The sequence below is a fragment of the Lygodium microphyllum genome, chromosome 12 (assembly GCF_053477565.2).
Source record: "Lygodium microphyllum isolate KBCC chromosome 12, Lygodium_microphyllum_v1.1.10, whole genome shotgun sequence".
NCBI lineage: Eukaryota > Viridiplantae > Streptophyta > Polypodiopsida > Schizaeales > Lygodiaceae > Lygodium > Lygodium microphyllum.
Window position 1 is genome coordinate 32,742,279 of NC_141146.1, and position 72,089 is coordinate 32,814,367.

Consider the following 72,089-nt stretch of genomic DNA (forward strand, 5'->3'; position numbering starts at 1 on the left):
CAAAATTAATACCAACAGCAAGCAAATCTTCTGCAACCCTCGACCTGTAGTGCACAACAATACACCAGACAACCTTTTTCACTGTCTGCTCAACAATACATGCAATCTGCAACCAGTTTGTAAATAAACCTTGTGTTTACTCGTTGGTAAACACCTTTGAACTTATAGATCTGAGATCTATAACTTGTGCACCCGCTTTCGGTCAATACAGTCGAAGTCACAGTGTACCCTGAAACTACTGCCCGCAACCTTGCAGCTCTAAAACGGGGCCTGAAACGGCCTCAAATGCCCAAAATAACTGCGGAAAATCCCTAAAGGGCCTATCTACAGAATAGACAGTGCTCTTCGCGCACACCAAATCTCACTGCAATCTGAGATTTTTTCTCGACCCTGCTTCCGGTGCCTCCACAGGCACTATCCAAGAGAGAGAGTGGAAGAATGGGAGAGCTTCTTACCCGTGGCTTGCTTGCTCAAACCTTGCTTCTTATCCTTCACTTCAGCCTTCGAAATCAACCTCTCAGTGGCGCGACTCTGATACCATGTCACGAATCGCGTGGTGGAGGGACTTGCTCAAGATGCTGCGCCGAACACACACAGAATGCACAAGGAGAAGCTCACTCAAGAGACAAGAAGAGAGATGGAGGCCAAAACGTTTTCTTGCTGGTTTCTTCTTCTTCTTCCACACACTTTTCAATGTACACAAAGTATAGATAAGATACAACATAAAGGAAAGTGGCCTACTAAGTCAAACAATGCATAACCGACTAGACTAGTCGACTGGCACTATAACTATGCCAGTTGTAAATAGGTGTAACAACCTGAATATAATAGGTAATGAGTCAATGGCCATGTGAGAGTCATAATGACCACCGACATACTAAGAGTAGACGTGTGGACCCATCTAACCAAGCGGTTCATCATCAATGTCCGCATGTGTTGAGCTTTTCATCTCAACATCCTCAAACTCAAACTTGCTAGTTCAAGAATGGAGAAATCTCTAACTTGAGTGGACAAGGCAAATGTCATGTAAAAGACCTAGCAATCATCTCTATATCCTCATTCTCTTCATAAATTACCATCCTTTGATGAAGATGATAAAGAAGGATAAGGTCAGTGTTCACGTGGACAAGGAACGAAGGCAAGATGCAAAAAAAATGGTAACCTGAACTATTGGAAGTTCTAGGAATAGCTTGAATTGCAGGAATTTCAAGCACAGTTACATGAACTGTAGGAATTTCAGGTTGTTACTTGAATTGCAGGATGGAAATGACATGCATGAACCTGAATTGCAGGAAAGATGGGAGGAAGCTTAATAAAACTAAGAGGTATAGTCAACAAAGGAGTTTTAAGGCATTTTTTAGGAATAAATTGAATATCATAGACTGAAGATCTACTACTCCATCATTGTAGAAGTTAGAAGGTTGGCTCAAAGAAAAGCAGGTTCTTTTCAAACTTTAGATATGCTTCATTATGGGTAAATCCAAGAAGAAGGAAAAGAGATGCAAAGTATGTGTAACGTGTCCGCTTGTCCACTTGCGGGACACGTCTTAGCAACCCATCGGGAAGAGAGTCTAGAAAGCGCCACCTGGCACTCGCAAGGAATGTCACAGGGTTCGCGATCTAGGTCTTCCCGAGTCTTCCCTGAAGCAGAAGTAGCCGGCAGTTCCCACTTAGGAACAACCTGAAGTCAGGGCTTTCTTTATTCTCTATTAGCCAAGTCTCTAGGAAGTAGCTAGCGTCGAGCTCCAGATGAACCACTTTGCGTAGGAACAACAGGGTTGAAGCGGATTTATGTTGCACTTGTTTCATGGAGAATGGGAAACGAGAGGGATGGGAAGCTCAACCTTTCTGCCCATAAGGCATAGTCCCATTCCGCTCCCCTAAAAGAGCATAAATCGGGATTCTAACTCTACTGACTCTAGGTCTTCACAGTTTTGTTATCACGTCTTTTGAGAAAAGTTCCTAGCTAACCGAGACCACCCTTTCGCAGGACGGACCCAAGTCACATCCACCGCACTTTCCTCGGGTTGCTTAGTTATCTAATTACCTACCACATTATGTTTGACATGCAAAAGCAGCTTCCTTAATTAACGAATTTAAACATAGGTTCCTTCACGTAACTTAGGCAGCACTGACATTAAAAAAACAATGTCAAGCAAGTTCCTTTTCCAAATATTTGATCTTTATTTATCATAGTCTTGGAATACATCAAGTATCTTGCCCGAATGCTATCCCAGCAATCATCAGGATTGCTGCTCCAAGTTTTGCTTGTAGATTAGTATACGGGCCTTGAGATCCCATCTCGAGTCATGTCGACCTCTTGTGCGGGATCCGGAGGCAAGGAGTTTACAGCCAGAGCCTCCCCTGGCACCCAAACGTCCTCTCGCTCCAAGGAGCACCCACGGAGAGACCTCTCGCGGCTGGTTCGGTCCATGTACCCAGCACGGCTAACAACCCCCTTGGATAGGGCCAGGCACGCAGTTGGAGGTAATTGAACCTGCCTCTCCCTCCAAGCTATTAACCTAAAGCATTAAGTGTTTGACCTTGAATTAGTTCCTTGAGCAAAGAAGTTCAAAAAATGTACCTAAGTGTACAATCACGATCATTTCTGTGGTCATTCATACGACCAACTACTAAGGTGTGATTTCTTCTTCTTGAATACTCCCAGCATTTGATCCTGGATCGTTCATGATTGGCGAGATTCCAAGGGCTTGGCAAGCCAGGTTGCTTGTTCACCCTTTTTCTTTGGGTTAGGGTTTATACCACACCGACCCCAATTATCATTACCTTAGGTCTCCTTGTACTATAGTCAAATAGATCTTGGACAATCCCATCATCCTTGGTTGGTCAATTTGTTTCTTGGCAATTCACAATTGCCCTAAGTTTGACAAATCAGTCCCCAAGAGAGAGAGTTGTAGTAAGGCGACTGCTCGAATCTAACTTGTAATTAGATCTCACCTTCCTTGGCCTAAGATGTAGTAGTAGCATCTTATGATTTAGTTGCAATAGCATATGACCTTGCAGATTTGTTGCACGAGATAGGTAGCAGTACCTATCTTGAGGAATTACATCTCCTGTCATATGGCATTATTTAACTAAGAATACCTTTGATCAAGGTATAGGATTTTGGAGTTCCATTGACCCCAATCCAAAACCCTAGTCCCGCTAGGCTGAAGATTGATTTGGCTCTAGGATTTCTTGTGAAATCTTAACGTTGGTCCTTCGATCTTTAAGATGAGAACTCTAAGATCACATTGTTTTCCCTTATGGACCACTTGTCCCTAGTAAGATTGCCTAATCAAACAATTCGATGATTGTCTGGAATTATCCTCTCCAAATATCCAAGGCGTAGGCCTTGATCGATAATCCAACCTAGAGTTTAACCTATATGCAAGATGCGACTAGAACATTATTGCATAAGTTCATCTTTTAATACATGAACCATATATTCAAAGTGCAACAACCTTTCATCATGATGGTGCGAGAAATACAAGTACCTTGACATGCAATTTAAAACTTTTTCGAACATTTCTATGATCTTTTTAAAACAGAGGGCTCTAATGTAGTAAATTCCCAATGCAATTAAGTTTTCCCTATTTGAATGTATACTTAATGCACCCATATCATGCGAAAATGAAAAAGGTGAATTTGATGGAGCGTGAACATCCAAAGGAGGGATACTATTGATTCTTGCGCTTCGGGTGGGGAGTCCTACACGTGCTCCTCTTACTCTCACACGTGCTCCTCTTGTATGGCGCTTTGGGGCCATCGCAATTGGGGTTTGGGTAGGTGGAGGGTGTCCTGAAATTTTTCGCAAGTTGGCAGTCCTTCCTTCCCGCAAGGGAACTCCCTTCACAAACGAATTCTGTCCTTCACACGATCTGTGGGTGAAGCACCCCTAAGAAGCTTTTAGTGGAAGCTTCTAGGAAGCTTCTAAAGAAGCTTCTTTAGTTTCTTCCTTTCTGTTAGTCGGGCCTGATAGCATCTCCTCCTCCTTAATTTTGCTACGGATGGTGATGATGACAAAAATGATGGTGATGAAGGTATGTGGCGGTGTCCGGCAGCTTGGCGGCGTGTCAGGCAGAGCAAGGGGGTGCGTGGCGTGTCATGCGGAGTAGAGGGGCGGCACTAAAGATGACCCTCCTCAAGGGGGAGGGTGGCTCCCCTTATATAGTGGGGAGGGGGTGGTTCATGGGTGGGGGAGACGCTGGTGGGCCGCCACCCCACACCTGGGGGGGTGCATGCCCCCTCTCCCACTCTTACTCCCTCTCTCTCTCTCTCCCCGACATGCTATCGGTAGGGGGAGAGAGAGAGGTAAAAAAATTTGAACTAATTTTTAAAATTTTGAAAAGGGGGGGGGGAGGTTCTTATGGGAGAGGCACGCGAAATGTTACATCCTCTCCCCCTTAGAGGAATCGAGATGTTCTCATCTCGAGAAGATCTGGGGGTATTATTGGTTGAGAGTATTTTCATCCATCCACGTGGCATCCTCTTCGGGATAATCTTTCCACTGGATGAGGTATTCTCTCAAGGTCCTTGATCTCAAATGCCTCTCCCTAACATCTAGGATTCTATCAGGCCATAGCTCAAGGATTCCTTGGCTAGGCATTACAATTTGATGATCATCAAGTACATGATTCAAATTAGGTAGATACTTTTTCAATAGGCTAACATGGAATACATTATGAATCTTTAGAGTTGCGGGCAGTTGTAGTCTGTAAGCATTAGGCCCTAGGCACTTGATGATCTTATAAGGTTCAAAATACCTCGGACTTAGCTTCTTGTACTCTCCCAAGGACAATGAACTCTTTTTAGGGCATACGCGGATGAAGACCATATCACCTTTGATGAAGGATCTGTCTTGCCATTTCAAGTCAGCGTAGGCCTTCTGTATATCCTTGACAGCTTGAATGTCTTGTCTTATTGATTTGATTTGATCATCCATGTCTTCCAACATCTGTCTTGAAGCTTCTACCCTCAAATTTGGATCCGAGAAGTTCAACAGGGTACGACAATCATGCCCATACAATGCTTGGAAATGGGCCATCTGAATACTCTATTGGTAAGAAGCATTGTAAGCAAACTCAACCAGCGGTAAGTATCGAATCCACTTTTTGGGTTCGCGACAACAGTATGCCCTAAGCATATCTTCAATGACTTGATTGACTCGTTCTGTTTGACCATCAGTTTGGGGATAGTAAGCTGTGTTGAAACAAAGTTGAGTTCCAATAGCCTCAAAGATAGCCCTCCAGAAGTGTGATGTGAAAAGAGAGTCACGATCACTAATGATTCTTCTAGGTAACCCATGAAGTTTAAATATTTCCTTGATGAATAATCTTGCGATGTTTGAAGCTTTATAGTTCGTCTTCAATAGGGATGAGATGTGCAACCTTGATGAGCATATCTACTACAACCAAAATAGAGTTATATCCTCCCTGAACTTGGGGTAAGCCAACAATAAAGTCCATACTAGTGAACTCCCATTTCATTTGTGGAATGTCAAGTGGTTGCAATTTCCCAGGCATTTTAACATGTTCTGCCTTAATCTGTTGACAAGACAAACATTCTGTGACATATTTGAGTACGTCTCCCTTGAGCCTTTCCCAATAATAGCTCTTTCTGACCATATTAAGGGTCTTGGTATAACCAGGATGACCTGAGAAAGGGGAGTCATGGGCTTCCCAAAGTATCTTATGCTTGAGAGTTTGGCTTGCAGGGATACATAATCTTGTCCTAAAGTAGACAAGTCCATTACTGATGGAGAATTCTTGATACTTCATCTTTAGCTTCAGGTCTTAATCCTTGATGGGGATCTCCCTTAGCATTTTCTGATAGACTGGGTCATGATATGCCCCTTCTTTTGCTAGCTCAAGAATCAGGTTGTTTGGCATTGATACCTTTGTGGATAGAGACCTTGCTGTTGATGGATCTTGCAAAATGAGAGAATTTAGAAATGCCTTGCGATTGAGTGCATCGGCAACTACATTCTCTTTTCCAGGCCTATATTTGATTTCAAAATCATATTCTTCCAGCACTTCGATCCATCGACGTTGCCTCATATTGAGCTCATTCTGGGTGAAAATCCATTTAAGACTCTTGTGGTCCGTTACTAAGGAAAATTTGTTACCTAGCAAGTAATGTCTCCAAAGTTTGAGAGCATGGATGATAGCCAACAGCTCCAAGTCATGGGTAGCATAATTCCTTTCATGGCTCTTTAAATTTCTTGAGGAATATGCTACGGGATGACCTTCTTGCATAAGTACACATCCTAAAGCAAGTGCGTTAGCATCAGTTACCACTTCAAACTCCTTACTAAGATCAGGAAGTTTTAGGATGGGTGCTGATACCAAGCTTTGCTTTAGTTTGTCAAAGTTGGTTTGTTCAGCAGGTGACCATACAATTGGTACTTGCTTCTTTAGTAGATCAGTCATCAGAGTGCTGCAATCAAAGCATAATCTTTGATGAAAATTCTGTACCACCTGTCAACCCAAGAAAACTATGTATTTCTTTGACAGAAGTTGGTGTCGGCCATTCCAGAACGTCTTTGGATCTACTAAAATTTATTCTATTGATACAATGAATCCCAGATATTCAATCTGTCACTTGAAAAATGCGCACTTCTTCTTCTTGGCATAAAGCTTGTGTGCTCTCATTGTTTCAAGAACAATGCAAAGCTGGGGTTCATGATCCTTTCCCTGTTTTGAGTAGACCAGGGTATCGTCAAAAAAGATGAGTATGAAGTCATCAAGATAGGGCCTAAAGATATCTTGCATTAACGTGTTGAAGGTAGCAGGAGCATTCGTCAGCCCGAATGACATCACTAGGAATTCAAAGTGTCCATACCTTGTACTGAATGCAGTCTTCGGGATATCTTCTTCTTTGATCCTTATCTGATAATATCTAGATCTGAGATCTATCTTTGAGAAGATCTTCACCCCTTGAAGACGATCAAGTAATTCATCTATTCTTGGAATGGGGTATTTATTTTTTATGGTTGCTTGATTCAACCCTCTATAGTCAATGCATAGGCGAAGCGTTCCATCTTTCTTCTTTTGGAACAACACTAGAGCTCTCCATGGTGAATTGCTAGGATGGATGTAGCCTTGATCTAACAGCTGCTTAAATTTCTCTTTCAGTTCGATAACTTTCGGGATGGACATCTTATACGGCCTCTTTGCGACCGATGTATCTCCTGGCACAAGTTTGATTTCGTGGTCGACTTCCCTTTGGGGAGGAAGTTCCGTCAGATCTTCAGGGAATACGTCTGCGTATTCCTTTAACCATGAAGGTTCTTCTCTGGATTCTTGATTCTGATCTAGCTTATTCAATTTAATCAGATAGACAGGAAGACCCTTTTGAACACCTTTTATTATTCGAGTTGCTTTTGCCAACTGTATTTTTGGCTTACCAGCCTCACCTTGAGTCGTGACTAGTTCCCCTTCAGAATTGCGGAAGGAGACTTAGCCCTTCCCACAGTGGATATGGGCATCATTGGGTATTAGTCAATCCATTCTGAGTAAACATTCGTGGACATCTAGGTTCATTACCTTGAATCTCACAGAAGTTGGCTTCCCACCCAATAGGAATTTCACCTTAGCAGTTTGCCCAATACAAGTGATCTCAAGACCATTTGCTAATTCCACAAGTAAGGTAGGTGAATCTATTGTGGATATCCCTAATCTTTTTGCACAGATTGGTGAAATGAAGGAATGTGTACTGCCACAGTCAATCAAGGTTTTGAAGCTTTTACCTTGATATTATGATGGAGTTTGAATCACCGAGAATTGGCGATTCGGACCCTTCTTGTGAAGAGTGGCGTGAACCGTTTCCCTCTCAATGTCAGGATCCATGGATGGATCTTCTTCATTGTCCAGCTCCTTGATGGAAACATTGGAGGTTCTCCCTCTGGCCATAATGGTGGTTCCTTGGCCATGAGCGGCTCTATTTTGACCTTGGAATTGCCCCTAGCGATGCCCTCTGCCAAGCTTAGGACACCCTCTTGAAGTGTCTAGGCTCATTGCAATGGAAGCAATGTGGGTTGTGATAATTGCTTTGTGTTGGAACAAAGTTGTTAATAGAATTGACTCTAGATTTCTTTCTTTGGCCCTGATTCTGACCATGTGCTCTCTTAGTCTGAGCCTTAGACATGCCCTTATTTTGATCCTTGTAAGGCCAAATCTTGTTGTTCCTTGGTTTGGTCTGCACCTCCTGTATTATTGGAGTAGCTCGAATGAGTGCATCTTGTAGGTCCGTTGGCCGCATTGATTCCAATTGAGTGTTTATGGGTGGATTCAATCCAATATAGAATTTTGACACCTACTGTGTCATATACATTGGAGGTGCATACTTTAGGAGTGAGACGAACTTTGAATAATATGCTTCAAGGGATAATCCTAGCTGCTTCAAGCCATAGAATTCATTCATCTTTTGTGTGCAGTAGGCAGGTGGTAGATACCTCCCTCACATAGCTTCCTTAAGCTTATCCCAAGTGACTGTCCCCTCCGAGATCGCTTGGTCTCTGCACCACTGTTTCCACCAAAGTCTTGCTTCGCCTGTTAGCTTAAGTTTGGCGAGCATGGCTTGGTTAGCAAGTGCAATTCCTGCTACCTCAAAATAGTCCTCCATGGACTCAATCCAGATCTCGACGTTGGCTTAAACAGTCATTCCCTTGCCATCAAACTCGGGTGTCTTAATTTGTTTGAGAAGGAATTTCTTCTCTTGAGCCGCAGCTGGACTTAGTGTAGGAGTTGGATTTGGAACCTACGCTTGGGGTTGCGTCGTCTGAACATAAGATTCTTTACATTAACATCTTATCATATGTTCTCATATTACGTTAATATGACTAGCTCAACTTTTTAGCTAAGTGATTTAATCGCTTAACACCCTAGTTAATATTTATGATCAAGATAGGAAATTATAAAAAGTCTTATTTATTCATGAAGGCATAACCCTTTGAGTACATTTATTTTGGATAAGTAGGACAAGTTGATTAATACATCAATTTGGGAAAAATAGGATTGTGTTACAATCGGCTACGTGGACAGAATAATAATATGGAGTGGGGTCATGGATTTTCAGGAAACGGCAAGTCATAGGAAGCTTGGCGTATCCCTTCCTTTGATGCCCGTTCTTCTCATAGCACCCTAACACTTTGATTCTATCATCAGCAAAGATCACCTGGGTCACTTCTTCATAGACATACTTGTTCTTCTTGACTTGCCGACCGCTAACATGCAAAGTTGTGTTTACGCAAGCTTTGACAAAGATGAATAGCTTCACGATCTTTAAATCCTCCATCCACTTGATTCTCTTCAAGTTGGTCTGAAGGTACATGAGTCGGTGGGCTGCTATGTAGTATATTCCTGAGTCTCCCATCCATCTTTGCTCCTCATACAGGGGCGAAGGATTATGGATGCGGTCCAGAATATTCATCATGCCAAGCCTCTGACGATAATTCGAAGCATGCATTGTAGTCATGAACATGACCTGGAACACCAAACTATAACGTGTTCGCTTGTCCACTTGTGGGACACGTCTTAGCAGCCCATCGGGAAGAGTCTAGAAAGTGCCACCTGGCACTCGCAAGAAATGTCACAGGGTTTGCAATCTAAGTCTTCCCAAGTCTGCCCCGAAGCGGAAGTATCCGGCCGTTCCCACTTAGGACACCTGAAGTCAAGGTTTTTTTAATTCTCTATCAGCCAAGTCTCTAGGAAGTAGCTAGCGTCAAGCTCCAGATGATCCACTTTGCGTAGGAACAACACGGTCGAAGCGGATTTATGTTGCACTTGGTTCATGGAGAATGGTAAATGAGAGGGATGTGAAGCTCAACCTTTCTGCCCATAAGGCATAGTCCCATTTCGCTCCCCTAAAACTTCATAATTGGGATTCTAACTCTACTGACTCTAGGTCTTCACAGTTTCGTTATCACGTCTTTTGAGAAAAGTTCCCAACTAACTGGGACCACCCTTCTGTAAGACGGACCCAAGTCACGTCCACCACACTTTCCTTGGGTTACTTAGTTATCTAATTACCTACCACATTATGTTTGACATGCAAAAGCAGCTTCCTTAATTAACCAATTTAAACACAAGTTCCTTCACGTAACTTAGGCACTGACATAATAAAACAATGTCAAGCAAGTTCCTTTTCCAAATATTTGATCTTTATTTATCATACTCTTGGAATACATCGAGGATCTTGCCCGAAGGCTATCCTAGCAATCATTAGGGTTGCTGCTCCAAGTTTCGCCCGTAGACTAGTACAAGGGCCTTGAGATCCCATCTCGAGTCACGTCGACCTCTTGTGCAGGATTCAGAGGTAAGGAATTTACAGCCAGAGCCTCCCATGGCACCCAAGCGTCCTCCCCCTCCAAGCAGCACCCACGGAGAGACCTCTCACGGCGGGTTCGGTCCATGTACCCAGCGCGGCTAACAAACCCCTTGGATAGGGCCAAGCACGCAGTCGGAGGTAACTGAACCTGCCTCTCCCTCCATGCTATTAACCTGAAGCATTAAGTGTTTGACCTTGAATTAGTTCCTTGAGCAAAGAAGTTCAAACAATGTACCTAAGTATTTCTATGGTCATTTGTACGACCAACTGCTAAGGTGTGATTCCTTCTTCCTGAATAATCTCAGCATTCGATCCTGGATCGTTCATGACTTGGCAATATTCCAAGGGCTTGGCAAGCTAGGTTGCTTGTTTACCCTTTTTCTTTGGATTAGGGCTTATACCACACCGACCCCAATTATCATTACCTTAGGTCTCCTTGTACTATAGTCAAATAGATCTTGGACAATCCCGTCGTCCTTGGTTGGTCAATTTTCTTCTTGGCAATTCACAAGTGCCCTAAGTTTGACAAATCAGTCCCCAAGAGAGAGAGTTGTAGTAGGGCGACTGCTCAACTCTTAACAAATCTAACTTGTAATTAGATCTCACCTTCCTTGGCCTAAGATGTAGTAGTAGCATCTTATGATTTAGTTGCAATAGCATATGACCTTGCAGATTTGTTGCATGAGATAGGTAGCAATACCTATCTTGAGGAATTACATCTCTTGTGTCATATGGCATTCTTTGACTAAGAACACCTTTGATCAAGGTATAGGATTTTGGAGTTCCATTGACCCCTATCCAAAACCCTAGTCCCGCTAGGCTGAAGATTGATTTGGCTCTAGGATTTCTTGTGAGATCTTAACGTTTGGTCCTTCGATCTTTAAGATGAGAACTCTAAGATCACATTGTTTTCCCTTATGGACCACTTGTCCCTAGTAAGATTGCCTAATCAAACAATTCGATGATTGTCTGGAATTATCCTCTCCAAATATCCAAGGCGTAGGCCTTGATCGATAATCCAACCTAGAGTTTAACCTATATGTGAGATGCGACTAGAACATTATTGCATAAGTGCATCTTTTAACACATGAACCATATATTCAAAGTGCAACAACCTTTCATCATGATGGTGCGAGAAATACAAGTACCTTGACATGCAATTTAAATTTTTTTCGAACATTTCTATGATCTTTTTAAAACAGAGGGCTCTAATGTAGTAAATTCCCAATGCAATTAAGTTTTCCCTATGCGAATGTATACTTAATGCACCCATATCATGCGGAAATGAAAAATGTGAATTTGATGGAACCTAAACATGCGCAGGAGGGGTATTATCGATTCTTGCACTTTGGGTCAAGACTCCTACACGTGCTCCTCTTACTCCTGCGGGTGCTCCTCTTGTGTGGCGGTTTGGGGCCATCACAATTGGGATTTGGGAATAAGTCGGGCAGGTGGAGGGTGTGCTGAAATTTTCTGCATGTTGGCAGTCCTTCCTTCCCGCAAGGGAACTCCCTTCACAAACGAATTGTGTCCTTCACACGATCTGCCAGGTGAAGCACCCCTAAGAAGCTTTTAGTGGAAGCTTCTTAAGAAGCTTCTTTAGTTTCTTCCTTTCTGTCAGTCGGGTTTGACAGCATCTCCTTCTCCTTAATCGCGCTGCGGATGGTGATGATGGTGAAAATGATGGTGATGAAGGTATGTGGCAGCGTTCGGGCAGCCTGGTGGCGTGCCAGGCGTAGCAGGGGGAAGCGCTGAAGACGACCCTCCTCTAGGGGGAGGGTGGCTCCCCTTATATAGTGGGGAGGGGGTGGTTCATGGGTGGGGGAGACGGCCATTTGGCGGGCCGCCACCCCACACCTGGGGGGTGCATGCCCCCTCTCCCACTCTTACTCCCTCTCTCTCTCTCTCTCTCTCCCCGACATGTTGTTGGCAGGGGGAGAGAGAGAGAGGTTAACAAATTTGAACTAATTTTTAAAATTGTGAAAAGGGGGGGCGTTCTTATGGGAGAGGCATGAGAAATGTTATAGTATGCTTTGAGCATGGACATACTTCAAAGCTATGTCCATATGTTCATGAGTCCTGTGAAATAGGGAAGTCATGTAAGTATTTATGCATAGTTGATCTGTGTAAGCAGTTTAATGATATCCGCAAGGAGTTCTCTTCAGCAATAAAGAAAGGTTTAGGTTCAAGACTGGATAGAGCATGGAAAAAGGTGACTTATTTTGAGACTATACTTGATGATACTTATGAATGGCATTATGATCATAAGGGCTAGAAGGTTAAATCTTGCTCAAGTTTGAAGCACGTTGAGAGATTGCTTAGAGCAGTTGAGAAGCTCAAGGAGAAGTATTACGATGTTTTGGATTTGGATCAAGATTCAAGTTCAAGTGATGATGATGATTGCTGCCCTTTACCTATGGATTTGCCAAAGATTGAGGCTAAGGGAGTGAGAGAGTACAAGAGCAAAAGCAGCCAAGAACCCTCAAGTACCCCAAACCTAACACAGGAGCTTACCAATGGGAGAGTGCAGCATCACACACTTGTTGAGAATCTGCCAATCACACCCTATGTATGCCCCTTTGTATGGAACAACTAGGCTAGGAAGATGCAGTTCATTCTAGGAAGAGAGACAGATCCCATAGGCACAGTGATGTAGTGTGCTACCAAGAAATCCTATATAATGATGTACTTGACTATCACTTTTATATATGATGATAATGCAATAGTACTTGTCTCTTTCTGTCAAGTCCCTGTGTCATTGTCAGTCCTACACAAGATTGTGTTTATGAGTTCAAGTCTCAATCTTGAAACCTAATTCACTTGTGTAACAATTGTCTTCTTTGTCAATGTCAACATGAGTAGTATCTTCATCTTCCATCCTCCATAGCTTCCGCCTATGCCATGCTCTAGATCCCGCATCTTTAACATGGTATCAGAGCTCAGCTAAGCATGGCTTAGATCTTTTCTGCTCTCTCTCAGTTCCTCTTCAACTCTGGTCACCACAGTTCCAGCCCATGACTTCATCTCTCAACTCTACCTTCACTTGAGCTTCCATGGCAGCCATAGCCAGCATCACCCTGTCAGCTTGAAGCTCTTGGATCTCTCTCCACAAGTCATATCTCACTACAATTCCTTTTGGGAAAATGTTCCTCTACTTCCAGAGCTCCTCCCTGGCACCTCACACCTAAGCATTGCACACCTTGGAGCTCAGCATTGACAATTTTCTCAATCTCTGCCCTGTGTCTGCCATAGCCAAACCGGACCTCAGTACTTGGAGCCTCCATATCTTCCTCTACAGTCCTTATCTCCTCACGCTTTCTTCTGCGAATATCCTCTACATTTCTAGGCGCAACTTCCCAGCATGAAAAACGTCAACATTGTGTGCCGTACGGCTTGCCATCACTGATCTCCCCAAACTGGCACAGTTTTTCGCAGCTGCCTAAACTACCTGTTGTAGCTCAGCATAGGGGTAGCCATTGAAGGGGCTTTTATGGGGCTTTAGTGGGCCATATAGTGGGCCAACTCCAGCTAAGAGGGCTCTTAAAAATTTTACTCCTACGTGTAGCTACAGTGAAAAGAACAGTCGGATCTAGGAACCCTAAACTCAGGCAGCCATAGCTTTGAGCTTCAAGCTCAAAAATTCATCAATTTCTCTCTCCTCAAGACTCAAACAAAGCTCTTGCCACTCAGATCTGACTAAGAACCAACGATTCTAACAAGGATTACTCATCAAATCACATCAAGGAGGGGAGATTTGTGCTTGGAATATTTGAAAGAGTTGAAGAAATCAAGTAGCTCAAGCAACAACCACATCAAGCTCCTCTTCCAACTCATACTTCTCACTCTTCTCACTCAACTGAAGGTTTTGCTACTCTGATCTACTCCAAAACTCAGTCTTCAGCAAGAAATCAAAACATCAAAATCAACAAGAAGAAGGTTCAAAAAGATCCAGCATCAACATCAGGCTCATCAAGAACAGTATCTATTGATACTTATCAAGTGTTATTTGACACTATTCTTCTTGTATCCTTTGATACACTTAAGTACAGCACTCTTACTGATTTATCTCATATTTGAAGCTGATTCCATCATGGAAATGCCAAGCATGAAGTCTCTTGGGTGGTTACCTGTCATAAAGAGTAACATTACTCTTGTTGCCCATTTACATTGCATGCAAGACTTGGCTATCTTACTTGCAAAAAGACATGGAGCTGTCTACATCAAAGTTCAATCAATGAATCCATCAGAAGATTTTGAAGACATTTCCACTACCTCAAAGATGATACCTTTGCTTGAGGGGGACATGGACATGAAGACTAAAGCTGCAAGCAAAGTCAAAGAAGAAGTAGACCAAACAGACAATGAAGAAGAGAAGAAGGACAAGAATAAGATCTGCCATGAAGACCAAATGATCACATCATTCAAAGCTGAAGAACCAAAGATGAAAGACAAGAAGATTTTCCTTGCTGACAAAGAGAAAGCATATGCTGAAAAAGACCACAAGGGCCTATCGGTCCTTGTCTCTCATTTTCAGTTTTAAAAGCATTGTGCCTGTCTTAATGTTCCTTTCATAAGCTTGTAAAAACTCCTCATGTAGCCTTGTACTACAGCCTCTGTACACTTTGTGAGGCCCCTATTACAGCCTCTGGATGTCCACCATATTTATGATACCCACACTTAGCCTTTTCTGCGACAGCCTTTGGTGTTTTGCCATGTTTGTGGTATGCCCACACTTTGCAGGTGCTGCTCTCACTAAAGCCTCTATACACTTTGTACTTTCAGGTTGTGATTGAGGAGGGGTGTTGAGAATCTACCAATCACACCCTATGTATGCCCCTTTGTATGGAACAACTAGGCTAGGAAGATGCAGTTCATTCTAGGAAGAGAGACAGATCCCATAGGCACAGTGATGTAGTGTGCTACCAAGAAATCCTATATAATGATGTACTTGACTATCACTTTTATATATGATGATAATGCAATAGTACTTGTCTCTTTCTGTCAAGTCCCTGTGTCATTGTCAGTCCTACATAAGATTGTGTTTATGAGTTCAAGTCTTAATCTTGAAACCTAATTCACTTGTGTAACAGTTGTCTTCTTTGTCAATGTCAACATGAGTAGTATCTTCATCTTCCATCCTCCATAGCTTCCGCCTATGCCATGCTCTAGATCCCGCATCTTTAACAACACTTTACATCGACAATTTGAAAGTATTTTCCATACTTTGGAGCCTTGCCAACTGTTATAATAAATCTCAAATTGGTTTTATTGAAGAAGAAAGAAGTGATGAAGTTATCATCAAGGAAGAAGATTAGTTGCATATTCAAGAAGATGATTTTGTCATGGATGACAAGCATGAGGATTGTGATTTTCTTAATGAATATGCTATAATGGATGATTTTCTTGGTTCTCTTACTATTTTTGAGGAAGATTATGCAGCAAGGGAGTTAGATTTCACATAAGAGCCTTTATAAGCACTTGAAATGCCACTACCTGTGGTGCAAAATCCATCATTTTCGAATGTATTTTTTCAGCATACCTATATTTTCAGCATGTTGAATACTATTCTAGGTCATTTTGTTGTTCAACCTGAAGAAATTTAGCCAGTTATGTCCTATGACTCAATCTTCAACTGAGATGATTCAATGTATTTCTTCTGAGTTGGAAAAGGAGATGAATGCAGCTAAAATTGCAGCAATTGATCTGTCATTAATTGACTTCAAGAAGAGAAAGCATGGCTTCAACAAAGAGGTTTTTCATGTCAGGACTACAATGGATTTAAAATTTTCTTATTATTCTGAGGTCATTAATGCTCTTGAGGAAGTTGTTTTTCAAAAGGATAATGTAATTGCTAATTTGCATACTCAATTGGCTTGTTCTCATATTCCAAATCAAGATATTATTCTTGAGGATCTATATGCACAAATAATTGATATGGTAGATGAAGTAGACGGTGATGTGGAAGAATTATTTCTTCAAGAAAATGCTTCAATGGTACCTGTGTTCGAAATAAATGTGGAGAGCATCATTCAAGGGTATCATGAGCAGCCTATCAGTGCTAGAAATGCAGTTTTGGAATAGCAAATTGTTCAATCTGTAGGCCAAAATCTGTCAAGACAGCATTTAGGCAGTTTTCTTGAAGATCAGGAGTAGCTTGAATTTCAGGAGAGGTTAAGGAATGAGGAGAATAAATTAAATCAGGACTCAAGAACATGTTATCTTAAAAATAAACTCAAAGGGATACCCAAAAATGAGCAAATTGGTCATATTGCAGTTTATGACTATTCAGGATAGCATCCTGAAGACTTTTTGGCAAGGAAGGAGCAGATTAAACTTCAAGAAAGTGCAAGGATTGAATTGAATAAACTATTTTAGAATTTTAGAGCTGTGTATCCTAATCCTAAGCATCAAGAAAAATCCCAAAATCAGGATATTGAAGAATTTGAGCGTGTAGTGGACAATGAAGATGTGGATGATCAAGATATTAATGTTTTATTTTAGCCTGATATTTTTGAAGTTTTTACGTATTCTAATAAATTTGGAAATGAAGTTGAAGCTAATAGAATTATGCAAGTACCTACAATAGTGGATATCTATGCAATTTATGTTTTGGTAGGAATGGTTGATATTGTTCAGGATAAGCAGTTTTTGAGCATAACAGTGATGATTCTTGATGAGTTGGATGACATTTCTAGAGTTACATTGTAGTTTTCTCTATCAAGAAGTGTTCAAGCTCTTTACCTGCAAGATGATTTTTCAGGTTTGCTGGAATTTTCAAGTTTTCAGTAGATTTAACCATCTTAGGAGTCTTTAGGTTTGCTAGTAATGTCAGAATTACAGTATAGATTGCAGCAGCTTGAATCCTTGCAAACTGAATTCTCGCAATTTGAATTCTTACAACAGCAACCTAATTTCCTATAGCAAGAAATGGTATGGCAGTAGCCTAAAAAGTAGGAAATGCATCAAGAAGTATTGCAGCAAGCTGAAAAACAGCAAGTACATCAGCAACTTGAAGATCAGGTTGAAACTTGAAAATAGACTGGAAAGCCAGCAGATATAGGTTTTATCAGTTTGGTTTGATGTAAAGCAATATTTTTCAGGTGATATAGTATAGATTGAAGCTATGGATGAGTATGATGTAGATGCAAATGTAGTTTTTTATTGTTTTCTTTTATAGGTTTTCTTGGATTATCTTGCAAATTTCTTTGGAGATGCAGTTTCATGTTTGAGATTTAAGTGGTGTGATATATTTCCATATATTTCTTATGATGCAGATGCTAGAGCATCATTGACATATTTCCTTATCAAAGTTTCTACTCTTTGCCATTGGACTAGTGATTTATTGATTCAGTCATGGTTTTGTATCTTTGTTCTCTATGATATAGTATGGATGTCATTGTACTTGATCCAGTTTCCAATATTGGCACATTGCCTTGAAATGGTCGTAGTGTATTTCACTTTGCATTAAGGAATTAGTTACTATTTTCACTTTACTGACACTTAGGGCTAGTTATGCAACTACACCAAAGAGCTTTGAGTATCCTAGAGGGTCTGTATTGTAAAAGAGTGGGGATAGACGGGTAGGACACGGATTAGCATGGGAATACCCAATTATACTGACGGGGTATATAAGGTATTGAGAGATTCAATTAGGGCATCATTTTATCAATAATCAAGTCTCTTTTACTCTTCCTTCTAGTTTTCATGGCTTCCCTTCTCTTTCTCTCTCTTTTCCTATTTTTCTCTCTTCTGCTAGTCTTTCTCTCTCTTCTTCTCTCATCTTCTTCCCCTTTCTCTCTCCTCTTTGCAGTCTCTTCCTTCTCTCCTTCTCTCTCCTAGGTCTCCTTCGTTTAAGTTGGTATTAGAGCTTAGGTATTTGGTCCCTTCTTCTTTCTCTTTTCTCACATCCAGTTCTACTTTTCAAAAAAAAAAAGAGTCAGACAGGCACAACATGGATAGCAGGAGCTGTAAGGAGCACTGATGGAGTACCACAAGGGGATCTTGAAGACCACACAAGCTATGGCATGAGGCTTGGACAAATTGGAGGTCAATTCATTTTCAATCCCTAATCAAAATTAAGAGGTAAACCTGTCAAGAAAGGACTCACAGGAGTTAGTAAGAGATCCAGTCACAGTTACTTTTGAAATGAGGCCTTCTCTTTCTTCCCTGTGAGCTTCCATGGAGTACGAAGCCAAGATCATTTCATATCTCTCAGACCTTGCTCCTCCCTTGCAAATGGGTGTTTGTCATGGCTTCCTCCACTTCATCTTGAGTGTTGGGAGTACATTGTGCCTTCGTTGATTGCTACTGTCTCCCATCACTAACAATAGCATGATCACTACAACAGACTACTGTGGACCTTGCACAGGCACTCCATCAGCGCGGCCACCATCACCAGTGCCCTATAGCCATAGCTGCCCCAACTGTGGCCACATTGCGGAAGGCGAGTGTGTAGGAGGAGACCATGGGGCCTGGTCAGGTCAGACAAGAGACTAATCTGCTGCACTTCTACCCCCCAGCTGTTCTTTGTCTCACAAGCAGGCCGCTTCAAAAGCTTGCAAAAGAATCTTACATCCCTGCTTTGAACACCCGTTTTTCTTTCTTTGCTGCTAAGAAGGAACTCAAAGAGGAGCACAGTCGAGCCTATGGGAGAAAAGCCAGAGAAGAGGATGAGCCTTCGATGCTCGAGCAGCACTCTGACATCATCTGTCAGCAAGCATTGGTGACCTGTGATTTCTTGACACCAAGCTGACTGCATCTGCCATTATTTCCCTGGCCCAATGGCATCGCTTGTGCCCATGACCAGTTGGGAAAATGCATTTGTAGATTATGCATCCATGTCCCTTAGACTTCTTTTGAGTAATGACATTTTCTGATCTGCAAGGCACAGTGCTGGAAGTAGCTCTATTTTCTTGTTGTCCACAATATCCTGTAGCAAGTGGTAGTGATGAAGGTTGCTAACTCTGAAACTGAACCTGCGTTGAGACTTGCTGGAAGGCTTCCCTCCTAAATTTTCCATCAAAGAAACATCTTGATGTTGTGAAGGCATGGCAGGTACACTACTTGTGAGCATCAAAGATGAAGGACTTATGTTAAGATTTGGAAGATTAGAAAGGCCTTGGCCACACATACTTCTTTGCATGTGGCAAACAACCTGCTGTCTATTGTTGAGTGATTCTCACCACTATCTTTCTCCGATTGCCCTCCAAAATTTTGAGCTGAAGATCCTATATGGCTATGATGATGTTGCTGCTGAGAGCTAGATGGTGATCGTGGTGGAACCCTTTGCATAGGCCTCTTTCTTGGCCAAGGCTGAGATCCCCATCAGCACCATCATCTCGACAAGGAGATCCATGCCAAGGTTGTCTTCAGTGCCAACATTTTCAAGGAGGGCATCAACCTGCCATAAGCCCAACTCTGAGTACCCACCTTGGCTCTTCCATTTATCCTGGTCACTGCGTTCCAGAGCTCAGCCCCAACCTATTCTTCATCATACTCATCGTCAACATCAATAGCATAATCTAGTTGCTCCATTATCACATCATCAGAGATGGAATATGTAGAATGATTGCCATATTGCATACCTAACGTCTTGGTTTGATATTGGGATTCCCTACCACTATTAATGCATGTGCAATTTATGGCAATTTGCAAGTTGAATTTTTTAGATTTTGATTTCATTAAAGGAAGGGATGATGTGCTTTGGCCTTCCAAAAGTAACAGTTCATTGTCTTTGCAATCTTCCAAATAGTTGCCTCGAATGATGTTAGACTCCACTGCCTCGAGTTTCTTGGCAGTCCAGCTGCTGCAGCCTCCCATGGATCTTCTTGTGATTTATCATGCAAGGAAAATATATATCTCTGAGACGGAAAGCTGCATTGTCATCAAAATTCAGCTTTGCATCAGCAACTACCATCCTCTTATCTGAAGTGTCAGCAAGAGGATTGATTTCCACAAGCGTGCAATCCTTCTCGACAAATAATTTGTTCAGGAACCTTTATCATCATGTCAGGATATTTCTCTGCAAGATCCTCAATGTTGGTCCCACCTTTACTACAAGCAACAATAACAGGTCCAGCACTCGCATGATCAAGAGCAATGGAAAAATACATCTCGTTGACAAGGGAAAGCCTTTCACATAAATAGACCTGATTGGCAGGCTGCCTTCTAGTCAAGTCTGCTTTGTTACAAGAATTCATCCAAGCATCTTGTTTGCAACTGCAAAGACAAATTTTCTATGTATATTTCTACTCTCTTGAAATGTGGTCTTCCCAAGGAGGCAAAATGCATGGGGTCACCAGGTGGAAGTTTTTTATGTGATCTCTCCTAGTGTGCTACATCTTGCTCCATGGCAATTGCATAGTTGGGGACTCAAAAAAAAAGAATTGGATCAATTTTGATATGGGGATATGGATGCTTGACTTCCATCAAAAGATCATGTATTTGGGCAAGATTGAACTTCACATTAGATGTCATACCAATGTGATGAACAAGGCATGATCTATTTGGATCAGAGTATACACCAGACAACATATGATGGCATGCAATTGTGCAAGCTTGGAATCCCAGTGTGCTATCTTGCATGTATCACAACAAGCATCCCTATAGCCAGCCTCAAACTAGCTCATTTGGCATGTTGACAATGATAGTGTTAGACATGGGAGTGCATGATATGTGTTTTTATGCTAATTGATATATGGATGTGGTATGCTTATGCCTCAGAGATTATATCATAATTGCAAAGGATATGGACACATTGACTTTTTTGGCAGTGACACTTATGGTGGCACTCATATGCTCATGTTGACATTGAGATGTCTATGAACTTGTCTATGTTGGCAATTATGTACCCCTATTTTGCAATGATGCTTATGTGGTCATGAGACAATCATGTTTGACAAGGTTATGCTCTTATTGGCAATGCATTTGGCCATGGTGGCAATGGTTTGGATCATATTAGCAGTGACTTTCAACCTACAATGATTTACAGGACAACTTCCAACTCATAAAGGGCTTATACATGATGTTGTAGACTTCCACAGGTGTTTACAAAGGTACTTGTGGGTTGAAGAAGTATTTACATGTCCCCCAGGGTGCTCATAGGTCTCCCAAAGGTCCTCATTTGGTTTGATAAGTTGGTTAGACCCTATAGAGTATCGGCTATTCAAAATAGGCCTCTCAAAACAGGGTGCTAGACAATGCCAAACAACCCAATACTTGAGCTAGCAGTGTGCAGTGGTCCTGCGGGATAGGCTGTAGTCCCATTCAGTACAGCCATAGAAAGTTGTTCACAGTCAATCTTGAATATTCTGTCATAAATTTTTTGCATAGGCTTGTAGAGGGCACTATCCCCTCTTTTTTGAACCAAAAAGTTCCCGGATCAGAGCTCCCTAGCAAAGGTTATCTCAAATTTTGTGACTAGGGATTTGTGTGGAGTGCACCTTCAATGGTAGGGGTCAAGGATAGGCTTGATGCAAGGGATGTAGAAAGGCATAAGGACTTGATGCATAAAATGCACCAACAAAGACAATAGTAATTGCAAAAAAAAATCAGTCATGGCTCCTAGTTCCAATTCCTTTTCTCACTCTTGGCATCCCCAAATGAATGCATTGAATGCTACTCTACAGCAATAAGAAGCTCTCCAAGCTGCGAGACACAACTAACTAATTGAGCAACACAGTCAGCTCATATCTAAGTTGGACCAAGTGATCTCAACCATCTCGGTCACCAACATGCAAACTATTGCAATCAATGACAAACTTGCAGCCCTTGCGACTCAAGTTGCTCAAATGGCTACAATTTAAAAGGACGGATCATCATGATTTTTGAGCAGTAGCATGGGCATTCTCATGGACATTATGGGTGCCATAACCACTGGCATGATTTGGATGTGCAAAGGCAGCATCATGTGGCTACTTATGGTCAGCATGTATATGATGATTGTGCATATTTTGAACAGCAGCATGCATCTGATGACTATGTATATTCTTATGAGCTACATTCTAGTCACATACATGGACAACCATCTAGACAGCCTTATGTATATGGGCAACATCATGAAAATGTATATGAGCATGTACATGGGGAGCAACAACATTATCAACAATGGAGTGATCGATATCATTAGCCACTTAATCACTACTATGAGCAGCATGTCCATCCTTGTGAACAACATGATGCTTCTCACGAACAAGGCCATGATGAGAGCATCTCATTGCAGCTTCATGAGTAGGTGCCCCATCAGCCCAAGGCCCTTAAATTTGAATGCTCAGTAGTAGCCACGCATGTGGGACTCATGGACCTGAAATGCCTAAGGGTTGATGCAGTGAATGCTGTAGTGATTGCAACCTCATTTGCTCCAGTTCTACCTGGCATAGTGGTTCCCAATGAGTTTATGGACAAGTCAATGCATGCTACTGTATGGATCAGTGAGGATCTTGTGCCACCATCAATGCTTGAAGATGACACCATGAATTACCTCTATGATATAGCGGATGCATTGGATCACAATTATCCTTTTAACCTCGGTGGTAGTACGGTGACCCACGCTTGTATGGATGACCCTTGTGCTCTTGATGCTTATTATGTAGGTTATCCATTTGATCTTGGGGAATGGAATGGTCTTGGAAAAGCCCTACCCCAATTAGCATTTCACCAGTGCAGTTCTTCCCCTACTTCAAGGGTGTAATTTTGACTAAGGAGTAGCAAAAATTTCCCTGGTTTGCACTGTAGACAACTTGTAGAAAACACACTATTTTAGAACATGTCTAGTTTTTACCCACAGAAAACACACTATTGTAGACAAGCCCATAGGAAGTTATGTTTAGTTTTCTCCAGCAGGCTTGTTCTAGATAGGATGTTGTCCACTGTTTGTCAGCCCCTAATTGTCAAGAATTGGTGGCCCAACTCATATGCTATAAACTTGCACATGTCGCATATATCATATACACATTTGTGTGCCCCAATTCCACATGAGATTTTACTTCCCCATACCTATATTCTCCTTTGTAATGCTAAACAGAGTAGTACTCTGCAACCCTTTCATTCTTGTGAGCTATTTCAATAAGTCCTCTTTTTTGTTTTTGAGGGCAAAAACCTTCGAGGTCGGGATGGAATGTAAAAGAGTGGGGATAGACAAGTAGGACATGGATTAGCATGGAAATACCCAGTTATACTGACGGGGTATATAAGGTGTTGAGAGTCTCAATTAGGGCATCAATTTATCAATAATCAAGTCTCTTTTACCCTTCCTTCTAGCTTTCATGGCTTCCCTTCTCTTTCTCTCTCTTTTCCTGTCATTCTCTCTCTTTTGCTAGTCTTTCTCTCTCTTCTTCTCTCATCGTCTTCACCTTTCTCTCTCCTCTCTACAGTCTCTTCCTTCTCTCCTTCTCTCTCCTAGGTCTCCTTCATTACATCTACTCATTGTTGCTCAGTGTGGCTTGTCAAGGGGTGCAAGGCCTCTAGCAAGGTATAACTATGTTCTTTGGATTAGTTTACATATCATTTAGTTACATGCTTGTGGGTGATTGTCCCAGTCATCCACTAGGCTATGCTAGGTGTTAGGGCTTGGATTTTGTCATCTATTTAGTACTATTTCATACCTTAGTACTTGTATGCATTTAGGTTTATGGGATTAACATGTGTAAAGTGACTTTAGCTTTCATATGATGCTTCACCTGAAAGGCAGGTGTAGGTCAAGAACGTGAGGACGTTGTATTGATTGAGATCTTGTATATCAAGAATGAGAGATTCTTCAAGTAGAGTCTATAGATGATTGTTGATTCTATCTATCTATGTATGTAGCCTGAATATTAATGTTGTCTACTTCAAGTTATTTCATCAAGAATGGTCATGATGACAGTAAATTGTGTGATATCTTTCCGGACAACACTTTTGCATTCATGAATATGATATGTGTTTCATGTTCGAGTATCTTTCTTGAATATTATGTGTGTATGATGGTTGTAAATTTGTTCAAGAAGTTTCCTACAATATTAGGGTTATTTCAAGCAGACCGATGTGTCCTATGTTTGTGTTGTGGTCTTGAGAGGCCAAAATAAGAACAATGGAAATTCCATCATTGAGAAGTTTGACAAGAATAGCTACCCTTCATGGAAGTTCCGTGTGACAAACTTCCTTTACTGGAAAGGGCCTTTATGAGTTTGTTTCAAGTGAAGAAAGGTATTATCTTAGCTATATATCCACCTTGAAAAATGATTGTGAGCTTAACTATAAATCCACCTAGAAAAATGTTTGATCTCACCATAACATGTAAATGAGATGTTTGCATAGGAAACATCTCAATGTGCAATACATCGGGTCATTGGGTCATGCACAAACTCATTGCTTCAATCAAATCTGCATTGGTATTAGTGCAACTTCAAGAAAATCTACATGAACAAAGAAACAAACCTTCTTTCCCTCTCTCATGCCTTCTTTCTCTCTCTCCCCTTGCTCAAAACATGGTATGGTTCTTTACCTACCTAAACAAAGACGCGAGCCTTCTTCCCCTCTCCTCCCTCTCTCTCTCTCTCCCCTAAAATAGGGCATGGCACCATGCCCTATTTTGGGCAACAAGAGAGTATCTACATGAACAAAGACACAAAACTTCTTCCCTTGTCTCGTCTTCTTTTTCTCTCTCCCCCATTTCCTAAAATAGGGCAAAATGCCATGCCCTATTTTGGTCAAGGAGAGAGAGAGAGAGAGAGAGAGAGAGAGAGAGAAGCTTCATTGAAAAAGAGCCATTGCAATGAAGGCAGGGCCAAGCACCCATCATCTTGTGACCATACCGAGAGAGAGAGAGAGAGAGAGAGAGAGAGAGAGAGAGAGAGAGAGAGAGAGAGAGAGAGAGAGAGAGAGAGAGAGAGAGAGAGAGAGAGAGAGAGAGAGAGAGAGAGAGAGAGTGTGTGTGTGTGTGTGTGTGTGAAAAGCATTAAAAAACTATCTTAAATTGTGGCATGAGTTCAACTGTTACAAGTAATTACCTATGGAGGCAAGTCAAGGTGGTGGTTGTTGCAAACAAATTCTCCAAATTTGATGGTGGATGGCTGCAGGTAGTAGGTAGATGTTCTAGAGACAATGGTGGGATGCAATAATTCTCTCTCTCTCTCTCTCTCTCTCTCTCTCTCTCTCTCTCTCTCTCTCTCTCTCTCTCTACTTAATACGCAATAACAATGAGCTAGATTGTATTAAATTAAACTTTCTTATTTTTTAAAATTATGTGGGCTAATAAATCAACAATGCTAAAGGATGTTCATATATAAGCAATTATAGTTAAATACATATATATACACACTTAAAATATTAACTATAATTACATTGTTTAAATGCATATACACAATCAAAATTATTATTATTCACACAGTAGTATAAATATATTTTACACACACACATAATAATTATAATTGAATATTATATATGCATATACACACTAAAAAGATAACATCTTGAAATAACAATACATGTAATAATATAAATACCATAATCATGTACTTGATATATTTAAATATTTTTCTTAATTATCTCAATGTCCCAACTTTGATGTGCCATACTATATTAGCCACGTTCCACCAAGAAATATCAAAAGGAAAAATAAATATTGTAATATCAGTTGTGCCTTTATGACTCTTAAGAAGTTATTTTGTATCACTATCTTGAAAAATGTCAAAGTTAATGGTTAATGGATCACATTGCTGATGTCAAAATGGACCCTCTTGAATCCTTGTCCTACTTGCATAGCTAGATATGATATTGTATGCTCCTCTACTACTACTTGTGTAGTTCCTAGTGGACATGTAGCCAATCTTCATTGAGACCTTCTATATCATCACAACATTTTTCCTGTCTTCTTATTTCAGGTCATGCATAAAGACATCTCTATTTTTGGTCCTTTGGAAGGTCAAAAGCGACTTGTGTTTTTCCAGCAAGAATATGTTGAGATTAGGCTTGCAATGCTTGTGGATCATTTTCACCTTCGAGGAAAGGCTTTTTCTTTCAATCCTCTATCCTTGAATACTAAACAATGTAAACTAGAGCCAATACAGTTGTTTGATGGTATAGATGGTTTTATTCTTGATCCTACAACTAACTAGTTATATAAAGTTTACATCAATGGTGCAATTGGTAATGATAAAATTGTTCTCCATGTGCATGGTGAAGAAAGTTGTGCAAAAGAGTACATGATAATCATAATAATGATAGAAGGGCTTCAAGTTACAATTATTGTTATAACAAATACTAAGTAGGATCCAACTATTGCACAAAAAGTAGATATGCCAAAAGAATCAAGAGTGGCAAAGATTATGTGGGAAATTCGAAGGACTGATCTAGGAAGCAAAGTTACATGTTTTGGGGTATTGGATAGTCAAATAGAAAGATGTGGAATATAGATAAACAAGGGAAATAAATGGGCTACTCAAGGAGTACCTGCACCATACTTTTGGGGATGTCGCAAACAACCAAGTGGATTGGTGGAAGGATCTATTTGGTGTTGAAATTTATCTAACACCCACAGTTGGTGTGGATGAGCATCAAGTGGTGGGGCCCCTTGGTCCTACATTGAGTGTTTGGCTAATAGCTAAGGGAATAAGTCTTGTGGTTGACAAGGTTGTTGAACTTCAAAAAAATGGGATTGTTTTCCATGGGGAGGTAAAACACATTCAAGGAAGCCATGCTAGTAGATCTGATGTGAGTTTTTCAACTACAATTTGTCCAAAATACAAAGATGGAAAGCTTTTTAAATGGAGGGTGAAATTGACAAAAGAATTCGAGGTTGTATAGAAAATGGCCACTTGTTGGATGTACAAGTTGTACGAGAGGTCATAATAGCATGTGGTGAGTCCTATATATTCCATGTTAGTATTGAAGGCTCTCGGGCAAAGGGTATGACATATTCAATGACTATAACTAGCTTTTCAAGATGCACCAGCAAAGGATTTTAGAAAAGAGAGACCAAACAAATAGTTTATCTTCCTTGCAAGCATATGTATTAAATTTTTTTACAAGTGCTTGGGTTGAACGAGAATGCACATGAATTTATCCATCAAGGCAACACTTACCAAAGAAGAACTATTTCAAGAATTGGGTAGTAGATGAAAAAATATGTCATTGTAGGTTGAAAGATTCAATAGTGATAAGCATGTCTAAAGGTAATTATTTTGGGTATAGCTCCTTATTTTCAAGAAATTTGGTGTTGGCATTCTATCGGATTCAAGCAATGAACATATGCCCTTTTGTGATCTTCCTAATTTTGTTTTGGTGGAGACAACTTTTTTATGCTTAGATTATTATATAGATATATTTGAGGTGTTTCTAATGTAGTAATGATCATGCATCCATTTCAATTCGATGGCTGGGTGAGCAATAATAAGAGTTCTTGTTTGTTATGTATTGTCCTTTTAGATACAATAGAAAGTAGTAGTTAAATGCTATGCATTATGGACGAATTGAATGGGACTTACAATGTATAAATAAATGTTGAAGTCTAATATAATAATTCAACAAACAACCATGACACATGCTTGTAGGGGTGTATGTAAGAAAAGAGAGAGAGAGCACAAATAAAATATCCAAATATATTTTCAACATTATAGATTTTAGGTTGTAGTAGTGAAATAATAAATAAACACTACTTTAAGATTAGAAGAAACAAACATGATAGTGCTTGTAAGTGTAATGGGAGAGAGAGAGAGAGAGAGAGAGAGAGAGAGAGAGAGAGAGAGAGAGAGAGAGAGAGAGAGAGAGAGAGAGAGAGAGAGAGAGAGAGAGAGAGAGAGAGAGAGAGAGAGAGAGTTGTGTGTATATGAGAGACAAAATGTGAATCAAATATGTCTAGATGGGTACATCTTACATTATACACTTGAGCTTTCCTTTTCTCATATCAAACTATTTATCAAGGTGTTGCTCGAATATTTACATTAGCTCGAAAAAGTTTGCTTGGTGAATGGTTTTCCTCCAATGGAAGTTGCACATCCATAGTGCCCCTTCTCTTCTATCAGAGCAATCACAATATGTAATACTTTTGAACTTGATAACCAATTTAGATGGATTCCTACCACCATCTCTATTGGTACTTTGGTCATGTTGCAAATAAAGAAGAGGAGAAGACATGGAAATGAGTTCATTGACACTTAAAAGGGCCAAGTCAAATACTACAAGCTTGAAGGACCAAGAAAATACCATCAAATGTGTGCTTATACAACATGCATATATGGACTCTTAATCACATTTACAAAACTGGCCCATTGACATCCCATGCCATAAAGTAAACTATAAGTTAAGGTATACCAATAAGGCATTCGACTAGATTATATGTTTTAGGAATTTGATAAAGTTTTTGTCTATCTTTGTAAACATATATTCTTTAGGACTTAACCTATCTAAAGCATAGTTGGGATTTTTAATGCGTCTTATGATTCTATTAGTAAACAACTATACAAAGCTAAATCAAATAGGTCATTGGCTAAGGATAGGATTTTCTTTTTATGAAAAAATTTACAATGTATCATCAAGCGTCACAAGATATGGGTCTCTAAAGCCACTTCCATTCTCGACTCTAGTAGAATGGCCAATCCTAGAACTAAAAACAAGTGAATGTATCAAGTAAGAGATTTGTGTTGATATTCAAATATGTTTGTGACCTAATGTAGCAAATTGTGAGGTGAATATCAAAAACTTCGTGCAATTACATGTCTTTGTGAAAACCTTATATGAGGAAGCTTGAGAAATATAATCAATATTTATATGCAAATTAGATAAATGTATAGACTTCCTAGATCAAAGGTGGGATACGAAAGAAGTGAACGGGATTACTTCCAAAGTACAATGAAAATCCATTGTGTGTAAATATATCATTGCATCATATCATTTTATTTGATTTTCTATTACATGAGATGGTATTATGTGAATGGAAATATTGTAGCATTTCATTAAGACTTGGAGGATGACATCCTTTAATGGTACTAGAGATTTGGTTGGAGGATGATCAAAATTTCAACAATGCTTAGTGTAAGGAAAAATGTGTTTGTGTCAAGTGTGAATGGACCTAGCAAATGAGGAAGACCTAACTATCCCTACTACATACTTATTTAAGAGCAATGGTTGCAAGGTTATCTCACTAATATTAATTATTCAAAAAATTCTAAGTAGGTGTCTCAAAGAAAAGAGAGAAATTTTTCATGTGGAGACATGGCAAAAATAAATACTAAAATGAATAGATTTATTTCATATATTGATTTACAACTTGGCCCAACCTTTATACTTGATAAAAAGTTCTCAATTTGATTGCAAAGTTGTACTGTATACATGGGGGTAATTGTGATTTGAATATAATGTGGCTACCATAGAAGTGGTTGAGCCTATATGTAGCTATGATAAATCAGATTCTTCATCTACCTCAACATTTGAACTCATTTCATTCTTTGCTGGAATAATTATATCCACACTATCTAAATGTATAATGTTTGGATTAGATGGTATGGATGTGGATGCAAGCCTTGCATATGTCATCATGGTGGTAGAGGCACATAGATTATATATAGTTGTTTTTGTGTGAAAGATTCCCCACAGTCTCAGCTCTAAATAGCAAAAGGTCATCAACTATATAATTTACCAAATGATTACCTTGCATAAAATGTTAATTATCATGTTTGACACTTATTCTAATTTAAATAAAATTATACTTACATCACTTGTGCATAGTTCCAATAGGTGATCTAGTAATAGTTTTTCATAGTATCAAACTCTCTACCTGCAAAGCTATGCATGTCACCTTGCTCTAGTACTTTACAACAAATCATTATTATCTCCTTTAGCAAACATTCTTACATTATAGCCTCTTAGCCCTTGACAAATTTTCACACACACACACACACACACACACACACACACACACACACACACACACACACACACACACACACACACACACACACACACACACACACACACACACACACACACACACACACACACACATCTCTTAAGTAGCTTACTATACATGATCATGATAACTTTCCATTGAGTTTGTTAGGTAGCAAGGCTCTATCCCCAAATCGTATAAGAGTAGTTGCTAAAAGGGAATGGGAAGGAAAAAAATACCACACATCTACGTAACTAAAAAATAAATGTATGATAACTTAAAGGAAACATATCGGAGTGTCATTTATCTTTCATGATATACATTCACTAAAAGTTTCACCATCTCCAAATCACATGTGAGAACCAAGGATATGCATCCACATATGAAGTGCTCTCTTATATTAGAAACTATGTATCTAGAAGGGAGTCCAAGATATGTACACTATTATATTAGACATAGGGAAAATTTACAATAACTAAGATTTAAAAGGAAATACAGAGTGTTACTTCGTACAATAAGAAACATCCAAAAAGTGACAATATTTTAAAGTAACATTCATGATTGTGCAGTGATCTCATCCTCTAAGATGGGCTCCGCATCTTTTAGGTGCTCCTGAGCCTCCTTTACCCACTCCTTCACCTTCTCAATGGCCTCTAGTTGGAGCTTTGGGGTCGGGGTACTCCCCCACCTTAGCACTTCCCTTTTCAACAGTCTTCAGGGCTGATGTCTCTGCTTCAGCATTAGTGACTTTCTTTTTAGCAAGTAGTGTTGTGGCGCTCTCAGTTTTCAGTGCGATTTTAGCTTCAGGTCTCTTCTTCCTCTGCCTATGGCTCTTCTTCCCTATCGAGGTTGTGTCAAGATTGCTAGGACCTGGCAGTGATATGCTGGCTTGCTTTGTTTGTGCTAAAGATGAACCAGGGAAAAAAGTGCAACCTTAAAAGAAAAGGCACCTCAAAAAACTCGGAAAATTCTTGTAAAAGAGCGCCAGGCTCCCTCCTGTGCCAATTGTAAAATATTAGATGGGTGTAGGCTAGAGGCACAAGGCTAAAGGAGGAAAACGAAAAAAGGACCTTGCCACAATGGCCGGTCATGTAAAAAAGGGATGGGTGCCCATGGGATTTTAGGGTTTGTATATATAAAGTTCAAAAAGTGAATAAGAGATCATTCTTTGGTGTGTGGCAAAAGGAGTCTTCTTCTTCTTTTCTCCTTCTCACCTTCTTGCTTGTGTGTGCTCTTGAGAGAGGGAGTGTGGGAGCTTTCGCTCAACCACAAAGACCCACGGACCGCTTATTGCTTCAAGTGTTCTAAGCCGAGCACTAATGGCTACCTCTCACATAGCCAACGTGGCATTCATGTCTATGGGTGTAGTGAGCTTACCTCCATGCCGTTCGAGTTACCTCCTCTCCCGTGCACTCTGGTAGCTCCACGTTCCAAGTGCAAGCTTCAAGTAAGCTCCATCCTCAAGCTCCACACTCCAAGCTCCGTCACCGCGAGCAAGAGAAGAGAAGAGAAGAGAAGAAGAGAGGAGAAGATGGAGAGCTTCTCCACCCCATGGTCCCTCACCCTCACACCCTCTCACACTCACTCCCTCACACTCTCACACTCCCTCCCTCAAACACAAGATCAAGCAAGCAAGAACAAGAAGAAGAAGAAGAAGAAGAAGAGGAGAGCTACTTTTTGCCACACACAAGAATGAGCTTCTCATTCACTTTTCAACTTTATATACAAAACCCTAGATCCCTTTTGGGTGGTCATCCCCTTTTTCCTTTTTTACATGGCTAACCGTAGCCTAGGCCATTTTTCCCATTGTCCTTCTATCTTCCTAACTTCCTTTTCGCCGCCCATCTATATTTACAAATTGTACGGGTGAGATCCCGGTGCTCCTTGAATTAAACCGCGGTGCGCTTGCGCTTTTTTACACAAGTTTTGTCTTGTGCTTTTCCTGGTGCGCCTTTGTATTTTAAAATGCGCCTTTCCCCTTTTGCAGCTGCCTTGGACTTTTAAGGTTGCCCTTGCACTTTTGGCCTTTTCTCCTCTTCTTTCTTCAGTCGAGCTACCCTTTTTTTGCCTTTGCCCTGCATCTTTTTTATTTCCTTTTGCTTTCTTCGTGTTGGGGTTAACATTACCCCCTCCTAGACGAGTGCCAGTCCCATGGCACTCACCGTTGTAGGTAGCAGGCGATAGCATGCACCGAAGATATGGGTGGCAAGGATGGTTGTGGTTGGCCTTGGGGGAGTTATGAGGTTGGTGCAGATGAAGGTTGTTGGGGGCACTGGCTGTTCTGATTGGCTTGGTGATATGATTGTTGTAGGTGGCAATAAGGTGACTCTTTGTTGGGAATGGCTACTCATAGCTAGCACGGGGGTTGGTGTGCGTGGGATACTCCTGGTAGTGTTTGCGTGTGATGATTATCTAGTGATTGTGATGATAGAGTGAAGGACAAGAGTTTAGACTTGAGCATTGATGGAGAGTTGACGATGCTGTCGTTGGAGTCTTGATTTTGATGAGTTTGGGAGACAGGTCGAACTCTAAGCAAGCTTGGAGTATTGTCCTGCACTTGAGGACCCAAACTGTGTATAGACTTTCGTGTAGATATTATGTGAGTGCCCATGCATACTTAGATATTATGTAGGTAGAAGATCGCGGCCTGGTGGCTCATAATGTCATGTGGATGAAGCAGAGTGGTCCATGGTGGAAAGAAGTACATGTGAAGAAGGGTGCGACATCCTGATTGTAGACATAGCAGGATAGGGCACGAGGATAGTGTACGAGCCGCAGGTGGGAGACATTGGGCCTGTGGATGAGGACGGTGTATTGTTCATGGCCGTTCGTGCAAGGCCTGCCCCAAGTGATTGCCATGGGCTTAAGGCAGAGTGGAAGCGGGAATTGTGTGAATGGTTCAGGGTAACAGCTCTAAACACAGGAGAGACAAGCTCCCTAGGGCTGTTTTGCCCTTGATGTGCCCTGAACTATTGTGGGTGATGCTAGGGGGCTAGGGGACTAGGGACGGAGCCAGCCGACCAAGGTCTTTGGACGCACCTAATTCGAGGACCCGTAGGTGCAGTTTTTTTTTTTTTTTTGCCACAGTACAACCATTGCAATATGTGGAGGCTATGAGCCTTTCAATGGGTTGGAACACGTCAAGCCTCGAAGGCTCAGGAAATGGATATGACCGTGATGATTTGGCCCTAGCCTCGTTGTTAGGGGAGCCGTTGTTGCGATATCGGTACGATTGTAGCGTCCCCCGTCGTGAGTATAGAGTTTAACCCGAGAAGAGAGTGTAGCCCATGACTACGCGTTGGTTCATGCGATGTGGGCACTCGCAAGGGTGATTGTTCGTGTTCAACAGCATGACTTTGTTGCGATTAGTGCACGGTCGTGGTTTTGCGGTGACCCAGGCATTGAACATGTTTGCACAAAGACCCGTGTTATCCTGCATGCACTTGTCACGTCGTGAGAGCATATGCTTGATTTTGTTAAATAATTCAACAGATGTAGTAATGTTAAAACATGACTTTTCGAAATGCTATGATGTTAATTGCAATGCCCATGCGATCGCTTGTCAAAGATACGGCATACATTAGCGATAGGCAAAAGAAGTTGTACAAGTGGGGAGTTTCCCTTTTACCCATCAAAAGACAAAAAGTTAGGTCCTGATAACTTGTCAAGCTGCTTGTACATCATAGGGGCTTAGTCGATTTCTACTAGGCGGGGCAAGTCTGATTGGTTAGGCGACTGGGTTGGTGCTGGTGCGGGACTGTCGTGAGGTCGGGCAGGGCACATGTTGGCCGGGACATGGATGAGCCGCCACCATTTCCAAAATTCCTTTAAATAATTCGTTGAACTCTTCCGTGTCCTTGGCCGCCTTTCTTGTCCTTGGGCATCTAGTGCTTGAGCACTCGTGGGGGATTTGTGCAACTAGTGTTGCCATGACTTACACGCTTCGTTGAGCTTCGACTTTCTTGGTCCGAGGATTTTTAGGCCTTCGTCCGGGACGGTGCCGTTTAGGTCCGCGTTTCTTTGCATATCTCTTGAGAGTGGGCACATAGCGCACCGGTGGAGGGGCGCATGCCGCATGTTCCGGTCGTCCGCGAAGAGCGTCTCTGCACGCCAGCTGCCCGTGGTTCTCCATGTTTTCCTTTTGGGGGCCTTCAAGATGCAATCCAAGGGTTAGGCCTTGATACAAAATAAGATTGTTCGCATAGGAGGGATTTCAGTGTGGGTTGTCAAACGCATATGACTAGAAGAGAAGGTGCGGAACATGTTGTACTCGTTGTAGAGGGATGGCCCCATAATGGTGTCCATTTAGCCTCTAGCTACTAGCAGATCTTGACTCACGCTGAGGTACATTGGTTTGGTGGTCCTGTGTTTGGGAGGGCTCATCCTCAAAAGGATAGGCCGGAAAGGGAAAGGTGTATAGAGAGGGACTGTCCCCTACTTTCATCATCAGAGATGTTGGTCAGGGCTTTCCATGGTGGCAATGTGGGGTGCATGCCCCTTACTCGGAGGCAGACATGATCATGTGAAAGGGGGACCAGACTAGCCTAGCCTATTGGCCCCGATTCTTCTGTCTGCGCTTGACTTTTTATTGCTTGTGTGTGTTGATAGTGTCTATACAGGGTGACACAAAAATCATTGTTTATATATATACATTTTTACGAATCCTTATCGCTTTACGAGGATAGAAACCAATTGTAGAACTCGGGATTGTACTGAAGTGTGGCACACGCATCTAGTACACGTGGCAGCTTACTCAATACTGATAGATATTTTTCCACATCAAGTAGCATGGAACCTTGTTCGAGTCTACTGGCGACATGTAACTCCTCCTCAGTGAGAACCTTATCAAGCAGAGGGTCTTCTTGGCTTGGTTCAGCCAAGTCCGTGCCTCGAATGGCAGCCACCACCTCAGAGATTGTCATGATCTAAGCTCCTAGTTCGGCCATTGCAACACGGTTTTCACACCAACACGGTTCAAATCGACTTTGGCCTTTTGACAGTCACTTTAGTTTCTCTATCTCTAAGAGATTTGATTGGTAGAGCGCCTCATTGAATGTGACAGTTAAGCACAATTCGTCGGCTTCCTCACCCAAGATGAGTGGCAAGCGTTCGTGCAGGAGCCTGCTATAGTGCTCATCAAGATGTTCTTGCTCTTCCCAAGATAAAGGAAAGGGCAAGTATTCTCCGAGCTGCTCTTTAGGGAATGCGCTCATGTCTGCTAGGACATAGACATGTGCAAACACCTTGAGCTTGGCATCCAACTCAACTAGGCATTCTGTAACACTTCTGTGTTCAATGAGGGCTTGGTCGGTTGCCATCTCACGCAAGGTTCTAGGAGTTTTTCTAGGCTTTAGCATAGCTGGGGGTTCAGGCCTAGATGAGCAAGATTGGTCAATGCTAGGAGTGCTCATGTGCTTGGGATTTCCATGTTTCTCTTGAGGCTTCGTCATTGCAACATGGTTCTCCTTGGACGTGACTAGTATGAATTTGTTGCCCTGTTGTGACAATGTTATCTCCACTCTTGATTGGTCGATGAGAGTTCTATTGTCAGTGGATTGAGTGTTGAAAGCAACTGTTGATGGCAACGGCTACTTTAACTTTCCAGAGCACACAGATGTGTTTGAGGTTTCATCGCTATTAGGAGAGACATCAATGGGTTCATTGGTGGATGGACTTGAGGCTTTATTCCCCAGCTCTCCAGTGCTCTTGGTTTCAATGCTCTTGGGGTCCACGACCACCTATAGCTGCTGTTGTTTACGATGTTTTCTCCTCTTTCTCTTGGTCAGTGAAGGCATATCTCTCAATGGTTCAGGACCTTGGACTAGGTCAACCGTTGTTGTGCCTGGTTGGGCCTTAACATTTCCTTTCTCTAGTGTGTTCTCATGGAACATAGCCACGACCCGCTGAATAGCCTTGCTAGGTTTAGTGGTTTGATGCGTCATCTCCTTGGCCACATCTTTGAGGGGTTTCTCCTCGAGCCTAGGCTTTAGGTGCTTGGGACGGATTGGAGTTGTCGAGGATACTGTTGCGGCACCTCCTCCGTAGATAAATTGTTAGGGACACATTCTGCAAGGGGTGTAGTCACGGCCGAGGGCTGTGACTGCTGCGATCCGTGATCGAAAGCAGTGGCGTTTAGTCCAGTGGGCTGGTTACTCTTGGTGGATCGCAGTGTCGAGTCCCTAGGGTGATCGAACGTGGTCGTGTCTTTTGTTGTCCTCTGAGCATTCACCTGTGTAGATCGATCCTGAGTTGATCCAGCCACATTGGGTCGCACGGGCATATCCTTGGGTCGAGAGCTATGGCTAGTGTCATATTTCCCCTCTTGGGTGTTTGGAAGCTTTGATGGAGACAGAGATTGGGAGTGAGCCCCTACCATTGACAACTGTTGTTGTGCTTCCTGGGTCCGTTTGGAAAGAGAGGGCGTAGGAGACCTAGGACTCTTAGGCGGACCTGGCACCGGCTGAATGATTTGCTCGTGATTGTTGGAGGATTCTGTCATTAGCTTTGCTGAGCAATCAGCCCTATCATGAGTGATGTTGTGCCTGTGGTGCTCATTATCCTCTTGGGAAGTCAAAGGCTCCTTGGGCACTAGTGGACCTTGTGCATACTCGACGGATCCCTTTGATATCTGCTTGCTAAGCACGCTAGGCTGAGGATCTAGTTTTTGATGGGGGGTCATGTTTGGTTTCTTGATTTCAATCGTGAGGGGTGCAATCACTCCAATATTTTTGGTCCGAGACTCGGATTTTTGTTTAGGGTTCCTCCCATGCCTCATTTCTTTTGACCTAATTTGGGCTTCTGACTGAGGTGGTTTAGCAGGGGGTTTTGGTACCCAAATCCATCGGTTGCTTGCATAATACCCTTGAGCACGAAGCAATGCCTTGGATATCCATCATGGCATCATGCTAGCTCTCCATGGATGCCTTTGTCTATAAGGCTTGGGCTTCTTTCGTGATCTTCTATGATATTTGTAAGTCCAAGCCCTATCCTTGGGCTTGTCTCCTAACCTCTTTGTTTCAAGTATGGCCTCACTCACTGGTTCTCTCCGTTCAACCTGCACTTGTATCAACTCTTTCAACAACTCCTTGCTCTCATTACTAGGCCTTCTTGGTATGTCAGAATGCTCTTTGCCCTTCCCTCAAGGTTTGGTGAGGTCACCCTTACTAAAAGTTGTGATTATCCTCACACCTGGTAGTGCTAGGTGTATCCTCTATGCTGCATAGTCAGCTTCACACTTCGTTGCCTTTTTGAAGGGCCTTCCTAGGAGGATTTCCTTTCCACAATTCTCGCTATTTGGAGGAACGTAGAACAAGACTGGCAAGCTTTTTGTTTCAATAGTTACAAGGATTCTGCACTTCCCTAGAAGTGCTTATGGGTGTTCCTCGTAAGGATTAAGAGTTGCATCAGTCGGTTTGAGCTCTGGTTGACCTAATAGAGTCCATGCTTCGTAAGTAAAGATATTGAATTCTACTCCATCAATGAGAGCATCAACACTATGCTCTCTTTTTGCGGTGAGTTTGACCCTAAGATAAGCAGGTGGCATTATGTCTTCATCGTCCAGGTCTTGGTTTTACAGCTTCAAGCCTTCTGATACATGCCTTTGAGTCCCTAGATGCATAGTCAGATGTGGATCCTCTACAAAGATCTTGGGTTGTCTGTGCAGCACTACTCAGGGTACATCTATCGTCAAGACTGTCATGTCTAGTCATCCTCGCATTGGTAGCTTGATGATGTTGTATTCTGCTTTGACTAGACGCAGTCTAAACACAATGTACATGTGTCCTTATAGTGTGGCCTTTTTTCCCTTGATGGCTAGATTGGCATGTTGAGGTTCTAGGGTCTCTGTTTGCCTCTATTTGGGTGCGGGCTTCTGGTTGCTCCTTTTCAAGTGAGAATCCATGCTCGTGTAGAGCCATTACTGCCTGAGGGTCTAAGTTGGAGGGCCTGTCACGGCGCGCATTTTCTCTCCAACCTACTTGGGGAAGGTGTAGAGGGGGCAGAGCCCCCTTTGCGGGGGTCCGAGTGGCAATCCCATCCCCGACCCGTAGGGCCATTACGGTAAACACCATGCGAAGTTTGGAGGATTGTTCAGCCAAATCTTGAACCACTTGCTCGAAGTTTCGGCCCAATGGTGGATCTATGATGCGCCTTTCACTCTATGTAGCCTGTGGGGTCAATTTTGGGGTTCAGAGTTTTTCTAATTCGTTGCCTCATTTGTTTTTGGGTCCCATCAGGCTTTTCCACTCAGCGGTTTGCATCTAAGTCCCTGGTCTCGCAATTGCCTACTTCTAGTTGCTAAGCGGCTGCGCCCTACGATTTTGCCTATTCCGTGTGCTAGAATCAAGTTCTGAGCGTTCTAAGGGCTTTCAATAGTTCGCGCTGCTGAGTTTTAGCCGGCTCAGGTCAAGTTTTTCGAGAATTTGGTGAAACTGCACACTCGGCCCAACTGGTCCGAATTGCAAGGTCTGAGTGCCCGATTCGGCACGTACGAGGGCCGACTGGGAAGGGCCATATGTAACTGTCCAAATGCCAAATTCGACCGGTCCGAACCTGGGTGTCCGAGGGCCGAGTAGGCCAAGGCTAGGTCAGGTGGGCCGAGTGGGCTGAGGCCAAGTTCTGAGGTAGTCTGAGTGCTCGATTCGGACGGGCCAAGTGTGGGCATCCGAGTAGTAGTGGCCAAGTGGGTCGAGTCGAGTGGTCCAAGGGCCGATTCTGGGCCTCGGACCAAAGTAGCTGTCACTCGAACACGCCAGGAGTCGCACGTTTCTTTGCTGAACCTCACAAAATTCACCGTGCCAGGTGTGCTGGAGGCCTTCCCCCTAGTCAGGCAGCTCCAGATCCATCCTATTCATGTAGGGGAAGGTGTAGAATTACCTCGGTTGCCCAAATATCTCTCTGATGCCAAGATCCAAGCGGATCCTCTCACTAAGCTTTCCTCCTCTCTCCTGCTCTCTTGAAACCCTGCAGTGTACAATGTGGCCTTTCTTGCAACTTTTGGCCCTTATACCCCTTCCCCGGTATGGTATTGATGCCCCCAACAGCTCACTTGCCGATCTTAGGCATCACAAGCGAGTTTTTTACCATTGTTGCATGATTCTTGCCCTGTTTTTGCCCTATTTTGTAATAGTAAACCCTAGTGTTTATTTTCTTTGTTTTTCTTTGTTTTCTCCCACTCTAATGCATCCAAATCACAAAGTAAATACCTACACTACTCCATCTCACAACATCAATCTCAAAAAACAAAAAGCCTATTTCCCAGGGAGATCGAATACCATCTTCAACCCCCTCACTTCCTACCTATTTCAAGCACTGGTTCGGGGAAAAACCCTTACTTCGATGCTTGATTCGAAGCGCGCAAGCTCTCAAGCCTTGAATCCGTTGGTCCTAGCAATGGAACCAAAATGTGGGAGACCGCCAAGACCCACGAACCGCTTATTGCTTCAAGCGTTCCAAGCCGAGCACTAATGGCTACCTCTCACATAGCCGATACACCATTCATATCTACGGGTGTAGTGAGCTTACCTCCATGCCATTCGAGTTAGCTCCTCTCCCGCACACTCCGATAGCTCTACGATCCAAGTGCAAGCTTCAAGCAAGCTCCATCCTCAAGCTCTACACTCCAAGCTCCATCACCGTGAGCAAGAGAAGAGAAGAGAAGAAAAGAAGAGAGGAGAAGATGGAGAGCTTCTCCACCCCACGGTCCCTCACCCTCACACACTCACTCCCTCACACTCTCACACTCCCTCCCTCAAACACAAGCTCAAGCAAGCAAGAAGAAGAAGAAGAGAGCTACTTTTTGCCACACACAAGAATAAGCTTCTCATTCACTTTTCAACTTTATATACAAAACCCTAAATCCCTTTTGGGCGGTCATCCCCTTTTCCCTTTTTTACATGGCCGACCGTAGCCTAGGCCCTTTTTCCCATTGTCCTTCTATCTTCCTAGCTTCCTTTCCATCGCCCATCTATATTTACAAATTGCACGAGTGAGATCTCGGGGCTCCTTGAATTAAACCGCAGTGCGCTTGTGCTTTTTTACACAAGTTTTGTTTTGCGCTTTTCTTGGTGCGCCTTTGCCTTCCATTTCTCTTGCCTTGGCCTTTGTCTTTGTCTTTGTCTTTTATTTTAGCTTTCCAGATTTTCCACTGCCTGGCACTCTTTTACACGATTTCAAGGCACGCCTTTGTATTTTAAAATGCACCTTTCCCCTTTTGCAGCTGCCTTGGACTTTTAAGGTTGCCCTTGCGCTTTTGGCATTTTCTCCTCTTCTTTCTTCAATCGAGCTACCTTTTTTCGGCCTTTGCCTTGCATCTTTTTTATTTCCTTTTGCTTTCTTCATGTTGGGGTTAACAGGGAGTGTGAGAGTGTGAGGGAGTGAATGCGTGTGAGAGTGAGGGATCAAGAGGGCGAAGCTCTTCACCATCTCCTCTTCTCTTCTTCTCTTCCCTTCTCTCTTCTTGCGCGCACGGCTATGGAGGATGGAGCTTGGAGGTGGAGGAGGCTTGAGGATGCTTGAGCTAGCATCTAGGATCGTGGAGCTACCAAAGTGCGCGGGAGAGGAGGTAACTCATATCGGCACTAAGATAAGCTCACTACACTCGTAGGATCAACGGCGCGTCGGCTAGGTGAGAGATAGCCATTAGAGCTCGCTTGGAACGCTTGAAACAATAAGCAGTCTATGGGTCTTGGCGGTTGAGCAAAAGCTCTCACATTTTAGTTCAATTTCCGGGACCAACGAATTCAAGCTTGACCACTTCCGCACCTCATATCGAGCATCGAAGTAAGGGATTCATACCGAAACGGAGCTTGAGATAGGTAGGAAGTTTGGGTGTTTTTGATCTTCAAAACAAGTATTTTGGGTTATTTTGTTTGTTTGATTATTAGGAAATATGGAGAAATCATTTCAGTATTTTGCTTTCAATTCTTGTTGCATTTAGAGTAGGATAGGATTATGAAATAGCACCGGAGAAGGGTAGGGTTTACTGTTACAAAACAGGGCAAAATAGGGAAAAAATTTGTGAAAAAATGGCAAAAAGATTGCTTGCGATGCTTAAGATCGGAAAATGAGTGATTGGGGGCATCAACACCATACCCAGGAAGGGGTATAAGAGCCAAGAGGCCAAGAAAGCACTCATTTGCAACCATTTCAGTGTGAAAGAGAGAGAGAGAGAGAGAGAGAGAGAGAGAGAGAGAGAGAGAGAGAGAGAGAGAGAGATCTACCACCCGATTCGATTCGATCACACCAACAACGCGCCCATATGAATCCCTTCTCTTACCCCCTTAGGTAGGATCTGGAGGGTTGTGCCTGGTATGATTGAGTGAAGCACGGGAAATGATTGAAATCGAGCTCGCGCTATTTACGTGCGCCGCGCTCAGCCCGTTCGAATAGCCACTTCTGGGCCGAGTCCTAGAATTGGCCCTCGGCCCCTCGCCATTCGGCCCATCTAGCCAAAACCCTAATCGGCCCGTCCGAGTCTATCATTCAGACTGTGGAAAAATTCAGCCCCCTACCACGTGTCAAATTCGACCCTCGGCCCACTTGCCTCGGCCTGTCCGAGCAACCTTGTCCAAATCAACCACTTGGCTCGTCCAAGCCAGTCCGTCTGAGTGGCTTCGTCCGAGTGACTCCGTCCGAGTCCACCCTGCCCAAGTCCCAAATTCGGCCCTCGGCCCATGCACCTCAGCCTGTCTGAGTAACCCACTCAGACCCTGCAATTCGGACCAGTTGGGCAAAGTGTAGATTTTTACCAGATTTTTAGAAATTTCACCTGACCCGGCTAGAACTCAGCAGCTCAAACTGTCAAAAGCCCGTAGGGCGCTTAGAACTTGATTCTGGCACACGAAATAGGCAAAATCGTAGGGCACCGCTGCTTAGCAACTAGAAGTGGGCAGTTGCGAGACCCAGAGGCTTAGATGGAAACCGCTAAGTTGTAAAGCCTGATTGGACCAAAACGAACGAGGCAACATATTAGAGAAACCCTAAACCCTGCCAAGATGGCCAGAAAATTGACCAACAAGACTATTTGGCCCAAAACAACGTGAGAGTGCGTAAGACGACTAGAAATTGGTTGCTGCACTCACCTTGAATTTCCACACTTGAAGTACACTTAAGGAAATTGAAAGCCTGATTGAGCACAAGTGCACATGGAAAGACACATTGAGTGGCCATAAATTGAGGACTGTATTACATAACTGAAGGAACTCACCCAGATAAACCACTCAAGGAACCCACCAATAGGAGAGAACCCAATACATAGACAAACCATCAACGCGCAGAAGTAGGACCAAGCAAGGGACACCGACGAAGTGGATCTGACGAGTCTACTGAACCTAATCGATAGCTTGGTGGAGTGTGATAACTCGACAATGGCAGAAGAAAGTTCAAACCGTAGATCTAACGAGGAATTCAACTTAGAAGCCTTTCCAGACACTATTCAGTAGCTAGTTAGCAGTTACAATACTCATGCTTGGTATGAGCACTGCGATAGGATAGCAGATGCTATCATCGCGGATCTAGAAGAGGAGAGAAAGCTAGCCCGCAAAGCATGGCTGAGTACAATAGGGATCAGTAGGCTAGGAGCCAAAGGCAAGGCATGGAGTTGCGAGAGGTGCAGGGGGTACTGAACTTGGCTGGCAGAAATCGAATGGACCATGAGAGAGCTCTAGAAGGAGACCTAACGCTAAGTGAGCTTCTCATGAAGCGACTGCTCGATAACACGGCTGCAGAGCAAAGTGCCAAGGCTCTAGCGATATCGTTGCTCGCAGGATTAGGAGCAAACCAGGGCTCAAAGAGCCAGGCTAAAATCCCTATTGTTGCCAAGCAACTCAATAAGTACCAACCCCATGACGATCCATACAGCTTTGTTGAGCAGTTTAAGCAAGTCTGTGAAGCCAACGGCCTCAACGACCTAACTCAATGCTCTCAAGCGTTCGGGCTTTGCTTGGCCAACAAGGGTAGGATCTGGTATACGAGCTTAGATAACGCAGAGCGAGCCAACTTCGATGGCCTCAAAGATCTCTTCATTAAGAGATTTTCCAAGCTTGGGTACTCCGATAATCTACTAGTGCGCTTGATGAATGTCAAGCAGAAAGAGAAGGAGGACATTCGCGATTATGTGACCCATGTGCGGAGTCTCTTCAAGAGAATCCCTACTGGAGAGCAACCGGACTGAAAGAGCAGTATCAATTGTATTCTTCAGCGGGATTCAGAACGAGGAACTATACAAGGCTTTGGCAGGCAACTCGAGCTTGCAACGAGACGTGCTAGCCAGGGTCTTTGAGGAAGTCATCCGAGTTGACGATCAGCTAAAGGAGCAGAGCTCCAGAAGCACGAACCTAGAAGAGACCAACTTGTGAAGCTCAGAGAGAGCGTCAACTTCGAGTGAGCGATTAGTCCCATCATCCCAGGATAAGGGGAAAACCACCAAAAAGAACCAAGACTTAGTTGACGTTAGGATGGAACTAGCCAAGTCGCAAGACATGTTGAGATGACCAATGCGCCCACACGTCCAATGCGTGTACTGTGGCGGAAACCACTTGCCGGCCGAGTGTCAAGACCCTAGGTCAAGACCTTGCGCTAACTGTGGTAGGTTCGGTCATGACATCGTGCATTGTAGATTGCCAAGGAGACTTCCATACTCACAACCATATGGCCAGCCTTACCTAGTGAATAGGCTATAGCCATTTTTCGGAAGGGGAGCCCCATTGGCCCTCCCTGCGCCTAATGACATTAAGCCGGCCATTCCTAGGATGGAAATAAATCCTACAGGCATTCCTAGATTGCCTGGTCCTTACGTAACCCACCCACCAAATAACGCTCCTGTCCACTACGTGGAAGAACCAAACAAGGAAGAAGCTTACATATGCCCTTACATCTCGCATGACGATGAGGGCAGCGTTGTCCTCATGGACTATTGCCCCATACTAGTGATGGCATTAGAAAGAGGACGAGGTAAAGGCCTAGGAGGGCAGATACAAGATCCAATCACCTGTTGGACCTATGGCCGCCCAAGTCATGTCTCATCATGTTGCCCTGAAAGGGAGTAGCAAAACAGAGACAAGGCTGACCAAAGGTGTGCTGAGCGCGGAATCACCCATCTCTTCATCGACTGCCCAAGGCGAAAGATGTCGTCTAGCTCAACCAATGAGCCATCTGTCCCATTGGGGCTGCTCGGTGTCGAGAACCACAACGGGGAGGCCACGCCTATCCCATTGTGGGTCATGACCCATGCCCAAACAAAGCAGACCGGCATCTCTCTGCTAGGACCTAGCAATCTCGATGCAGCCTCGATAGGGAAGAAGAGCCGTAGACGGCGGAGGAAGAAGTCCGAAGCTAAAATCACACTAAAAACGGAGAGTTCTACAACTCTGCACGCTGGAAAGAAGGTTTCTGACGCAGAAGCAGAGATGTTAGCCCCTAAGATGGCCGAAAAGGGAAGCGCTAAGGTAGGGGAATACCCGCACCTGAAGCGACAATTAGAGGCCATAGAAAAGGTGAAAGAATGGGTGAAGGAAGCCCAAGAACATCTAAAAGACGTTGAGCCCATCATAGAGGATGGGATCGATGATCTCTCCAGCATAAGTATGCCAACCTTGCCCCCACAACCAAAGTCAAGAGAAGCAACTGCACCACAAGCGGTGCTGCTAAGGCCAAGCCTCGGCGCTGCTACAGGGCCGCAGTTCACGACCACTGGCTAGGACAATCCAGGTTAGGAGAGAGATCTCCTAACCATGTTGGTGACTACCCCTGTAACACTTAGCCTGGGAGATCTGCTTCGGAAGCACCCCACCCTATGGAAAGATCTTAAGTAGTGGGTTGAAGGGTCACAAGAGCAGGTCACGACAGACCCTTATGACCATGAGGCAGAAACACAAATACCGAGTTTGACGTTGCACTCTATGCCTAAATCCTTGCACATGAATGCCTTCTGGGAAGGCTTCGAGATGCATGCAGTCTTACCGGTCTTAGCCCTAGGCGATACAACAAGGAAGGGAATCATAGACACGGGGGCTGGGGTTAGTGTGCTTAGCCACGCAGTGCTTCAGACTTGGGGATACCCACCTGTTGAGATTGCTAGGTTTAATGTCACACTAGCAAACAATATGAGTGTCAAGCCATTCGAGGTGCTTAAGAATTGGCCAGTGAAGATCGCACGTTTCTCGTTCTCCATTGACTTTATAGTCATGAAGGGAGTGGACTACGACATCCTATTAGGCCGCCCCTAGATGCGCAATGCTAGAGTCATTGAAGATTGGGGTAACGGCTTAATCTTCCTTGGCAATAGGACAGACGCCGTGAGAGTAGAGATGGACACCTGGAAGACCTCACCAGCTGACTTAGATGCCATCTCTGCTATGCTCAGGGGTAATGCTCAGGTCAAGTAGTCCTATGGGCCCTTGATCAAATATATCCCATGCCCAGAGGACGAGTGGGATTGGATGCATGTCCTTGCTAATCGACCTGCCGTTCTCTGATCACGAGGCATATGAGCAAGCCATAAACAATCGGCAAGGCTAACGACACACCCCCCATACCAGTCTGTATGATGGCAGGAAGCCTTCATGGGAAACCGAAGCCCGTCAACTCCCACGTCCCAGCCAACAAAAGGGAACTCCAGGAGGTACTGGAATATCTATCGGACAAGCTAGCTGGCAATCCAGCTGCAAATCTCAAACCACTCCAGGATCTCTTAGATGAATCTAAGTGGCAATGGACCAAAGTACATGACTTAAACCTCATGTATAACTGGGCCATGGTTCCTGACCAACGACCAGAGATAGACCGAGTCCTAGGAGACGACGAGCAGTCTAATGAAGGGAATTCTAACGACGAATACAGAGACCGCCAATCCTATGAAAGTGAGGGTGAGGTAGATGTTAGAAATCAAGCTCACCGTCAGTGTGTCTTCATCTATGACCGACATCTATGACAGTTAGTGTGTACAGCTGTCTACATGTGACTACATTAAATAAGTCAGGTTAGTAGTCAGTCAGTGACCTAACTAGAGTTAGTCAGTCTAGTCTACATTTACACTAGGTCACTTTATCTTGTAGTGGGTGTGTGCTTTCCAGTGTAGTGTGTGGAAATGAAAGAATGACCTTGAGAGCCTGAAGGCTCATGGATATGGAGTCTTTCCCTTTCTCTCTCTCTGCTCTTTGAACATGGTATCAGAGCTTCATCCATGAGGCTGTGGGAGAATGGGCATGACAACTTGCAGTGCAAAGGAGATGGAAGTAAGGAATGAGGAAGAAGCTGGACACTTGCAAATGAAGCCATAGTCAAAGGAAGGAATTAGCGTGGACTGCCTTCTGAAAATCATGGACTGCCTCCTGAAAATCAGCAACCTGTGTCTGAAAATCTGCGCCTGCTGATCTGAATGGACAGCAACCTGTATCTAAAAATCTGCGCCTGCTGATCTGAATGGACACCAACCTGTATCTGAAAATTTGTGCCTGCTGATCTGAGTGGATAGCAACCTGTCAATCTTCAGTGGGGCACTTGGACAAGGTTCATAGAGCATGTATGCTCACTATTGAAGGTATTTGAAGTGTGCAAGAAGTAAATGCTTGTGTGGGAGCTCTGTTATGAGCTGGAGTGACAGACACAGACCTGTAATCATTTCTGAACTGCTGTAAACATGAATGGACAGCATGCATTCAGTCATTACTGACACACAGGAGCCTTGTACTACACTCAGAAGGCATCTTTGGAGCACAAGAATGTGTCAAAGCATGTATACATTGGATCAAATGTCTTGGAGCTGAGATCTCTTGCTCAGAATACTCAGATCTGAAAATCAATGATAGGCTGAAAACTGTCATACACAGTCAATGACAGAATACTCAGATTTGAAAATCAATGACAGGTTGAAAACTTTCATACACAGTCAATGACAAAATACTCAGATCTGAAAATCAATGACAGGCTGAAAACTGTCATACACAGTCAATGACAAGTACTGTGCATTACTGAAGCAATACAGGTCATCTTGGGGGTTTCGTCATCTATATGAACTAGCCTATGTTGAGAATCAGCAATCACACTCAAACAGCCTCTTTGTATGGAATCTCAGGGTCAAGGATATGCAGGCTAACTTATCCCATATGCACAATGGTGCCTACTGCAGTTTCCTACTTTCCTATAAAGCATTGTACTTGCTTCCTTTCTTAATGCAATGATAGTACTCTTTTCATTTCAGTAAAGTGTCAATGTCATTGTCCACATACACAAGATTGTGTTTATGAGTCCAAGTCTCAATCTTGGAACCTAATTCACTTGTGTAACAAACAGTGTCCATTCCATCATGAGTCTACACTTCTCTTTCCATCCTCCATAGCTTCCGGTTATGCCATGCTCTAGATCCCGCATTTCTCACAGCCTATACATGCTGAATGCATGGAGAATTGAAGCAAGCAATGAGCATCATTGAAAACTGAATTTTGAAGCTGAAGTAAATGCAGTTACACTGTCCTGGTTAATTACAAATAGCTCATGAGGTTTATGCCATTGGTCAATGAAGACAGGTTGTCTATGCCTACTCAGATGCTCATGTATTGAACTTGTCACTACCAAGTAAATGTATGACATGGTCAAAAGACATTTTGGAGCTGCTTGGAGCTTGGTATGCTGAATTCTGGTTGACTGCAACCTAAAACTGAATTTGTTGACACACTCAGTTTTGGACTTGAAATTGCTGCTGGTTACTCACAGTTTACAGTTTTCAGACTGCATGTATGTACCCTGGCAGTGAGGTTACATAAGCTTAAGCTGAAGCAAGCACATAGCTTATGTATTGACAGTTATATCTAAAGCTGAGACCACGTGTTTGAGGGTTGTTTTGGGGTGTCAGTGGGCTGAAATACCCTGGCTTTTTCTGCAATTTAGTGCAAAAAACTGTCATAAATTGTTACGGACTGAACTTAGTCAGTCATACTTATTGGACTGCAGGGAGTCAGGCACTTGATAGACAGTCTATTGCATCATGGCTAATGCACATGGGACTGACAATATCACTCAGATAGTTGGAGAGAAGTTGGATAATAAGAACTTTACATTATGAAAATTCAGAATGAAAAATTTTCTGGTTGGCAGAGGTTATTGGGATTTATGTACAGGAGATGAAGTTGCTCCTGAGTTGCCTGCACACAATCCAACAAATGAATAGAAAAGAGCCTACAGGCTATGGAATGAAAGAGCATGCAAGGTGCTGCATTGGTTTTCCTTATGTATATCTGATGCTATGGTAATTCAAATCACAGATGTGAGACTCCAAAGGATGCTTGGGACATACTGATGAAAAATTATGGAACCATGACACATGCAAGAAAGATCCAGTTGAAACAGCAGTTCAACAACATGTCTAGGAATGGCAAGAGCATCCAGACGTATACCACGGAGATTAAGACCATAGCTAATCAACTTGCTACTATTGGCTCAAGTGTATCAGAAGATGATATGATTGATGTTGCTTTGAATGGCTTAGGCAAAGAGTACAAAGATTTTGACACTTCCATTTCTATCAGAGAAGAGCCCCCTAGCTAGGAAGAGCTAGTTGCTTTGTTGCTGCATGAGGAAGTCAAACTTGGTTTGAATACAGGTTCTAGTGCATCTCAGAGTAGAGACACTGTGTTGTACTCTAGCCAGCGTGGCAGAGGATCTAGAGGTCGTGGTTCATTTCGAGGTCGTGGTGGCACTCGTAATATTTATGGACAGCAACAACAGCAGAGTAATTGGCATGGTGCAAATACACAAGGCCAACGTGGATCTGGTGGGTTTAGAGGCAGGGGGAGATCACCTCGAGGAAGAAGAGGTGGATCTGGATCTTGGCAGTCTACTGATCAGTCCAACAAGGACAAGGACTGTCATTATTGTGGCCAGTATGGGCATATTGCAAAGGATTGTTACAAGAAGCAAGGAGATATGAAGGCAAAGGGCAGATAGCATGGGCACTATGCATCTTCCAGTGGTGCTCATGATGAATCAGTTGATAGACTCTTTGCCATGCAGCATGTATCTAAAAATGCATCGAGACATGATAGAGATGACAGATGGTACATTGACTCTGGAGCATCAAACCACATGACCCCGCATGGAGAGTGGTTTGATGAGATGGTTCCAGGTACACATGGTCATGTATGTACTGGGGATGATACCCAACATGACATAAAGCATAAAGGGATTGTTCCATTGATGATGCCTGATGGCAAGAAGAAAGGCCTGCATGATGTCTTACATGTACCGACCATAACAAAGAATTTGTTGTCTGTGGGTCAAATGGCAGAACAGAATCTGCAAGTGAGGTTTAACAAGGATGGATGTTTCATTAAGGAGTATGGAAATGGTTGCAAGCTAATTGCCAAGGGCAGAAGGGATGGCAGGATGTTTACTTTGGAAGCGACCATTCCTGAACTTAAAGCAGCTATGTTTGCTCATGATGAGAGTGCCATCAGAGATGTAGAGATCTGGCACAAGAGAATCGGACATGTCAATGTACAAAAGCTTAAATCTATGCAAAAGAAAGAATTAGTACTTGGATTACCTAAATTCAAGTATAATGATTTTGCTCATGTATGCCCTGCATGTCAGTTTGGGAAGCAGGCACGGTTTCCTTTCATGAGACATGTAAAAAATAGCACTAGGCCTTTATAGTTGGTACACTCTGATGTCTGGGGTCCTTCACATAATGCTTCCTTTGGCGGTGCATGATATTATGTCTCATTTATTGATGATTTCAGCAGGTACACTTGGCTTTATATCTTGAAACATAAGGATGATGTGTTTGATGCATTCAAAGACTTCAAGAAACATGCTGAAAATGAATTGGGCTGTTACATATCATGTTTGAGATCAGATGGAGGAGGTGAATATGTCTCAAACTACTTTGACAGGTATCTTGCTAAACATGGGATCAGAAGACAACTCACATGCAGTTATACACCGTAGCAAAATGGTGTTGCAGAGAGGAAAAACAGGGTTTTGATGGAGTCAGCTAGAGCTATGCTGAATGAAAAATGTCTGCCAAATGGTTATTGGGCTGAAGCAGTGGTGACTATTGTATATGTGCTGAATCGAACCCCTACAGCAGGGATTCATGATGTCACTCCGTATGAACGGCTGTATGGTCATAAACCTGATATTTCACACTTGAAGGTATTTGGCAGCATTACACATGTGCATATACCGGATGAGAAGAGGAAGAAATTGGATCCTAAGGCAGTGAAAAGTGTGTTTATTGGATATGCACAGGAACGGAAAGCTTATAAGTGTTATGTACCTTCTACGCATGAGACACTCATAAGCAGAGATGTGGTATTTGATGAGTTAGCATCTTGGTATGGGAATCCTGTTGCAGTGCCTACTGATGGCTCACCCAGTATGAGTCATGCTGAAAATACTCTTGTAGAGAGTACTTCCATGACTGGTCAGACAGGTGATGTATCATCTACAATGAGTCCTTGGACAGGACGATTACGGAGTCGCACTACTGCATCCACTGACACGGATATGTCAGTGAGGGGGAGAACAGATAAGGGAAAAGAAAAGGTTTTTGAAGATGTAATAGGTCCACTCACTACAGGTTATGATTCATCTAGCAATGACAGCTTAGATAGTGAATTGGGGATTCCGTCTGTTATGACGCCAGGTGCTAGACAGAGCCGTTATGTGCTGCCTCATGAGAGGCAAGCTCACAGTGAGCCACAGCTCAGGAGATCAGAGAGGGTCAGACGACCTGTTGACAGGTATACTTACATTGGATATTTAGCCCGACATTATGCTTATATGATGAAAGTAACAGGTTTTAGATAACCAAGTAAGTTTGATGAGGCAGTTTCAGATGAGAATTGGCATGCTGCTATGGATGAGGAATATTCAGCTTTGGCTGAAAATTGTACATGGGATTTGGTATAGTTGCCTGAGGGCAAAACACCTATTGGATGCAAGTGGGTGTATAAGGTAAAATGTAAATCAGATGGATCATTGGAAAGATATAAGGCCAGGCTGGTTGCAAAAGGGTATGTGCAGCAGTATGGTCTTGATTATGAGGAGACTTTCAGCCCTGTAGCAAAGATGGCTACAGTTAGAACTGTGATTGCTTTGGCAGTAGCTAGAGGCTGGAAACTATGGCAGATGGATGTAAAGAATGCATTTCTCAATGGAGAATTATAGGAAGAGGTTTACATGGAACAGCCTGAAGGCTATGTACATCCAAAATTTCCAGCACATGTATGTCGGCTGAAAAAGGCATTATATGGGTTGAAACAGGCACCCAGAGCATGAATGCTTGCATCAGCAGTTATTTACAGCAACATGGTTTCCGATTGGGAGATGTTGATCATAGTCTGTTTGCAAAGAAGACAGATAGTGGCTATGTTTTTCTAGTTGTCTATGTTGATGAATTAATCATTACAGGAGATGATGAAAATGGGATTGCAGAAATAAAGACATGTTTACAGGCTGAGTTTAAGGTCAAGGATCTTGGAGAGCTGAAATATTTTTTGGGGATTGAGGTTGTCTCTACACCTCGAGGCATATGGCTGCTACAGAAGCAGTATGCTCATGACATGTTACAGAAATATGGTATGGCTGATTGCAAGCCTATGGATACGCCTTTGGAGCAGAATGTCAAGCTGCAGATTGATGTTGGGATAGAGATTGATAATGTTACTATGTACAAATAGATGGTAGGCAACTTGATCTATCTCACGATCACTAGACCTGACTTGAGTTATGCTATGGGGCTGATCAGTCAGTTCATGCAGAAGCCTCGCAAACCACACTTGGATATAGTCAGAAGAATTCTGAGATATGTGAAGGGTACCACAGATCATGGGCTGTTTTATGCATATGGAAAAACCCTTGACTTGATGGGGTACACTGATGCTGACTGGGCTGGTTGCACATATGACAGGAGGTCAACCAGTGGCTATGAATTTGGATTGGGTAGTAGCATGATCAGTTGGCAGAGTAAGAAACAGCCTACAGTTGCATTGTCCAGTACGGAAGCAGAGTATCGTGGTGCGGCCTTAGCGGCCTGTGAAGCTAAGTGGTTACAGAAGTTACTGAATGACTTGGGAGTACACTTGGACAGCAAAGTCAAGCTGTACTGTGACAATTTGAGCACTGTTATGTTAGCAAGCAATCCTGTTTATCATGCAAGATCAAAACACATTGAGGTTCACTACCATTTCATCAGGGAAATGGTTTTAGCAGATCAGATTGGCTTGGAGCATGTGAAGACTGAAGACCAGGTAGCAGAAATCTTTACCAAATCACTTGGTAAAGATAAGTTCATTCACTTTAGACAGCTACTTGGAGTGATGCAGATGATTTGAGTTTTGTTTTTGAGCTTGAGGGGGAGTGTTAGAAATCAAGCTCACCGTCAGTGTGTCTTCATCTATGACCGACATCTATGACAGCTACTGTGTACAGCTGTCTACATGTGACTACATTAAATAAGTCGAGTTAGTAGTCAGTCAGTGACCTGACTAGAGTTAGTCAGTCTAGTCTACATTTACACTAGGTCACTTTATCTTGTAGTGGGTGTGTGCTTTTCAGTGTAGTGTGTGGAAATGAAAGAATAAGCTTGAGAGCCTGAAGGCTCATGGATATGGAGCCTTTCCCTTTCTCTCTCTCTACTCTTTGAATAGTAGATACCGTGGAATACGACACTGAAGGACAAGAAATAGAGCAAATATGAGCAGACTCCAAGCCACAGAGAAAGAGAATCTTCAGGATGGAGCGAGGAGTCATGCACGTGGAATGTGATCGTGCCTAGTTGGAACACATAGGAGTCATAGACCTTGAACAAGCAGGACTAGCCCAGCCAAGAATGACATCAGTATTTAGAATTGAATCACCATCTGAATTGCACCCACCAAGGGAGACCACCACTTCTAGCGAAGGTGGGGAATTCGACTCTAAATTGGAGGTTAGTTCGAATAGCGATCCAGAGATCCCTAGGCCGCCCATAATCAGATGCACCAAGGGGGACCTACGCGTCCACCTGAGGCGTAGACGATTAAGATAGGAAAAGGCAAAACAACCTAGGGATACTCGAACAGAAGAACAGCGAAAACCGCAGGACCTCCCTAAACGATTTACAAAATTCAAAAAAGAGGATAGGGTGGTAGTTCTGTTAGGTGCCAAATGTCAAGCACAGACAAGCGAACCAATCAAGGGACCAGCCAAGGTTAAGGAGGTGGACCTAGCCCAAGAAGGGGAACCACCCCGACCAGTCTTCATTGCTCATGACTTGACTAATGAAAAAGAAACGAGTCTTGTCGCCCTCTTGCGAGAGTACATAGACGTGTTCGCCTAGTCCTTAGAAGAGCTTAAGGGGGTAGATCCGAGTGTCATGACTCACAACATACCCATGACGCCAGATGCAATACTGGTCAAGTAGCGACCGTATCCTATAAATCCAAAACATGCTCATGCTATCAAGGAAGAGATTGATAAGCTGATGAGAGCAGGATTCATTTATGAAATTGAGCACACAGATTGGGTATCGCCCATAGTCATCGTGATGAAGAAGAATAGAAAAATCCGAGTGTGCGTCAATTACAAGAAGGTGAACGCTGCCACCAAGAGGGACAACTATCCGTTGCCATACACCAAGCACATGCTTGAGAGAGTGGCAGGCAAGGAAGCCTACAGTTTTCTGGACAGCTTCTCAGGGTACAACCAGGTGCAAGTTGTTGAGATGACAAGCTCAACACATGCGAACATTGATGATGGATCGCCTGGTTAGATGGGTCCACACGTCTACACTTAGCACGTTGGTGGTCATTATGACTCACACATGGCCACTGACTCATTATTTATTATATTCAGGTTGTTACACCTATTTACAGCTGGCATAGTTATAGCGCCAGTCAACTAGTGTAGTTGGTTATGCATTGTTTGACTTAGGAGGCCACTTTCCTTTTATGTTGTATCTTATCTATACTTTGTGTACATTGTAAAGTGTGTGGAAGAAGAAGAAGAAATCAGCAAGAAAACGTTTTGGCCTCCATCTCTCTTCTTGTCTCTTGAGTGAGCTTCTCCTTGTGCATTCTGTGTGTGATCGGCGCAACATCTTGAGCAAGTCCCCCCACCACGCGATTCTTGACATGGTATCAAAGCCGCGCCACTGAGAGAGGCTGATTTCAAGGTTGAATCGAAGGAGAAGAAGCAAGGTTTGAGCAACCGAGCCACGGGTAAGAAGCTCTCCCATTCTTCCACTCTCTCTCTTGGATAGTGCCTGTGGAGGCACCGGAAGCAGGGTCGAGCAAAAATCTCACATTGCAGTGAGAATTGGTGTGCGCGAAGAGTGCTGTGTATTCTATAGATAGGCCCTTTAGGGCTTTCCCACAGTTATTTTGGGCATCTGAGGCTGTTTCAAGCCCCGTTTTACAGCTGCAAGGTTGTGGACAGCAGTTTCAGGGTACACTGTGACTTCGACTGTATTGACTGAAAGTGGGTGCGTAGGTTACAGACTTCAGATCTGTAAGTTCAAAGGTGTTTACCAGCGAGTAAACACAAGGTTTATCTATAAACTGGTTGTAGATTACATGTATTGTTGATCAGACAGTGAAAAAGATTGTCAAGTGTATTGCTGTGCACTACAGGTCAAGGGTTGCAGAAGATTTGCTTGCTGTTTGGTATTAATTTTGTGATAATGGAAGAGAATAGTGGAAGCCCCATCATTGAGAAGCTCGACAAGAACAACTACCCTTCATGGAAGTTCCGTGTCATGAACTTCCCTATTGGAAAAGGCCTCTACGAGTTTGTTTCAGGTGAAGAAAACGAGCCGGAGGTGAGTGATCCTCCAACTGCAAAAGAGACAAAGGCACGAAAGGAAGGGAATGCAAAAGACAAGAAGGTCATGTATTGGCTGTCTGCAGTAAATTGACAATAATATGCTGGGACATATTAGAAATGCAAAAAATTCATATGCAGCTTGGACCATACTTGAAAGTATGTTTTCCGTAAATACAAAGGCACGAAAGATTCAACTCAAGCAAGAGTTGAATACATTGAAGAAAGGGAAGATGTCTATCAATGAGTATGCACTAAAGGTAAGGAGCATTGCAGATGCATTGGCAGCAATTGATGCAATGCCCGATGATGATGATTTGGTGTCGTCTACCTTGGGTGGACTTAACAATGAAAAGGCTTGGAAGTCTTTTGTAACTTCAGTATATGCTAGAAAGCCATTTCCAGATTTTGATGAGTTGGTCTCCCTTATGATCACTGAAGAGATCAACATGCAGAGTGAGACATCTGAAAAAAGTGGTAAACAAGTCCAAGCTTTCTACTCTAGTTCAGGAAGGGGATGTGGTAGGCTCTCTTCAAGAGGCCGTGGTACAGGACGTGGTAGTGACAACCAGCAAAACAGATTGAATCAGCAATTTGGTGATATGCAGGTTTCAAGAGGTCGTAGTAACTTTAGAGGAAGGGGGAGTTTTAGAGGAAGAGGTGGATGGCAGAACAGAGGTTCTAACAACTCTGATATTGTGTGTCACTACTGTGGCAAAACAGGTCATATTGCAGCCCAATGTTATGCTAAGAAAGATGATATTTGCAGTGGTAAGTTGCAGCAAGGAAACTATGCATCGTCTTCACGACAGAATGAAGACAAAAATGAACGTTTGTTTGTTATGCAGCATATGTTGAATGCTGTTACAGGAAAGGGAACACATGAAGATGTTTGGTATGCTGATTTAGGTGCATCCAATTATATGACCAGCCATGCAGAATGGTTTGGAGAGATGTAGGATCTGCAAAATGCAGGTTATGTACAGACGGGTGATGATTCATGCCACCCAATTTCACACATTGGAAAAGTTCCCTTGTCCTTGCATGATGGTAAGACAAAGAGTCTTTCAGATGTATTACATGTGCCATCTATTACAAAGAACTTGGTGTCAGTGGGTCAGATGGTAGAGCAAGGGGTGCAAGTTAGATTTAATGCAAAGGGCTGCTTTGTAGAAGACTTCAATGACAAGTGCAGGTTAGTTGCAAAGGGAAGTAGAGTTGGACCTATGTTTACTCTGGATGTTGGAATTCCTACTATGAATGCTGCTATGTATGCTAAAGGAAAATGTATTTTTCCAGACATTGAAATTTGGCACAAACGTATTGGACATGCAAATGTACAAAGGCTGAAATTAATGCAGTCCAAAGGGTTGGTTACAGGTTTGCCTACATTTAGAGTTGCAGAATTTCGTAACGTATGTGAAGCATGTCAGTTTGGTAAGCAGGCAAGACAACCCTTTTCACATGACAGAGATGTAAGCAGAAATATCCTTGATGTTGTGCATACAAACATTTGGGGGCCTACACAAAATGTATCTCTTGGAGGCAGTTCATACTTTGTCACATTTATTGATGATTGTTCTAGAAAGCTGTGGGTATATTTTATGAAGGAAAAGAGTGAAGCGTTTGAGCACTTTAGAACTTTCAAGGCTGCAGTTGAAAGAGAAACATGCTTGAAAGTAAAGTGCTTGAGGTCAGGTGGAGGGGAAGAGTACCTCTCAAATGAGTTCAGTGATTTTCTGAGGTCTCATGGGATAAAGAGACAGTTCACATGCAGGTATACCCTACAACAAAATGGGGTTGTAGAAAGGAAAAACAGGCATATTGCAGAAGTTTCATGCGCCTTGATGGCTAAAAAGAATATGCCTAAGCGTTTTTGGTCTGAGGCTATTCATATTGCTGTTTATATTATGAATAGAACTCCCACAACTGCAGGTCATGGTATGATCCTCGAAGAATGTTTTACAGGTAAGAAGCCTGATGTTTCACACTTGAAAGTGTTTGGATGCATTGCGTATGTTCATGTGCCAGATGAGTTGCGGAAGAAATTGGATCCAAAGGCTGAAAAGTGTGTCTTTATCGGATACTCTTTAGAGCAGAAAGGGTATCGATGTTACAACCCTGTCACATGTAAGTTCAAAGTGAGCAGGGATGTCATCTTTGACGAAATGAGCAGTTGGTATGCATCTAGTGGTGATGCATTGGATGATGATGATGATCATGACACTCATGTGCAGGCTGAAAAGCAAGAATCGCGGACTCTTAGTGGACCAGAGACATCATCTGGTAGTTCTTAGTCTGGGAGACTAAGGAGTAGCTCTACATCTTCGGGTGCATCTAGTAGCACTACAGGTAAAGACAAAGGAAAGAATAAAGTGTCAGAAGGCATTGATGCAGTTCTTGATGGAGACTCCAGTGGCTCAGAGAGCTTGGATGATGAGCTTGGCATTCCTTCAGTGAGGACTCCAGGTGTGCAGAGAGCACACGTTAATGCAAAGACTCCATTGAGTGATCCAGTGATACGCAGATCTAGCAGGGTCAGATACCCTGTAAAAAGATTTGGTTTTGAAGGTTATGCAGCTCACCATTATGCTTATATGGTGAAACTAGTTGAGGATGTTGAGCCCACATGTTTTGAGGAGGCTGTTGGTCATGCTCATTGGGATGCAGCAATGGATGAGGAGATGGCTGCATTAGAGGCCAATAAGACTTGGGATCTAGTATCATTGTCGAAGGGCAAGAAAGCCATTGGATGTAAGTGGGTTTATAAGATTAAGCACAATGAAGATGGTTCTATTAGTAGGTACAAAGCTAGGCTGGTTGCAAAAGGCTATGCCCAGACATATGGCAGAGATTATGATGAAACCTTTAGTCCAGTTGCTAGGATAGCAACTGTCAGATGTGTGATTGCTTTGGCAGCAACCAAAGGTTGGAGGTTGCAATGAATGGATGTGAAGAATGCCTTCTTGCATGGTGATTTGCAGGAAGAAGTGTATATGGATCAGCCAGCAGGTTATGAAGATTTAGAGCATCCCACATATGTGTGCAGGTTGAAGAAGGCACTCTATGGGCTCAAGCAAGCACCTAGAGCATGGTCTGACAAGATCAGAGAGTATCTTGTCAATATTGGCTTTTATATTTCTGATGCTGATCACCCACTTTATGTGAGAAAGGGAGATGCAAGTTTGGTCATCATAGTCATCTATGTGGATGATTTGATTATTACAGGTGATAGTGATAGTGGAATTGCTGAAGTTAAGGGCTTTTTGAAGAAGAAGTTTGAGATGAAGGATTTAGGTGAGCTAAGGTACTTCCTTGACATTGAGGTGATCAGATGTGATGATGGTATATGGCTGTCCCAAAGACAATATGGCTTGGATATGTTGTCCAAGTATGGTATGATTGCATGCAAACCACTTTCAGTCCCGTTGGAGTAGAATGTAAAGTTGAGTGCTGATGTTGGGGATGAGATAGAAGACCCTACTATGTTCAGGAGGATAGTGGGGAGTTTGATCTACATGACCATTATTACAAGGCCAGACTTGAGCTACGTTGTTGGTCTTGTGAGTCAGTTTATGCAAGTACCTAGAAAGCCACATTTGGATGCAGTCAGACACATATTGAGATATGTGAAGTCCACATTACATTATGGACTTTTCTATGAGGCAGGTACAGATGTATAGGTGTTTGGATACACAGATGCAGATTGGGCTGGTAGTATGTCTGATAGAAGATCTACCAACGGATACATGTTCTCTCTTGGTAGTGCAGTAGTTGCTTGGAGCAGCAAAAAGCAATCTACAGTTGCTTTGTCGAGTACAGAGGCTGAGTATAGAGGTGCTGCTGTTACAGCATGTGAGGTAGTTTGGCTACAAAAGTTATTGGTTGATTTGCATGTGCAGGTGGAAGGTACAGTTGTCATTTATTGTGACAATCTGAGCAATATATAGTTGGCTAGGAACCCTGTGTTCCATGCCAGGACAAAACATATTGAGGTACACTACCACTTTGTGAGAGAGAAGGTACTAGCAGGTGAGATTGACTTGGTGTATGTCAACACACAGGATCAGATAGCTGACATCTTCACAAAGGCATTGGGTACAGAGAAGCTTCAAAAGTTTCAAAGCTTACTTGTGTTGAGATAACAAGCTCAACACATGTGGACATTGATGATGGACCGCCTGGTTAGATGGGTCCACACGTCTACACTTAGCACGTCGGTGGTCATTATGACTCTCACATGGCCACAGACTCATTACTTATTATATTCAGGTTGTTACACCTATTTACAGCTGGCATAGTTATAGCGCCAGTCGACTAGTGCAGTCGGTTATGCATTGTTTGACTTAGTAGGCCACTTTCTTTTTATGTTGTATCTTATCTATACTTTGTGTACATTGTAAAGAGTGTGGAAGAAGAATAAGAAATTAGCAAGAAAACGTTTCGGCCTCCATCTCTCTTCTTGTCTCTTGAGTGAGCTTCTCCTTGTGCATTCTGTGTGTGATCAGTGCAGCATCTTGAGCAAGTCTCCCCACCACGCGATTCTTGACATGGTATCAGAGCCGCACCACTGAGAGAGGCTGATTTCTAAGGTTGAAGCAAAGGAGAAGAAGCAAGGTTCGAGCAAGCAAGCCACGGGTAAGAAGCTCTCCCATCCTTCCACTCTTTCTCTTGGATAGTGCCTGTGGAGGCACCGGAAGCAGGGCAGAGAAAAAATCTCAGATTGCAGTGAGATTTGGTGTGTGCAAACAGCGCTGTGTATTTTGCAAATTTTCCCTTTAGGGCTTTCCCGCAATTATTTTGGGCATCTGAGGCCGTTTCAGGGCCCGTTTTAGAGCCGCAAGGTTGCGGACAGTAGTTTCAGGGTACGCTGTGACTTCGACTGTATTGACCGAAAGTGGGTACGCAGGTTACAAATTTCAGATCTGTAAGTTCAAAGGTGTTTACCAGTGAGTAAACACAAGGTTTATCTGCAAACTGGTTGCAGATTGCATGTATTGTTGAGCAGACAGTGAAAAAAGGTTGTCTGGTGTATTGCTGTGCACTACAGTCGAGGGTTGCAGAAGATTTGCTTGCTGTTTGGTATTAGTTTTGTGATAATGGCAGAGAACAGTGGAAGCCCTATCATTGAGAAGCTCGACAAGAATAACTACCCTTCATGGAAGTTCCGTGTCACGAATTTCCTCATTGGAAAAGGCCTCTACGAGTTTGTTTCAGGTGAAGAAAAGGAGCCGGAGGTGAGTGATCCTCCAACTGCAGAAGAGACAAAGGCACGAAAGGAATGGAATGCAAAAGACAAGAAGGTAATGTATTGGTTGTCTGCAGTAATTGACAATAATATGCTGGGATACATTAGAAATGCAGAGAATTCATATGCAGCTTGGACCATACTTGAAAGTATGTTTTCTGTAAATACAAAGGCACGAAAGATTCAACTCAAGCAAGAGTTGAATACATTGAAGAAAGGGAAGATGTCTATCAATGAGTATGCACTGAAGGTAAGAAGCATTGCAGATGCATTGGCAGCGATTGATGCAATGCCCGATGATGATGATTTGGTGTCGTCTACCTTGGGTGGACTTAACAATGAAAAGGCTTGGAAGTCTTTTGTAACTTCCGTATATGTTAGAAAGCCATTCCCAGATTTCGATGAGTTGGTATCCCTTATGATCATTGAAGAGATCAACATGCAGAGTGAGACATCTGAAAGAAGTGGTAAATAGGTCCAAGCTTTCTACTCCAGTTCAGGAAGGGGACGTGGCAGGTTCTCTTCAAGAGGCCGTGGTACAGGACGTGGTAGTGACAACTAGCAAAACAGATTGAATCAGCAATTTGGCGATATGCAGGTTTCAGGAGGTCATGGTAACTTTAGAGGTAGGGGGAGCTTTAGAGGAAGAGGTGGATGGCAAAATAGAGGCTCTAACAATTCTGGTATTGTGTGTCACTACTGTGGCAAAATAGGTCATATTGCAGCCCAATGTTATGCTAAGAAAGATGATATTCGGAGTGGTAAGTTGTAGCAAGGAAACTATGCATCATCTGCACGACAGAATGAAGACAAAAATAAACGTTTGTTTGTTATGCAGCATATGCTGAATGCTGTTATAGGAAAGGGAACACATGAAGATGTTTGGTATGTTAATTCAGGTGCATCCAATCATATGACCAGCCATGTAGAATGGTTTGGAGAGATGCATGATTTGCAAAATGCAGGTTATGTACAGACGGGTGATGATTCGTGCCACCCAATTTCACACATTGGAAAAGTTTCATTGTCCTTGCATGATAGTAAGACAAAGAGTCTTTCAGATGTATTACATGTGCCATCTATTACAAAGAACTTGGTGTCAGTCGGTCAAATGGTAGAGCAAGGGCTGCAAGTCAAATTTAATGCAAAGGGCTGCTTTGTAGAAGACTTCAATGATAAGTGCAGGTTGGTAGCAAAGGGAAGTAGAGTTGGACGTATGTTTACTCTGGATACTGGAATTCCTACTATGAATGTAGCTATGTATGCCAAAGGAAAAGGTGTTGTTGCAGACATTGAAATTTGGCACAAACGCATGGGACATGCAAATGTACAAAGGCTGAAATTAATGTAGTCCAAAGGGTTGGTTGCCTACATTTAAAGTTGTGGAATTTCAGAAGGTATGTGAAGCATGTCAGTTTGGTAAGCAGGCAAGACAACCCTTTTCACATGACAGAGATGTAAGTAGAAATATACTTGATGTTGTGCATACAGACATTTGGGGGCCTACACAAAATGTATCTCTTGGAGGTAGTTCATACTTTGTCACATTCATTGATGATTGTTCTAGAAAGCTGTGGGTATATTTTATGAAGGAAAAGAGTGAAGCGTTTGAGCACTTTAGAACTTTCAAGGCTGTAGTTGAAAGAGAAACATGCTTGAAAGTAAAGTGCTTGAGGTCAGATGGAGAGGGAGAGTACCTCTCAAATGAGTTCAGTGATTTTCTGAGGTCTCATGGGATAAAGAGACAGTTCACATGTAGATATACCCCACAGCAAAATGGGGTTGCAGAAAGGAAAAACAGGCATATTGCAGAAGTTGCACGTGCCTTGATGGCTGAAAAGAATATGCCTAAGCATTTTTGGTCTGAGGCTGTTCATACTGCTGTTTATATTATGAACAGAACTCCCACAGCTGCATTTCATGGTATGACCCCCGAAGAATGTTTTACAGGTAAGAAGCCTGATGTTTCACACTTGAAAGTGTTTGGCTGCATTGTGTATGTTCGTGTGCCAGATGAGTTGCGGAAGAAACTGGTTCCAAAGGTTGAAAAGTGTGTCTTTATTGGATACTCTTTAGAGCAGAAAGGGTATCGATGTTACAACCCTGTCACATGTAAGTTCAAAGTGAGCAGGGATGTCATCTTTGATGAAACGAGCAGTTTGTATGCATCTAGTGGTGATGCATTGGATGATGATGATGATCATGACACTCATGTGCAGGCTGAAAAGCAAGAATTACGGACTCTTAGTGGACCAGAGACTCCAGTGGTAAAGACAAAGGAAAGAATAAAGTGTCAGAAGGCATTGATGCAGTTCTTGATGGAGACTCCAGTGGCTCAGAGAGCTTGGATGATGAGCTTGGCATTCCTTCAGTGAGGACTCCAGGTGTGCAGAGAGCACGCGTTAATGCAAAGCCTCCATTGAGTGATCCAGTGGTACGCAGGTCTAGCAGGGTGAGATACCGTGTTAAAAGATTTGGTTTTGAAGGTTATGTAGCTCACCATTATGCTTATATGGTGAAACTAGTTGAGGATGTTGAGCCCACATGTTTTGAGGAGGCTGTTGGTCATGCTCATTGGGATGCAGCAATGGATGAGGAGATGGCTGCATTAGAGGCCAATAAGACTTGGGATCTAGTATCCTTGCTGAAGGGAAAGAAAGCTATTGGATGTAAGTGGGTTTATAAGATTAAGCACAATGAAGATGGTTCTATTAGCAGGTACAAAGCTAGGCTGGTTGCAAAACGCTATGCCCAAACATATGGCATAGATTATGATGAAACCTTCAGTCGAGTTGCTAGGATGGCAACTGTCAGATGTGTGATTGCTTTGGCAGCAGCCAAAGGTTGGAGGTTGCAGCAAATGGATGTAAAGAATGCATTCTTGCTTGGTGATTTGCAGGAAGAAGTGTATATGGATCAGCCAGCAGGTTATGAAGATTTAGAGCATCCCACGTATGTGTGTAGGTTGAAGAAGGTACTCTATGGGTTCAAGCAAGCACCTATAGCATGGTCTGACAAGATCAGAGAGTATCTTGTCAATATTGGCTTTTATGTTTCTGATGCTGATCACTCACTTTATGTGAGAAAGGGAGATGCAGGTTTGGTCATCATAGTCATCTATGTGGATGACTTGATTATTACAGGTGATAGTGATAGTGGGATTGCTGAAGTCAAGGGCTGTTTGAAGATGAAGTTTGAGATGAAGGATTTAGGTGAGCTAAGGTACTTCCTTGGCATTGAGGTGATCAGATGTGATGATGGTATATGGCTGTCCCAAAGATAGTATGGTTTGGATATGTTGTCCAAGTATGGTATGACTGCATGCAAACCACTTTTAGTCCCGTTGGAGCATAATGTAAAGCTGAGTGCTGATGTTCGGGATGAGATAGAAGACCCTCCTATGTTCAGGAGGATAGTGGGGATTTTGATCTACCTGACCATTACAAGGCCAGACTTGAGCTACACTGTTGGTCTTGTGAGTCAGTTTATGCAAGTACCTAGAAAGCCACATTTGGATGCAGTCAGGCGCATATTGAGATATGTGAAGTCCACATTACATTATGGACTTTTCTATGAGGCAGGTACAGATGTACATGTGTTTAGATACGCAGATGCAGATTGGGCTGGTAGTATGTCTGATAGAAGATCTACCAGCGGCAGATACATGTTCTCTCTTGGTAGTGCAGCAGTTGCATGGAGCAGCAAAAAGCAATCTACAGTTGCTTTGTCCAATACAGAGGCTGAGTATAGAGGTGCTGCTGTTGCAGCATGTGAGGTAGTATGGCTGCAAAAGCTATTGGCTGATTTGGATGTGCAAGTGGAAGGTCCAATTGTCATTTATTGTGACAACATGAGCAGTATACAGTTGGCTAGGAACCCTGTGTTCCATGCCAGGACAAAACATATTGAGGTACACTATCACTTTGTGAGAGAGAAGGTACTAGTAGGTGAGATTGACTTGGTGTATGTCAGCACACAGGATCAGATAGCTGACATCTTCACAAAGGCATTGGGTACAGAGAAGCTTCAAAAGTTTCGAAGCTTACTTGGAGTTGCAGAGATGCAGGTGAACTTGAGGGGGAGTGTTGAGATGACAAGCTCAACACATGTGGACATTGATGATGGACCACCTGGTTAGATGGGTCCACACGTCTACACTTAGCACGTCGGTGGTCATTATGACTCTCACATGGCCACATACTCATTACTTATTATATTCACGTTGTTACATATATTTACAGCAGCTGGCATGGTTATAGTGCCAGTCGACTAGTGTAGTCGGTTATGCATTGTTTGACTTAGTAGGCCACTTTCCTTTTATGTTGTATCTTATCTATACTTTGTGTACATTGTAAAGTGTGTGGAAGAAGAAGAAGAAATCAGTAAGAAAACGTTTTGGCCTCCATCTCTCTTCTTGTCTCTTGAGTGAGCTTCTCCTTGTGCATTCTGTGTGTGATCGGTGCAGCATCTTGAGCAAGTCCCCCGACCAAGCGATTCTTGACAAAAGTGCATCCTGCGGACAGGCATAAGACTACCTTCGCCCCACTGAGTGGGGTGTCTTTGCTTACATAGTCATGCCCTTCAGGTTGACTAATGCCCCTTCCACTTTCCAATGCCTCATGTGCACCATCTTTAAGGACATGCTTCGCAAGGAGTTAGAAGTCTCTGTCGATGACCTCTGTGTCCACTCGACCTGGATCGCGAACACTTAGACAAACTCCGAGCAGTCTTGAAGCGGTGTCGTTTATATTGTCTCTCCTTGAACCCCTTAAAGTGCCATTTTTGGGTGAAGCATGGATGTATCCTAGGGCATGTGGTGTCAGAGAATGGCATTGCCACTGACTTCTCAAAGGTCAGGGTCATTGTTGACCTTCCACCCCCGAGAAACTACAAGGGAGTTCAATGCTTCCTAGGCCATACTGGGTACTATCGAAGGTTTGTACTCAATTATGTGTTGATTTCCAAACCCTTGTACAAGTTGCTTATTGTCTTTAAATGGACTGAAGCATGCCAACGGGCATACGAAGAGTTGAAGAAGGCTCTAACCACAGCACCAATCCTACGAGCCCCAGATTGGACCACATCACCTTCCACATGCATATCGATGCTTCTAAGTTTGCCGTGGGATTGTGCCAACCTAGCGAACACAATTTAGACTATCCAGTGAGCTTTGCTAGCAGACAACTCACTGAGATGGAAATGAATTACTCGATGACGAAAAGAGAGGGATTAGCCATGGTATTCGCAGTGAGGAAATTCCGGCATTACCTTTTGGCCATGCCCTTCACCTTCTTTGTGGACCATCAAGCCTTGCTCTATCTAGTAAACAAACCTTGTGCTACAGGACGTATAGCTCGATGGCTCCTTCTACTTTTAGAGTTTGACTTCTCCGTAGTGGTACGGAAGGGAAAACAACATTATATGGCTGATCACATGTCTCCCATTCCCACCAGAGAAGCCGCTGGACAAGGTGTTATTGATGAACTGCTCGACGCCCATCTGTTTAACCTTTCCAGCGAGAGAGATCTATTTAAGGCTGATCTAATGCTATATTGGGCAGATGACATAGTCCAAGTGCTTGAGCACATGCTACCTGACCAACCAATAGAAAAAGCCTTAGGCGATTAATCCTTAAGATCCAACCTTATCAGTTGATTGCAGACCAACTCTATAGGCTGGGGCAAGACAGATTGTTGTGCAGATGCATGTGTGAATATGAGATGCACGATGTGCTCTCAAAAGCGCATGGCGGCATTGTCAGAGGGCACTTTAGTGGAGACACGATAGCACGAAAAGTGTTGCATTCTCAACTGTGGTGGCCCATGCTTTTCCATGACGCAGCATGATTCGTCAAGAACTGTGACGAGTGCCAGCGGGACGAAGGTCCCAATTCGCAAAGATCAAATGGAATTAACCCCAGTTATTGCTCGATAACCCTTCAAAAAATAGGGAATTGATTTCATTGGACCCATCAGACCTGTGGCATAGTATTCGCAGGCCAAGTACATCAATGTGGCCCACGGATTACCTCACTAAATGGGCAGAAGCGCGAGCGACACGAAAAAACGACGCTAGAACGACAGCTAAGTTCTTATGGGAGCAAGTGATTTCACGATTCGGCTGCCCCATCAAACTGGTCAGTGACCAAGGCACGCACTTTATCAATGAAGTGATCACGCATCTCCTGTCCACCTTCTTCATCATCCATCGCAAACCCTCACCATACTAACCTCAGGCAAATAACCAGGCCGAATCAACGAATAAGATTCTTGTCAATATCCTAACCAAGGTTGTCTCTGCTTCACGCAACGACTAGGACAACAAGTTGATGCTAGCTCTGTGGGCTTACCGAACCGCTTATAAAACGGTTGTCGGTCAAACCCCCTTTAGACTGACATATGGAACATAAGCGATTCTACCATTAGAGTTCTTCGTTCCTAGCCTGAGAATAGCACTTCAAGAGTGATGGAAAGGGAAAGAGGCATGGACGTAACGACTAGTTGAGCTCGAATGCCTCTCAAAGACTTGTTTTCTCGCTACCCATGCACTGATCAGTGAGAAAGCCCGATGCAAGAGCTGGTTTGACCAGCACGTCAAGCAGCGCGAGTTCGAGCAGGATGACCTAGTGCTCCTCTACTCAGTTAAGGGGCATAAGCAAAAAATGAAATTTAGAGGTCTTGGACCCTTCAAAGTTCATGCGATCAACCGAACCGGCAATATCGAACTTGAGACCCTAAACGATGAAGGAATAGGCTACCCCCTACGCAACCTTTGCATGAGCCACCGATGTTAGAACCGCCTGTCAAAGTACGAGTAGCCACAATCACTGAAATCGACAACGAGGATGAGGAGGCCGTAGAACCCGCATACCTCCGTATCACAGTCATAGCAAAACAAACATGTGCTTTCAACGCCTTGATCGACGAGGGAGTAGACTTTAATGTCTTAATGCATGATGATTGGGCTCAACTTGGGAAACCACAACTTCAACCCACCACTGCCAAATTAAACCCATATGGGGCCCATTCCTACGCACTACTCGGCAAGTGCAAGGCAACCATTTCTATCGAGTCTGAGACTGTTCCAATGATTTTTTATGTGTTGCCAAATGCTAAAAACGCAGGCACAGAATCACTACTAGGGCGCACCTTCAAAAAGCAGACCCACTGCAATGTTGACTATGCGTCGCAGTGCATCCACCTCACAATGGGCAACTCTCGCATTGTTACAACTTTTAGCAAGGGCTGTGCAACCTCATCATGGGCCACCAAGCCACCGATCAAAACACCTGTAGGCAAGTCTAAGGAGGGGGGTAGTGTGCGGCCGCCACTCCCCGAGCTTCATAGACTGCAACCCATAGCAACCAAAGCTAAGGCCCCACAGCCTTGCCTTCAATGGATGCCTAAACAACCGCAATAGCTGCCTAGGAGTCGACGCTCCTACTATCATAAGACCAGAAACTCTAAACCTAGGAGGCCCAAACGCAGTCATAGGAATAGATGTGTAATCAGTCAAAGATGGGTCCCCAAGGCCCTCTTGCGCGCATAAGGCTACTATGAGGGCAATGCTTGGGTATGGATACCTAAGGCCCACATAGCCAGAGGCACCACTCGTATGCCAGCCTCAAGCTTGATCATCCCAAAAACCGTAGAACCTCGAAACCACAAGCCGCAGAGCTTCCTCGACCCGCAACCATCAAGTTTATCCACACGCGAACCCACATGAGTCACCCAAGCCTGTTGACCCAAGCAACAACTGCCATCTCAAGAATCATCGCCTGCCAGAGACGATCTGACTTTCCAAATCCATCCTGAAAGCAATAGGCTGTCACTCGAGGCCGCTACTAACACAACCTCCGTCCCAGTGACCCAATCGCAAGCTCAAGAACACTCATCACCGCAACTTTCCATCGACAAAGGCTCAAGACCTACCAAACCACAACCACCCGCAAGCCTTAGGCCCTCTTACGAGAGGAAATCCTTTCTCTCACTAGCAGCTGATTTAGCTGAGGAAATAAGGGATGACATGGTGGATTGCATTAAGCGACTGGGCGCCGCTTTTGTGTCACTAGCTTTGAGCTATGATCCCCTCGACTTAGGCCTATTGGATGAATCCTTCGTAGTCGAAGTTCAAATGATGCCTTGTTCTTGGGAAACGTTTGAATTCGCATTTGCAAAAGCCGCTACCTCCGCTGCTAAGTTGCTCAGCAGTGAGATCTCAAAAGAGCAAGCAATCAAAAAACGCCTCATCACGTCGTATGATCAGCGAACCACTTCTGCCATCACTGACCAAGAAGTGGCAAAGTTGTCAAAACTTGCTGAGATGAAATCCCAGTTCTTAAGGCATTGGTACGCTCTTAGGCTGCAATGGGAAGTTGAAGGATGCCGAATAATGACCAACACTGAGCAGCGACGTGCTATCAAAACAACAGAGTACGGCCCCACATACTTTGCGCCAACCTCATATCAAGTGTTAACCATGCTGCGGGGCCGTCCTATAGAAGAACACATCAAGGGACACCCCTACCTTGATTGCTTGTTGACCGAAGAGGAGCTACACATTGCTAGCCGAGTCAACTCGGGCGCCTTTCTAACTGATATTCTCACATACATCACCCAAGTGGGGGTTAAACCCTCTGACCTGGACCGTGAAGCCCATTTGGAATACAACCCCAATTTCTATACTTGGCTCCTTCACAAGTACCCCCTACATCTCCATGCCGAAAGCCCTTCACCTTCTAACCCTCAATCCTAGGAAGGATTCTTCTCAGACTGGAAGGGGAGGGGGTAAGGTGAATTAGACTAGAATCAGTAAATCAAATCAAAGTCAGTGAAGCACGTAGACATACATTGTGAAAAATGGATGGGTTAGGAAAAGGGCATGAAAACTTTGAATTAAAGGGCAAAAAGTCAAAGTCTGAAAAAGGGAATCTGCATTAGACCTTAATGAATTAATTCAAAAGCATAGAGTTTTTTCTTTTTCAGCAATTATTATGTCACAAGCACTAATGAAAATTACGGGTTATGACAGGAACAAAAAATGTCGCAGTAGGACCGAGCCCACCAACTCCCCTTCACGGAGGAGGAGAGAATGCAATACAGCATCAACCTGGAGAGCCGCGCCTACAATCAATTGAAATTTCAAACTATTCACAATTTGGAAGAATTAGTGGCCAAGGAAGAGGCGGCTAGGAGTGTCATGGAAAGCTGCAACCTTAAGAAGTACCTGGAAAGTTTCGCACAAGAACTCGACCACACGAGCTGTGTAGAATTTCTCAGGTCCTACAACCTTGATAGCAAATGCAGCACTGTCATAGTGGAAAGAGGACATGATGCTAAGCAAGTATTGGTTCGTCTAACCCCGGCCTTGGTGGAGAAGGCACTAGGACTGGAATCAAAGGTGGAAAAGAAGCAGAAGAGGGACATATATGCCATGCTGGGGATGAGAAAGGAGGACGTGCTGACAAACGACGGCATCAGTATCCAGGACATTCCCAATGCAGAGACCAGGCTACAGGCAAAACTCGTACATGCACTCTTTTTCAGCCAGTGCTACAATGCATTGATGCACCGGATCAACGTACCAATACTAGAAAATGTAGCGGCCCATACCCTGCACGAAGTCAACTAGAATGGCTAGTGCACAAGACTATCAATCAGGCAGCTCGAGTGCTAGCCTTAGGAAGCATGCCAGTAGGAGGAGAATCCCCGATGTCGAAGGCCGTAGAAAGAAAGAGGGCCTCCTCCAAAGCCTCGTTTATTGCATACGTGGGCATCTTAACGGCACTTATCCAGGAGGCCATGAAGGAAGTAGAAGAGGGGGAGGGGGAAACACCTGACAGATCACCTCCTCATCAACACTAGGAGAGGTCCAGTGATAGGATGGAGACCAAGGAAGAAGGGGAAGAACAGAAGAGCAAAAAGAAGGTCAAGGAGATTAAGAAAAAAGTAGCGCAAAAGAAAAAGAAATAGGATGAAGGTCGTAGGAAGAAGGAAGACTTGGAGAAAGCAAAAAGGCAATCCCTCAGGGAAGCCAAGGAGAGAGAAAGGAAGAGGAAGCAGAAAGAAGAAGAAACAACGGAGCAAGTTAGGCAGGCTAAAAAGGCGTCAAATCAAGAGGCTGAAAGGAGAAGAAGAGAAGAGCAGGAGGAAAAAGAAAAACTAGAGGAAGAATACAAAAAGGCCGAAGAGGAAAGGAAAAGAAGAGTCACGGAGGAGGAAGAGGAGTTAAGAAGAAAGGAGGAGGAGGAGTTGGCTGAGGCTACACGCCGGTCCATCGAGCAGCAGTGCAGGGCAGATGACCCACAAGCCTGGAATCAGCAAAGGGAAGAAAGGCCCAGTTCCAGCATGCAGGCACCAGAACCTGCACCCCCCGCAGTTCCAGAAGAAAAAGGCAAAGTACCCCTCCATCCTATCCCCACCCTCATGGCACCCCCCGCTGAACCCACTACGCTCACCTCTAGCATCCCCACCAGCTTGGAAGTGTCCAACCTAGTGGCCTAGATGCAATACTTCATCAGTAAGGAAATGGCCCAAGGGAAGAGTGCGAAAACCATGACCATGGGACCAAAAAGGCCACCTGCATATGCAGAATTGAGGCAAGACCAAAAGCATCCGCGCATGGAGGCCTCAACCACCCCCACCCACACAACAATGACACCACCAGATAGTTATGACAAATACGTCACTGAGCTGCTCTCCCAACTAGAGAGAGTGAAAGAGGAAAAAAGAATGGCGATGGCTGAGTTGGTGATAGAAAAACAGTTAGTGGCGGCTTTCCAACTGGAGAAAACCTGCATTATCACCATGCAACAACACCAAATATTCAAACTCAAGCAAGAGTTGAAAGCCAAAGAGGACAGGGAAGAAAGCTACAAGTAGCCGGCTGGAGGACGAGAATCAAGAACTCGTGCAAATGCAGCGGGAATACAAGCTCCTCCTGATGCAATATAAGGAATTGGAGTCAAAGACTGCCACCATTGAGTAGATGATGGAGGACCTGAGCGCCAAAGAAGAGGAGAGAAGACAAGAGAGGAAGCAACAACGAAAGGAGATCGAGTCCATGACCGATCAGCTATGCCTCGGGAAGAAAGAGCAAGACAACATGAGCAAAGAGCTCAGGGCCCAAGAGTAGAAGCTCGTAACCCTAGCACAAAAGTAGGGGGAGAGCATGGAAGGAATGAGCAAAAGGGCCGAGGAATGGACCACGCAGAACGAGAGATGGGTGAAGGCACTGGCGCAGTGCCTCGCCTCAGTGGAGAAAGAAAAAATCTTGACAAAAAACAAAGTGGACGCCACCCAGACAGCCTTCGCTGCCCAGCAACAGGCCTTCCTCAATACGCTACTAGACACAACTCAACTAGAGGGAAAGGAGCCATTGGAGGTGGTGAAGAAGAAACTAAGCATCGCATGCAGAGCCCTGCATGTGGGGCTACAGATGCCACCCCAACCTGCAGAGGTTAGGCTGGGCTTAGAAGAGCAGCGAAAGTATCTACTACTGGCCAGCCTAACCCCCTAGGAGGCAGATGCCCTCGGCTTTGAAGAAAAAGCACCACAAGAAAACTGGTAGGGGGACGAAGTCGACATGAACAAATTCACTAAAGATGTAATCCCGCAACCCCCCTCGCCACACGATCAGGATCAGCAACAACTCGACCTGGCCCTGGACAGACAAGCCACCCTCAAGAAGCGACAGAAAAAGCTGATGGAAGAAGCCAGAAAAAGGTTGCAGGCCAAGCGCGTCATGCGGCCATCTGCATCCCTCCCACCATGTCCCGAAGACCTCCCAATGCAATTCCACGCAGAACTAGTGGTCTGGGAATGGCAGGAAATCGAAAAGGACCCTTTCTCTTTCAAC